This window comes from Bubalus kerabau, chromosome 20, assembly GCF_029407905.1.
Source record: "Bubalus kerabau isolate K-KA32 ecotype Philippines breed swamp buffalo chromosome 20, PCC_UOA_SB_1v2, whole genome shotgun sequence".
NCBI lineage: Eukaryota > Metazoa > Chordata > Mammalia > Artiodactyla > Bovidae > Bubalus > Bubalus kerabau.
Window position 1 is genome coordinate 23,047,761 of NC_073643.1, and position 71,434 is coordinate 23,119,194.

Sequence of the window (71,434 nt, forward strand, 5' to 3'; positions counted from 1 at the left end):
CCACATTTGATAGAACTCTTTAAAGTCAGTTCTGTTACTTGGGTCCCCACTTTGCAGACAAGGAAATTGAGTCACAAAGACATGAAGTGACTTGTCCTTGAACATCTGGTAGATTAACACTTAGTAAGTAACAGAATTGTGTGCTGATCTAAAGTAGGCATTCGGTAAAATCGCACTCTGCCTGGGAGAGAAAGGAAGACAGAAAACACAAACACCTCAGGAAAACCTCATTCATTCAGACCATTTCCATCTAAGATATATTAAATTTGAAAGCAGGCCAGGGTAGGTTCCTTTTACTCCCCTGGGGGGAAAAAGCATTGCTAAGCAAGTAATATAAACATGCTGAGAATATTTCTGTGGGGCATTTTAGAATTTAGAATGCACTTTGTACCCAGGATCTAACTTCATCTTTATGACACTCCTGAGAAGTAGTCAGAACCAGTCACTTTAGTCCCAGGTTACAGGTGAACTGCAAGAGGCTTTGCAGAGAAAACTTTTTAACTGTTAAAGAAAACAAGTAATCTTTAAGGTTGCAAAAGTAAACCACCCACAAGAGATAAAAAGTGGAAGCAATCCAAATGTCCATTAACAAATAGATGGATAGATAAAATGTAGTGTATACATACAATGGACTTATTTAATCTTAAATAGGAACGAATGTCTGACACAGCCTATATCAAGGGTGAACCCTGAGGACATTATGCTAAGTGATATAAACCAATCACAAAGGATAAATTGTGTGTGATTCCACTTAAATGATGTATGGTAGACAAACTAATAGAAATACAAAGATATAGAGGTTATCAGGGGCTCAGTGGAGGAGGAAAAAGGGAGTTCCTATTTCATGGGTACAGAGCTTTTGTCTGGAAGAGTGAAAAAGTTCTAGAAATAGATGATGATGAAAATGGTACAACACTGTAAATATATGTACTGCCCTTGAAGTGTATGCTTAAAAATGATCAAAATGACCAACTTTGTATGTTTTATCACAATGAAAATAATTGTTTAGAAAGAGGAAACTGCCTTAGCACTCCCCATTCTTAGGTGACCTTTTCTTTTCAGAAGGGAATTCTCACGTGTTTATTAAAGCAGAAGTGGCTTAAACCCAGACCCGTGTCTTAGCTTCACAGGGACTGCTGCCACCACTCGAAAGTAAGAAAACATCACACCTTTAAAAATAGCTCATAATCGTGCGTTTTTGCTAACTACAGGAGCCTGGTATTCCCCTCAGGTATTCCACATGAGCAAGATCTGGCCGGGAGGGGGCAGAAGCAGGAGTGAGTCACCGGTTTGGCAGGTGAGGTCACCGTGGGGTGACCGTCTGCGTCAGGCAGGCTCCTCACCTCCCACTTCTCCCATCTTCTCCCCTCAGGGGTGGCCAGGTCACCAGCCAGCTTAGCTGGAAGTCGAGCTGCTCCAGTGTGATGTGCTCTGGGAGACATTCCTCTTTATGACTCAGTGATTCAACACCCCAGCAGATGGGCTCATAAAGCCTCCGGTAACCAAAGCCAGCTCTGAGGTCAAGACCCCAGACTGCCAAGTCAGACTCTATAAGTAAAAGAGGGAAGACGTACATCCTTGGGAAGGGAGAGGAAGAGCTTGTTTTCTGTTTGGTGGAATGCTAACTATCTAAGAAATGGTGGAATGGTTCTACTTATCTTGATTATCCTGATTAAGACAACTTAGGAAAATGGCGCAGGGAAAGGGACAGTAAATATTTGCTGAATGATTCTTACTTTGGAGGAGTTCAACTGCAAAGACAATCCCAAACTACAAGTAGAAAAATAGATATTCCTATAATACTTAACTTTCTACCAACCTTGATTTTCTCACAGGGGGCCCCAGAATGGGGGCTTGATGTATTTTCCTGGCATTGACACAGGTTTCATGCAGACAACTATGGTATTAACACAAAAAATCATAATATTTAGGCAGGTAACTAGGTTATTAAGAAGTGGTAATACGAAGGGACTTTCTTGGACATATTTGTACACTAATCTAGCAACCATTAGCAGAGGTGCCATTATGTATTTAAGGTGAAAGAGAATGAGAAAGAGAAAGTTTTTGATTTATTTATTTTGCCTTTTTTCTCTTTCATCTGTGTGCTGTTGAGTCAATCCAGTATGGTTGAAGGCACATGGGTGTCAGCATCAGACAAGCCCTGTATTAGTCAGTCAGTGACTCTTGGTTGAACTAGGTTCAAATCAGCTGGAAGGGGAGAAATTCAGGGGGTGACTTCAGGCACAGCTGTATCCAAGAGCCCAAATGATATTGTTAGGGATCTGTTATTCTATATCTCTCAACTCCGCCTTCATGGGCCTGTGAGGTACCCAAGAATCTTCCCAGGAGCTCTGGGCTTACATTTGCCTGGTATATCTTCTCTCCCATCATAAATGTCTCACAGGCTGAGAACCTTACAGTCTGAGAAAGAGGTGGATGCTGTTTCCATAATCAAAGGGAATGGTTGCTGGGCAGGCAAAAACAATAGGTGTCCACTCCCTGTATGTAAATGTCTGCCTGTGGGAGAGAGGGGTTACAGCTCAGGTGCTGCTTTCCTGGGCTTGTCCCTGAGTCAGCCCTGGGTGGCGAAATGTGTGTGCTCTGGACTCAGCAGACCGGAGTCGAAACTGGCTCTTCACTCGCTGTGTGGTCTCCAGCAACTCACTTTGCAGTAATCATGCTAATAACTACCATGTTTTGAAGGTGAGACATATGCTAGGCATTCGGTCTATTTGCTCAGCAGCTCTGCAGAGGAGTTAACATTGCCCCATCTTACAGATGAGGAAGCTGAGGGCCAGAGGCAAGAAGTGGTCTACCTGTGGTTACTAAGCTGGTAGTGGGCACTACAGCCAAGGGCACTCTGCTTCCACATGATCTCTCTGGGCCTGAGACGGAGGAAGAGAAGGAGGTGGAAGAAAAAGAGGAATAGGAATAATAAAATGCCAACAACATATTACATATGCAGTAAATCTAGTTCTCTGCAGCTGTCCCCCCACCCCCTCTATTTTTTCCTTACTTCTTTTCTCTTTTTCTTTTTTTTGATCCTGTATTAGGGTCCTGGATTTACTCCCCCCCACACACACACACATTTTTCCTTCCTTCTGTGACCCTCTCCCTTCCTTCCGTCCATTTTTCTTTTTAATTTTAAAGTCCTCTCCTGGTCCAGGGGACATTTCTGCATCACCAAGGGGGCAGGATAGATGCTGGGGCTTTCTTCATTTTTGCAGCACTCAGCACCCTGTGTCCCCACCCCCAGCAGAACCCACAGCCGTGAACTGAGGGCCGGAGGCAAGAAGTGGCCAGCCCACCTGGGCCTGGCCAAGATCAGGTTCTAATTTCACTTAGGAAGCAGAAATCAAGGCAAATGGGATCTTTCCACCACCGCCCCCCCGCCCCCCCGCCCCCTCAAGCACGCATGCTCACGTGCTCACCAATCTCTGCTTGAAAGCCCTACTGATTTGTTTAATCTGAATCTCCCCTCTGGCCAAGGTGGCACAGGTGCAGGGCATCTTCTCTCCCCGGGACCCTTGCCTGACCTCCCCATCACCCCCTCCTGCTTGCCTGGGGAGCCCGCTCAGAGGCCTGATGAAAGAGAAAGGAAGCAAGCACCAGGCAAGACAGCCTTAGGGTTTTGCGATAAGCTCCTTTAATTTGGACTTGTCGTAACTAGAAATCAGGAGGAGTTGACACTCAGAACGGGGAGCTGGGCTCTACTCTGATCCTAGGCTGGGGTGGGGGTGGGGCTGCCGCCTGCGCCCCACCCTCCTGGGCAGACTCGGGGGTGAGATCTGGAAGATTGCTTTCTTAAGGAAGGGGGCTTGGAAAACATTGAACCTTTAGCTCCTTAATGACCAGGTCCTGTACTGTTCTGGCCTTAGAGATAGGAAGTCTGCATAGGTGACCGACATGAGAGGGTTTTGCCCCCTCTCTGCAATCCGCACACTCGCTCCTGAAGGCTCACTGACTGTGTTTGAGAGTGTGTGAGTCATTGTGCATGCAGCCATGTGTGCTGTTGGAGGGCCTCACCCCTGCCCAAGCCCCTCTGGCCACTCCCTGTGGGTTCCGCCCCGAGGCGGGCCCTGGAGCAGGATTGAGGGCCTCCGTTTGGGGGCAGCATGCTGGCAGCACTGGTTCACCTAGAGGGAGGCTCTGGAGAGCAGAGGGGCGACGCGGGCAGCAAGGGGGCAAGCGTGGCAAAGCTCGTGCTCACTAAGTACCAGCCTGACCTCAGAAACAGAGTACTCATGAACCCCCGTTTTATAGATGGGGAAACTGGGAGTCCGGGAAGGAACCTGCTACCTGAGTGGTTTCATTTCACGGGCTTCAGTCACCCCGACAGGACCAGGCACCTGGGCACCCTGAGTTCCTCACTCTGGGCTTCTCACACTTGAATGTGCTTACGCATCACCTGGGGGAGCTTGTTAAGATGCAATTTCTGATCCAGCATCTGAGAGCCTCATTTCTAACCTGCTCGCAGGTTTAGGGCCACGTGAAGAGCGAGGCCTCAGTTTCAGGCAGTCTTTCCGCGGAGCTCCCAGCAGAGTGAGCTTCAACTCACAGCTCCAGCGGCATGGAGAGGAGGCCTGGCACTGGGCTCTCCAGCTTGAGATGTGCTGTGAGTATAAAATATCCATTGAGTTTTGTAGGTGTAGAATAAAATGATGTACACTATCTCTTGAATAACTGTTTCTCTTCATTACATGTCAAAATGATATGATGCTAGCTATCCTGGGTAAAAGGAAAGCTATTTTAAAATTTATTTCACCTGCACCTCTTTACTTTTTTAGTATGAGTACTAGAAAATTTTACACTATGCACGGGGATTGTGTTATATTTTCATCAAAGACCTCCTCTCTAGATCTCTCAGCCAGGCAGGGGTGATTTTGCCTGCCTTCTCAGCACCCCCACCCCAGGGAATATTTGGCAGTGTCTGGAGGATAGGTTTGGTTGTCATACCTGGAGGGTGGCGGTGGGGTGGGGAGGCAGGGGTGGCTGCTGGCATCCGATGAGCAGAGGCCAGGGATGTTGCTGAATATCCTGCAGTGCACAGTTCAGCCCCTTACAACCAAGACTTGTCCAGCCCCAAATGTCCATAGTGCCAAGATTGGGAAATCTGGTTTCAAGTCATCCCTGGTGTCTCCGAAATGATTTATTTTATGACTATGCATCGCTTTTTTCCCCTCTACCAGTGTATGAGTCTCATGAAATGAGGGACGTTGCCTGCCCGAGTCTCTGGGACCAGCGCCTGGCATGAGGTAGGAACGATATCCTGTAATCCTCGTTCGTATTAATACAGCGTATTAATAAGACAGCATCTCTCTAAGTACCTGAGCCAAACAAGTGGTTTGAATTCATCCATGGAAGTGAACACAGGCCCACCATCCAGGGATGGGCCTCAGAGGGCAGTGAGACCACTCTGCCCTGAAATCACACCCGGACGCGCACATTCTAAACGCCTCGGCTGGTTGGCACTGCTACCTGACTGCGTGCATATTCATCAGTCGATCGGTGGCAGGTACTAACCCTGGGAGCAGAAGTAGTAATTGTCTGTGCGAGGCTGCCGCCCCACCCTGACAGGCCTTTCACAGCACAGGCTGCTTTGGTTCCCAGTGACTTTATTTACTACCCAGTGGTTTGAAAGGCCTGACTCAGGCCATCTGATTGGTTGCCTTTTCTTGGTTGCTGAGCCTGTGGAAGCCCAGACCCAGGATTTTTGAGCAAGAGTCATCTCCCAGCTGTCTCCCTTCGCAACAGGCTGGTGGGTGGGGAGGGCGAGGCAAAAAAAAGCAACTCGGGTCCACCCAGGGCGTGCAAGGGAACAGAGTCGGGACAGATTAATTTCTCTTGTTCAGATAACTCTTTAATCTTCGATGTAAAGTCTTGCAAGCTGGTTCTGGGCCTTCTCCCTTTCTCACTTGTCACTCCCTGGGGTGGGGCCCAGGCCTGGTGGAAGCTGGGAGTCCAGGCTTGGCCCCAGAGGTGGGCTGTGTGATCCTGGGGAAGTGAGGCCAGCCTCCTGGGCCTCTGTTTTCTCCCCTCTAAGAGGGCGGAGGGGAGAGAGGCGAGAGGAGTGTGAATCGTGTGGTCTTGAGAGCTTTCAATGCTTCCCCATAGTCTGCAAGAAAAAGCCCCAGCTCCTTAGCACAGCCTGGCTTCACTGTCACTTTCCTGCCTCTTGACCTGCAATCCAATTTCTTGCCTCATATGGTGGGAAATACATCCCAAGCTTCGGCCTAGGTGACCTGCCTTTGGCTTTGTTAGTGCACCTTGCTATCTCTTGTTTTCTGGTCTTGGCGTGTGTCGTTCTGCCCTTCCATGGAGTGTTCCAGTGTAGAGCTTAAAAGCATGCTTGGTGGATCCCATGGCACAGGCTGTGTGCCCTTGGAGAAGTTTCTCACCCTCTCTGTCTCCTCTTTTGGCCAATGACGATAACACTGGCACCTGATTTCTAAGGTCATTGTGCCTGTTAAATGAGCTAATGCTTGTTAACAACACTGCCCCAGACCTAGAAAGCAACCAAGAAAACAGTCCCTGCTGCCGTTTGTATCACGTCTAGAACCCGTTCTCACTCATGTCTCTGGAATCAGCTCACTTGTCACCCTCTTCAGGGCGCCTTCCCTGATTGCCCACCTGTCAGCTGAGGTAGCTGCCCCTCCTGGGTGTTGTGACTCACCCTGGCCTCAGCGGTGTTACCACCCTGTCACCCGGGTGGTAACTCCTATATGTTTGGCTCACTCCCCTCCACACACTGTCACTTCCTCTCGTTGAGAGGTTGGAAACGGATCACCTGCTGGTCTAAAACACAGGTGTGGATGAGCTGGTGTAGAGGGGAATCTGGAAACATTGTCACATGCTGCTGAACTTTGAAAAGAGGATGATTCTCTAAAAACTTACATCTAGGAGAAGCATCTAAGAAAGCTCCTTTAAAAAATAAGACGATTTTCACACAAAAACCTGGATTGCCTTTGGACAGTCAGGAACGCTGCTGACGCAGTCCCCGACATTGCCTCCACCTGCAGGAATGTCATTTTCAGGCAGGCACCTGCAGGCCTGACCCACCCTGATCTGCTCACACACTCTGCCCCAGAAATAAGGTGGTGATACAAGCCTATCATCTAAATTAGGAAACTCTGGGGAGTAGATGGGGGTGCTATTTTTAACCACAAATGAGGTAGACAGCCCAGGGGCAATAAGCACACACGCCCCTTCACTGTAAGGGAGGGGCCTGGCACCTTTGCCTCTCACATCACACATTTCCTGCCATAGAAATGCCCAGTAAATGACAGTGCACACAACTAGCATTTCTGGAGGGGTTGTTTCACATGTTCACTCATGCAGGCCTCCTAAGAACTGAGGTGGGGACGCTGAGGCAGGATGTGTTAGTAACCTGTCTCCCCCACACAGGTGGGAAGGGGAAACCCAGGCAGTCTGAGTCTAGAAGCCTATGTGTTGGCTAAATCAACAATCTCCTCTTAAGAGTCGTCAAAAAAAAAAAACCTAAAAAGAAATAAAATTAAATTAAAAAAATAGAAAATAAAGTATATTGGACATGAGGTTCCAGTTATTTTGAACATGTATTTGTTGGAGGATGCAATTTCATGAGCCTTACTTGATTATACTCTCTCCTTCATTTATAAAATGGATAATACCAACAACAACAACAAAAAAGAGTCGTCCCAGCTCTGAGAACCTGTGGTTCTTGTTTTTTGTTTGTTTTTTTTTAATTATCTTGATGGATTTATTCGGCTGTGTCAGATCTCAGTTGCAGATTTTTGATCTTGGTTGTGGTATGCGGCATCTTTAGTGGTGTCATGTGGGATCCCCGACCAGGGATCAAACCTGGGGCCCCTGTATTGGGAATGTTTATTTAAAAAAATCTGTGGTTCTTTTCCTTTCCTTTCCCTTCCGTTTGTCTTCTCCTTCCTCGCCCAAGTCTCTCCCTCCTCTTCTCTTGTTCTTCTTTCTCTGACTAGTGTTTCCTTCTCTCTCTCTCCCTTCTGACTCCCACCTACCCCTCACTGTCACACTACCTCTTGCTGGTTCTCCATCTCTCCATCTTTGTGTATCTCCATGGCTTGCTTTTGAACCGTCTCTGTCTTTCTCTTAGTCTCGCTAGACTCTCTCATTGTGTACAGAGATACGAAGGCCCCCACCGTGAGATCAGAATCCAGCGGTTGGGCCGCCCCCTTCACACCCCAGCTGTGGCCCCTGTTGTGGTACAGACAACCGGCTGGACCATTTGATGGTTTTCAGTGGACATGCCTGCGATAGGGAAGCTGGGCTGGGCTCAGCCTTCCGTTACAGGAGATGGACAATAGGGAAGGTTAATGGTACATCTTTGTGTTTGGCCAGAGGGACGGTAACTGGAGTACATTGGTCACAATAAGTCATGCCTCTAATTGGGTGATGATCACCCCACGTGAAATGAGTGTCTTTTGAAAGGAAAAGGCAATCTGGGAATATTGTTTTGAAGGCAAGAAAGAGGGCAACTGTTTCTTAAGAGGACGGGAGAGAGTGATGCTCCTCCCAAGCAAAGTGGGTGAAGAACTGTGGGAAAAGCACAGCAGAAGGGGAGAGAGAGGAGAAGGGAAACTGAACAGGGGCCTTGGCAGCCCCAGGAGGATGTGCTGAGAAAGGGGCCAAGAAGGCAAGGGGTGACAGATTTTTCAAAATTCCCAGTGAGACGTCAGCAGCTTCAGGCTTAGGCAGCCACCTGGTTGGCTGTGCTCAAAGGATCGTGCCTTTATTGAGGAGAGCAGGAGGAGGTGACCTGGAGAGAATTGCAGATGCCAGGCTCGAATCCCAGCCTGGGCCCCACCCTCTTTTCACCTTGGTTTCCAAGTGGGTGTTCCGGCCACTGGAGGGGAAGTGTTCAGACAGAGTTGGCTGGTGGCGGTGAGTCAGGGCCCCACCCAGGGCCCTGGCAGCCCCGGGGGGCCTCTTGCCTACAGGCCTGGCAGCAGCTGCTGGGTGTTATCAGGAGCAACAGGGCAGCAGGGGCCTGACAGGCCATTCAGATTCCCTCCACATGACCTGTGGCCACGGAGTCCAGCTCCAGAGCCCTGTGGTTCTCCTGGCTCCATTTGATCTGGCCATCTGCTGAGGGTTTGCAATTTCAAGGTCAACAGTGCAAGGGGAGAAAGCCTTGTAGGGCAATCAGCCTAGCTGGAAAGGACTGTCACCTAACAGTTTGTTACCCACCTCCCTTCAGTTGTAAGCCCTGAGAGGGCGGGAGTCCTGTTGTGGACCCCGCTGCATCCGCAGCACTTGACACGAAGGCTGGGATCCAGTAGATGCTCCATAACGGAATGAGTCAGCTGTGCCTTCAAATCTCCCTGCTGCCCCTGACTGACTGTGTGACCCTTCCCAATTCCCTTAACCTGTCTGAGCTGCCGCTTCCATCATCAGTACAATGGGAGAAGGCCAGTAAAAGTGTAAACTCGGAACAACATCACCCTCCTGCCATGAAATAAGATAGCTGTCTGGGGGTGGAGGTGGGGGGCATCCAGTCTGTAGCTGTCACTCATATGTGAGGGGAAGTGCACACGGAGGAGATACTTTCATGTTCGGAAAGTCTGCAGCTTCTGTGGCGGGTAGTTCCAGGTGCGTCGTACAGATGTTACTTTTTAGGAAGACGGTGTGGTTATGTGGTTAAGGGTTCTTGTTCTGGAGGCGCCATACCTGGATTCAAATCCTGCCTCCACCCCTTACTTCCTGTGTGGTCCTGGGCAAGTTACTTGGCCTCTCTGAGCTTGTTTTTCTGTGTGTAAAAGAGAGTGGTCATGAGGTTTCAAGGAGATCCATCCCAGGCTGACCCTGGCACAGAGGAAACCCTCAATGTATGTAAACTGTGATCACTAGTTTCCATCCCTTAACCCCTTGAAGCAGACAGGACTCTCCCCAGGGTGCAAAAGAGGAAACCAGAGCCGGCCAGGTGGGGAGGCGCGCCTGTCGGCAGAACCCTAACTAGATACCCCCCTGCTCCCGAGGCCCACCACAGTTGCCAGAAATAAGGTGACGTATGGCCACCCCTGCCTCCACCCGCTGCCCCGGGGGAGAAGTGAAACACGAACCCACCAGGGTAAGAAAGAGGAGAAGGAACCAGCTGAGGTGAGGACTGGCCAGTGGCCCCGAATCCTGTCAGAAGGACAGTCTGGGGCAAGGTCAGGTCCAGGTCGGTGAGAGGGTGGAGGCAGTGGGAGGATTGTGTGACAAGAGGGGTCTGGTGGCTGAGCTGGCCGTCGGCGAGGGGTGAAGCGCTGGTCCCAAGAATGCGGAAGGAAGCCCTTTTATCAGCATTCACAAGAACAGAGAGGGAAGTTGTTTGCATCTGGCCAGATACCTCAGCTGTGACCTCCTGTCTCTAAGGAGAGGGTCCCTGCAAGCTCTGCTTTCAAAACTCTCTTGGGAGAAAACTCATGGCCCCGATTCTTAGAAATTGCCCTCATCCCAATGCAATAAACAACTTAGCGGCTTTCTGACTTTCTGACCAGCACCCAGGGCTTGACCTTCTGCCTGGTAGACCTTCAGCCTCTGAGAGTTGGCATGCCTGTGCTTTCACCTTACCCATTTTACAGACAAGAAAACTAAGGTTTAAACCTGGCCTCAGGCCCTAGCACTGCCATTACTAGCTCTTGGGTCCCAGTGGCTCACAGCCGGAACTGGTTTCCCATTCGTAAAAGGCAGAGGTGTTTAGGCCTTATTTTCCTTTCTGTCCTTCCGTCCCTCCTGAGCAAAGGGTGTGGAATTCTAAGGTAAAAAGTCACCTAATCAAGTGGTGTGGATTAGCCAACAACCCAGCCCTGAGGTCAGCCTCTGGAAGCAATTTAAGATGGCCCAGGGATCTGAGGCTCCACACCCCCACAAGCAAGCAGAAGTATTCCCTCCCACACGAGGCTGCCTCCCTTCCTGAGCAATTCTGCTCTGATTTCGTGGGGGAAGCAGCTGTGCTTTCTGCAGTGCTCCAGTGCCAAGCTCGTTGCATTTCTTAGACCAGGCAGGATCTTCCATCAGGGATTACTGTCCCAGCCTGTGATAAGCGTCTTCGATGGGCCAGGCTGCACTCAACAGTAACCACCTCTCCCCACCGTGCAACAGCCCTCGATGAAGCAAACAGTTCTTATACCCATATTACACCCATGGAAAGCTGGGGCTCAGAGAGGCACTTTGTCCAGGGTCATGCAAAGGCAGAGATCCCAACCCATTCTAAATGACTCCTCTGGATAGAGCTGCTCCATTTAAATCAACACCTGAGTAAATGGATTGTCATTTTCTTTCTTTTTTAATTAAAAACATTTTCCCCCTGTAATGAATATGGATTGCTTGGCGTTTTGAAAGGGAGTAGCCAATGGAAGCATTTACAGATAATTTGCTGTGTCATCTGGAATTTGATTTAAACTAATCCAGTTTGGGGAGGGCTATAAATAAAACAAAATTGTCCATGAACTGATCGTTCTAGAAGCTGAGTTGAGGTTCTCTAGACTTTCTCTCCCATTGTGAACGTGTTTGAAAATGTCCGTGATCAGGTAAAAATCTAGTTTAAATTTAATGCTTGCAAAGTAGTGAATTCGGGATAAATGAACTGGCCTGAGACAGGCTGTGTGCTCAGAGGCACGGGGGCACGTTGCCTGCCCCACAGCTGAAAGCATTTTAAGGTCACTTGGAGAAGGCATTCATTACAGCCTCCTGGGTCTGCTCTCCCTGGACCACAAGGTCCCTCTTTGCATCCAAGAGAACAGTCTGCCCCCAAATAGGCAGCCAAGTGAAGATGGCATGTCGGGGTTCCCGCAGCCACACTGCGGTTTTATGATGAAATCTGGCACCGAATGTGGTCCACGTTCAGCCAGTCAGGAGATTTGAGGAATCTTTTATAAATGTTACCAGCAAAGGCACAGTGGCTGCCTGTGTCCGGGGCCACCCAGAAAATTGGAAAAGATGAGACCTCTGATGTTCACTTGATGGCCACATGTCTGGAAGTAGCCCCTCTCTGCATGTCCCTGGGGGCCAGTGCTCCTACCTTTGTCCAGTGTGCCCTAGGAGCTCCACTTCCCCACTAGATTCCCCCTGAAACAAGGAGACCTTCTCTGTTGACAGTCTTTCCTGTTTGCAACTGTTCCTTTCTCAGACAAGTGGCATCAGCTCTCCACTGGCCTTCATTATATTGAGCAAGTGTCATTTATTTATTCAATAATGATTTATTGAACACCAACTATATGTACTGGGGTTACAGCATAGAGCAAATAGATAGCATGACGGGCATGTGCTGCATATAACACACATGGTATCCGTGCTCCAAGAGCTTCTAATTTCTCAGGGGAGACAGGCAGTCACCCACTGTTAATACTACTAATCATTTAATTACAATTCTGACAAGTGTTTTGGAGAAGCTTTGGGGCTTTGAGGGCAGATGAGAAAAAACATGATCTGATGAAGTGGGAGCACTCAGGATTCAAAGAAGCCTGTTTGGAAAGAATCATATCTAAACTGAGATCTGGAGATTGGAGGTATTTGATGTGCAAACAGGGAAAGGGAATTATTCCAGACAGAGGGAACAGTGTGTTCAAAGGCCAGGCAGGCATGACTTGTTGAAGGAAATGGAGGGACAGTGTACTGTCCGTGGAGTATGTGAGTACGAGGGGGAAGGAGATGGTGGTAGATTATGAAGGGTAAGTCAAGGATGATGGAGAACTCATAAGAATGTGTCTTTGGGCAGGGGAGGTGATGTTGTCCTTTGGAACCTAAAATGATCACTCTGGTTACTGTGGGGTGCTGAGTGGATCAGAGCAGGGAAAATGCAAAAGCTGCAGGCCTGAGCCCGGAGCACCCCACTCCAGTACTCTTGCCTGGAAAATCCCATGGGCATAGGAGCCTGGTAGGCTGCAGTCCATGGGGTCGCGAAGAGTCGGACACGACTGAGCAACTTCACTTTCACTTTTCACTTTCATGCATTGGAGAAGGAAATGACAACCCACTCCAGTATTCTTGCCTGGAAAATCCCATGGGCGGAGGAGCCTGATGGGCTGCTGTCTATGGGGTCGCACAGAGTCAGACACGACTGAAGCGACTTAGCAGCAGCAGCAGCAGGCCTGGGTCAGCTCATGTGTCACATTTGTGAGAATTAGGAGAAAGTATCCACCCCCACCCCCTTCCCCCACAAGAAAGACTTAGGTCTATAGACACATGCTTACAGAATGGAACCTGGTCTGAATTTCGGTGCCCACTAACTCTGAGTCAGAACCCCTGTGCAGTTAACCACTTGTACAAATATACACAATGGCCATGGATGGACTCTGAGAACAGAGGAATCAAAAGACGGTAGAACATTTGCTGACAAATCTGCCTCATCCTCTTCAAGCACCTTGAATTCTGAGTTCCTGAGCTCAAAATTCGTGTTTGTAACCCCAGTGCACGTAGGAGATGCTCCAAATGTTTGCTGAATCAATTCTTTGGCCTTTTTTTTTTTTTCCCTTTAGACTTTCTGTCATCTTGTTCTCTTCTTCTAAATTCATAGTGGCTTCCTGTTCACACACACCTGCTGGGTGTTAGGAGGCACTGTTGGGCACTTGACCTTTTCAGTCCTCTAAACATCTTATCCTCTGTCCATTTGATAGAGACCAAGCCAGGGTCACATGGCTAGGGAAGGTGAACAGGGATCTTTCTAAATCCTTGACAGGCTCATTGTGCTGTGTATGAATCTATCAAGTCTTGGGGGTGGGTGGGAGCAGGGGGTGGTGGCATGCCTTCTGATAAGGAGTCTACGGTAGAATCTCTAAACCTTGAATCTTAGAATGTCAGAGTTGAAAGGGACCCCTTGGGGCCTCGTGTTACAGATGGGCCCCCGGTGCCTCAGAGAAGGCCTGGAAATTGTTCAAATGTCATTGAGTTAAGTCAGAGCCAGGGCAGAACTAGGAACCAGGTCCCTTAACAGGTTTGGAAGAAAAAGATAGATATCAGAAGTGGAGATTAGAAGAGAGAAACCAAGGGAGTGATCACTCTCTAGGGATGGTATCTGACTGCGATGGGTATCAGTGAGGCAGCCCAGGGTTAGTTCAGGACAACAGAGTCCTAGGTGACTGTGTGAAAGGGAAGAGCAGGCGGAGGAAACAGAACTTCCTCAAGGACTTAAGCAGGTCTCTAAACTGGAATTCATTTGGATCCAGCCTGGCCATAGACTTTCTTTTAAAGTTTTTTTCTTTGAATTTTTTCTAAATTGGAGGATAATTGCTTTAATGTTATGTTAGTTTGTGCTGTATGGCAACGTGAAACAGCCATAAGTATACATATATCCAGTATTCTTGCCTGGAGAATCCTAGGGACAGAGGAGCCTGGTGAGCTGCCGTCTATGGGGTCACACAGAGTTGGACATGACTGAAGGGACTTAGCAGCAGCATACATATATCTCCTCCCTCTACAGCCTCCCTCCCACCCGCTACGTCCTACCCCTCTAGGGTAGGTCCTCTCATCACAGAGGACCGAGCTGAAATGTTTTATTGTAGTATATAGTTGCTTTATGATGTTGTGTTTAGGTTCTGCTGCACATCAAAGTGAATCATTTATGGGGGGGGTGGTAGGAATTGGGCGACTGGGATTGACATATATACACTACTAAACACAAAATAGATAACTAATGAGAACCTACTGGCCATAGACTTTTCAGACACGAAGTTGACTTTCTTGTCCAGGCCAATGGCCAGGACAGTGTTCATTGTCACCAAGCCGCTGTGGATGGCCACCAGGCAAGGTCAGAGAGAAGGCCTGGTTCCTCTCGCTGGGGCTTGTGGCCCAGGTGCCCTCTGAGGGCCCCACTCCAGTTCCCAGTTGGTGCCGGCTTGGGGTTTTCCTGCCTCTGGGTCTGCATCACAGCTCCTTTTATGTCACATTGCTTCAGGTCCCACTAAGCATTGCTCTGAGCTGGAAAATCCCTTGGAGTCCGCCTAGCAGCCCATGATCGTAGCAGCAGGAAGCTATGACAGCGAGGCTCCCAGGGCATGAGGGTTATTCTTGGTGTGTGGTTGGGAGGGTGGGGCGGCGTGGGGACAGAGTGGCAAGGGATGGTCAGGAGAGAACAGAGAAATCCCAGAAGAAGGAACCCCTCAGACAGTTTCCGGCCAGTTTTCTTTTCTGAAGTGGCCTTTGCTTCCAGCCCCAGGTCTGTCTCCCTGCATTGGGTCTTCATGGTCTTCTTGGGGAACATCTCAGGATTCTGAGTCCAGCCCCTCAATTCAGGGATTGCAACTTCTGTGGTTTAGTAGTAGTAGTGATGGTAGGAATGTAAGTAATAGTTGTCATTGCTGCTGCTGCTGCTAAGTCACTTCAGTCATGTCCGACTCTGTGCAACCCCATACATAGATGGCAGCCCACCAGACTCCCCCATCCCTGGGATTCTCCAGGCAAGAACACTGGAGTGGGTTGCCATTTCCTTCTCCAATGCATGAAAGTGAAAAGTGAAAGTGAAGTCGCCCAGTCGTATCTGACTCTTCGTGACCCCATGGACTGCAGCCCATCAGGCTCCTCCATCCATGGGATTTTCCAGGCAAGAGTACTGCAGTGGGGTGCCATTGCCTTCTCCGTAGTTGTCACTAATCAAGTCGTTTGTAGATGGCAAATTCTGTATGCAGTAGGGTACCCAGCACACAGTAAGCCCTCAATTGATCGCAACTTTATTTTTTGTTTTTACAGTTTTTATTTCATATTGGAGTATAGCTGGCAACCCTCTCCAGTATTCTTGCCTGGAGAATCCACATGGACAAAGGAGCCTGGCGGGCTGTAGCCCATGGGGTTGCAAAGAGTCAGACATGACTGAGCGACTAAGCACGCACACACAGAGCTGATTGACTGTATTGGAATATAGTTGATTAACAATGTGTTAGTTTCAGTTGTACAGCAAAGTGATTCAGCTATACATATACCTGTATTTGTTCTTTTTCTAATTCTTTTCCTACTTAGGTTATTACGGAATATTGAGCAGAGTTCCCTACACTATACAGTAGATCCTTCTTGGTTATCTCTTTTAAACATAGCAGTGTGTATACGTCCATCCCAAACTCCCAATCCATCCCTTCCCACAATGGCAGCTTTATTCTAACACATCCACCTGAAGAAGCAGGTATTAGTCTCATTTTACAGATGGGAAAACTGAGGCTCGAACCCACAAGTCACTTTCCCAGAGTTGTTGAGTTACTTGTTCATCCACTGACTCAACAGTTACTTACTGGGTCCCTGCTGTGTAGTGGCCACTGTCCTGGATGCAGCAGAGGGAGCTCAGAGCACAGTCCCTGCCTCCCATTTACAGGTAGACGTTCTTGTGGAGGAGTCCTGCTGTGAGCACATAAGGGCATCAGCAAGGACAGTGCCTGCAGGTTGGGGTCGGGAGCACACAGGGCAAGGAGATACAGAATCATTGGGGGTATAGTGGTGTTTTTTGGCTGTGCCACATGGCTTGCAGTATATTAGTTCCCTCATCAGGGATGGGACACAGGGCCCCACAGTGAAAGCGCTGAGTCCTAACCCTTAGAAAGCCAAGGAAGGGGTGTTTTAGAAAAGATGCTGAGGGCAGGCTTTTCTTCACAATGATGTTTGAGCTGGGGTTGAATGGGCGAGAAGGAGCCCCGGGAAGTTTGCTCTGAGCAGGAGACCAAAGGCCCTGGGGTGGGAAAGGCCTGGTGAGTTGACCAGAGCTCCGAGGAGGGGCAGAGGTGAGTAGCGAGGAGCGTGGGAGGAGGGGCACCGGGAAAGCAGGCGGGCCTGGGTCACAGCAGCTTTCTAGACCCCAGGGAAGAAATGGAGGCATGAGGGGCCTCAGTGGAAAAGGCTGGATTTAAATCCATAAACTCAGCCCGGGCTTGCCCTCTTCGCCTCAGCCTTGATTCTGAGCTAGACTTGGTGTGGAGAGAGGCCGGCCGGGGCCCCCCTGTGCTCACGGTGTGTAGTAGGACAGGCAGAGCTCATTTTCCAGCTCCACAGCCTGTCAGCCTGTGGGTTCCCCAGTGAACAACAGGAACAGACCCTGGGGGTTCAGACAATCAGCCCTGAGGAAGGAGCCCCATTTTAGCCCAGGACTCCGCCTTGCCAGCTGCCCCCAGACTTCTGGGCCCGCTCCTTTCCTCCACTCACAGTTCCCTTACCATGGAGTCAGCACCAGCCCCACTTGAGCTCAGACCCCACCATCAGAACCAGTGGGATGGAGAACAAGTCATTTAATTGCCCTCTGGGCCCCTTTTCCCTCACCTATGAAATGGGCCAAAACCTGTCTGCTCACCTCAGGCTATGAGTGAATATTAAACCTGATGGGATGCTGTTAATGAACTCAGAGCCTGCTCTGCGCCAAGGGTGCACTCGTTGCTTTCTGTGCAGGAGTTGACTTTACTGTCATGTGAACGATATGGAGCAGCGATGGTTATCGGGCCGGCTTTGAGAGCACGTGGCCCATGAAGTCATGCAGAGCCACTGCGCGCTTCCAAGGGCCCCACACTTGGTTTTATATTCAGTCATTGCTGTCTGGAAATTCTTGATACTTTTTCAGCATGAGGCCCTGCATTTTCATTTTGCATGGGGCTCTGCAAATGATGCAGCTGGTCTTGATTATTATATATTCATTCATACATTCAAGATAGATTTATGGAGCCAGGCATGGCATATGGTCCTGGAGAGGAGTGAACAAAGCAGAATTGCTCACCTCCACGGGGTTTCCTTTGCATTACTTGGTTCAAAGAGGGTAAATTATTTGCTCAATGTCACACAGTGAATAAGGGGGTGCCCAAGATCCAAATCGGAGCTCTTAACCACAGTACCATCTCCTTTTCAGCCTAAAGCTGGAAAGTGTCTAACAGGACACCAACCCCAGAAATACCCATATGGTTCTAAGTGCTTTAGGTGTGTTAATGCATTACAGCAGCTTGTTTTAGGGTCAAGAAAATGAAGATCAGAGAGGTTAGGTAACTGGCCTAGTCACACCCCTGGTAAGGAGCAGAGCCAAGACCAGGAGCCCAAGCAGACTGGCTGAGAGCCGTCCTCTGAGCCGCTCCAGCATACTGCTTTTTGAAGTCATCACTCAGGAAACAGTAGCTTGTTATAATTATTTTAATCACCACCATTTTCGTTTTCATCTCCAGAGACCCCATGCAAGTGTGAGGCCTGATCCACATCACTTTGTGCGAAATGAGAGGATTAACAAATGAATGAGCAGATTGCTTTTACTCATGGGGTAACATCGACTGCTGCCTACCTCCATTCACCCAGCTCCTACATGACTTCTCACCAGGACCCTGACATCCAGCCTTCGTGGCCTTGCCTTCAGCCAGTGATGAAAGCTCTCAATGTCCAGGATGTAGAAAATAGGGTCGCGCCTTCCAGTAAACAGGCCAGGCTGAAGGGAGGGGATGCTGTGGGGAGCAGTGGTTCACAGCGATGGTTATCGCTGAGTACAAGCTTTCCTTTTCCTTCCTACGTGAAAATAGGGCTCGTCCTAGGGGTTCTTTCCCCTCAAGACTGTCACTGTTTAGAGGGTCTCATCCCCTACCAAGATTTGAGGAATTGATCCATCTGGCAGGCCTTGAGCACAGGGTGGTTTCTGAGACTCTGTGCAGACTTGCCACTCTCCCTCACTGATGTGTGACAGGCACAGTCATTCATTCATTACTCAACAAGTACTTACTGAGTACCTACTATGTGTCAGGTACTCTTGTAAGAACTGGGGATACAGCAGAGAATAAAGCAGGCAAAAACTCCTGCCCTAAGGGAGCTTACATTCTAGTCCAAGATATTTCTAGCTGGGACTTCTTTGGATTGTATGACAGACATCAGGAATTTTTCCTTCTTGGGCACTGGAATTTTTTCAACCTTATGAATATTATCAAGTTTTACCTAAGGACACAGTTAGGGTGCTTTTTATTTCAGGTGGGAGAGTAAATCTGGTGCCTCTTACTCCATTTTGGCCAGAATCAGTTTTTCTTTACAAGAAAACCTGTAGGCCTGGGAGGAGCAAGGCTTAACAAGTTTCTTTGTTATTTATACCTTCATGTGAATGAGTTTATGGGCTCCTTTCTGAAGCATTATGGTTACGGGAAGTGAAGAACTGAAAGACTGAAGTAGAATAGGACTTGGAAGATAAATCCAGAAGTGCTCATAGAGTCATTATTTCATTTGAATTCATCACATCTTACAAATCTGCCAGCAGGTCAGGAGCTTCTGTTTTCACTTTACAATGAGGAAGGTGGAGCTGGGAAAGCTGAAATGACTAGCTCAGTCACACAGCTAGTTAAGACTCAGAGCTACTGACTTCTGCCCTCAAGCTTCTCTGAACACCCTGTGGGTCAGGGGTCACCGTGTGTTGTGGGGGAGAGGGCAGAGGACATCTATGATCCCTTACGCTTGTGCTGTTTGGTTGTTTCTCACAACTTCAGCCTCAGCTTCCCTGGGGCTCAAGTCAGCACAGCTCATGTTCCCTGAGCAGTAGCTACAGCTTAGAAAGAACAGTGGAACAGAGTGTCAATTCCATGAGGGAGGGGCCGCATGTATTTGGCTTACCCCTGAGGTCCCTGTGCCTGGAACAGCACCTGACCCCTAGTACGATTTCAACAACTATTTGTCCAATAACAGAACGTGGAGGAATGGATCTGTGGAGTAGACAGACAGTAATATCTCAACTGCATTACCAGTAACAATGAAGACTAATTTCTGCCTTTTGATGCTGTTTTGATTTTGTTGATGCATTGTACGCTTCCTGAGGGCAGGGGTTTTTTCCTATTTCACTTATGCATTATGATGTCCCCAGCATCTATTAAAACAGTGCCTGTCTCAGAGTAGGGACTTAAGAAGTATTTGCTGGGTGAACAGATGGGAGTCAAACATCTAGTTTTCTGTGAATGTGTAGCATCAGGGTGAAAAGCAAGGGATTTGAAGCCAGAGCTGAGTTGGACTTCTGGCTCTGCCACATCTATAACCTGGAGGATGTCACTGAGCCTCAGTTTCCCCAGTACTTATACTAAAGGGTGTCATTGCTTCTGCATCCAGACGTCCTGAGGATTAAGTGAGGTTGTGCAAACAAAGTTCTTGGAATAGCTCCAGGAACAAAGAAAAGGCTCCAAAGTTTTAAAAGTTCTTGTGTGTCTAAGAGTGTGAAGTGAAGTGTTACTTGCTCAGTCGTGTCTGATTCTTTGTGACCCCATGACCTGTAGCCCATCAGGCTCCTCTATCCATGGGGGTTCTCCAGGCAAGAATAGTGGAGTGTTGCCGTTCCCTTCTCCAGGAGATCTTTCCAACCCAGGGATCTAACCCGGGTCTCCAGCACTGCAGGCAGATTCTTTAGTCTGATTCTTTACTGTTTGAGCCACCAGGGAAACCTAAGAGTGACGATGCATTTAAAAAAAATACTTTAAAATTCTTCAAAATCAAAATATAGTTGACATATAATCATTTGTTAGTTCCATGTGTTTTATATAAAGATTTGACATTCACATGCTTTCTGAAATGATCATGATGAGTTCAGTAACTATCTATCCTCATGCAAAGTTATTTCAACATCATTGACCGTATTTCTTATGTTGCATATTAAATCTCTGATTTATTTTAAACTTTATTTTATATTGGAATATAACCGATTAACAATGTTGTAACCATTTCAGGTGGACAGCAAAGGGACTTAGCCATACATATATAAGTGTCCATTCTCCCCCAAAACTCCCCTCCTACCCAGACTGCTGCTTAACATTCAGCAGAGTTCCCTGTGCTATATAGTAGGTCCTTGTTGGTTATCCATTTTAAATATAGCAGTGTGTACATGTCCATCCCAAACTCCCCAACTATCCCTTCCTTCCCTCCTTCCCCTCTGGCAATCATAAGTTCATTCTGTAAGTCTGTGAGTCTGTTTCTATTTTGTAGACACGTTCATTTGTATTGTTTCCTTTTAGATTTCACCTATAAGGACTGTACACGACTTATTGTGTAACTGGAAGTTTGTAGCTCTGTAATGTCTTCACCTATTTCCCCTACCTCCACCCCTCCCTCCAGGCAACCACTTGTTTGTTCTCTGTATCTATGAGTCTATTTTTGAGGGTGCAGTTTTTTAAAGGCCACTTTTCTCCAAAGGAATTTTATTCCTGGTGGTTTAGTTGCTAAGTTGTGTCCAACTCTTGTGACCCCATGAACTGTACCCTGACAGGCTCCTCTGTCCATGGGATTTTCCTGGCAAGAACACTGGAGTGGGTTGCCATTTCCTTCTCAAGGGGATCTTCCCAAACCAGGAATCGAACCCTGGTCTCCTGCATTGCAGGCAGATTCCTTACCAACTGAACTACAAGGAAGCCCTTGTTTATCCCTGGGAATCCCCCAAAAGAGCCTAGAGGTTGTTCTCCTGAAAGGTGAGGCTGCGTGGACAATAAATTCCTATCAAATCTCCGTGGACAATGCCAGGACTCCTGAAGCCTTCAGGGCAACTCCCTGTCTTGCGCCGGCTGGATCCTGATGCAGCTGGATTCACCGCGGGGTCACTGGGCTCTGCTGGGCCGCCCTTGTCATCTGCAGCCCTTTGAAGTTAGGCTGTGTCTTTTCTTGTCTCATGGTTGATGGGGCCTCAGAGCGCACAGCAGGCCGTTCTGCACCAGGGTGCAGTGGGTGCTTGCGAGATCTCCAGCAGAGATAGGGAGTGAAATATAGTTCTCCAGCAAAGGCAGCTGCAGATAAAGTGCACTCTGGGCTCTGCCATCGTCACTGAGGCCCTTTCACCCTCATCAGTGGATCTAGTCCACATCTGGGTCTTGACCCACACACAGTCTTTCTGGCCTTAACTCTTCGGGCCTGTAGATGCCATAAGTGTAGGTCAGTTGTTGCCTTAGCAACAATTGGTCATTATCAACTTTGGTTTTGAAAAGAATGACCAATAAGACTAATCTTTCTTTGAACTGCAAGGGCGAGGGAGCAGTACAGAAGGGTGATGAGGGAGGCTTCTGACATAGAGAGGGTGGGAAGATTCAGAAGATGAAGTAGATAGGGTGCAGGGCACAGAGAAAGCTCTCAACTCATTAAGGCAATTATTACATGGATTGGAAAATAAGGAGATTCCAGACCTAAGTGATCATATCTTTCTTTTGACATTCAGGTCCTACCCATTTTTTTTTAATTTTTATTTTTTATATTTTATTTATTTACTTTTTAATATTTTTTAATTTTAATTGGAGGCTAATTACTTTACAATATTGTGGTGGGGTTTGCCATACATTCACATGAATCAGCCATTGGTGTACACGTGTTCCCCATCCTGACCCTCCCTCCCACCTCCCACCCCATCCCATCCCTCAGGGTCATCCCAGTGCACCAGCCCTGAGCACCCTGCCTCATGCATTGAACCTGGACTGGCAATCTATTTCACATATGATAATATACATGTTTCAATGCTATTCTCTCAAATCATCCCACCCTCGCCTTCTGCCACAGAGTCCAACAGTCTGTTCTTTACATCTGTGTCTCTTTTGCTGTCTTGCATATAGGGTCATCATTACCATCTTCCTAGATTCCATATATATGCATTAATATACTGTATTGGTGTTTTTCTTTCTGACTTACTTCACTCTACATAATAGGCTCCAGTTTCATCCACCTCATTAGAACTGATTCCAATGCATTCTTTTTAATAGCTGAGTAATATTCCATTGTGTATATGTACCACAGCTTTCTTATCCATTCATCTGCCAATGGACATCTAGGTTGCTTCCATGTCCTGGCTATTGTAAACAGTGCTGCAATGAACATTGGGGTACACGTTTCTCTTTCATTTCTGGTTTCCTCAGTCTGTATGCCCAGCAGTGGGATTCCTGGGTTGTATGGCAATTCCCTAACCCTAACCCTACCCATGTTTAAGGTTCATTCACAGTCCATTTATTTGGAGAATTTTCTGGAGCTTAGGTTTCTCCCAGCTTCACTACTGCATGGCTCTCCTCCCTATCTGCTCTGTTCCACTGCAAGCTCTCCTTAAACACATGTGTATGTGTGTGTCTGAAAGCAGCTTGTGTGCTTCCATTCATTCATTCAGAAATAGGCAGGATAGCCCAGTGGTTAACAGTGCACGTGGCAGCCAGGTAGCTGGAGGTCGTTCTGACAATTACCACCTGTGCGAGTTCAGTAAGTGACCCACTTTTTCTCTTTACCTCAGCCTTCTCACCTAGAAAATGGGCACAATAATGCCAACCTCACTGGGCTTGGTGATGGTTAGCTGAATGACTACCCATAAGCATACAGAACAGTGCCTAGCACATAGTATGTGCTCAATAAATAATATACCATTCTTTTTTCAGCAAACATATATTAAACATTTCACAATGCTATGTGTAGAACTATTACTAGGCTCATGGAGATAAAAGATAACACTTGCCTTCCTGAACTCACACTTTATACCCCACACCAACCTTTGGTCATTTCCCTTCTTTATCTGCAGGAAAATGTTTACTGATAATTTCATCAAAGGAGGACAATTATTCCTTCCCTGATGAGAGCTTGAACTGCCCAGGGTTACTTCTGTCTCATGTGCATTGTATTAAGGACCAGAGGGCTTACAAAGGGTTCTACCACTTACATACAAAGTGATTTCTCTTCCCTTGTGCCTCAGTTTCCTCAACAGTAAAAGGGAAGACAGGTAGCCACTTCTGCCTTTTAGGGTTTGCAGAGCAAAACAAATGAGGCAAGGCTCATGGAGGCATTGTGGAGCCCCCAACGCCTTGCATAGGATAAAGGTGAGGGTGGCCTCTCTCTATCCCAGTGAAAGCTTCCTTGGAAGGCAGGGCAAGCTGCTTGGTCTCTGACAGGATAGCACACACTGGAGGCCAAGTGCAGGGTCTCTGTTATTTCCTTAACAAACACTCCACACAGTACTCAGAGTCAGAACTTCCAAACTGCGGAGACTCCTCTCCAACAGCCTAAGCAAAAATAGAAATGTGAGATGATGACTCTGGGGGTAACTGGTGTGCACACAGGAAAAGCCTGAGTGTGGCCAAGGCCTCAGGACAGCTAAGGGGCTCACTCATGCACTCTCTTGCTCTGTTTCTCTCCACTGTCTTATCTCCTTTTTTGCCTGTCAGCTCCATTCCCTCAAACCAGCTCCCTCTGGGTGGCAGGAAAGGTGGCCACCAACAGCATCCTGTTTCCTTAGAGAAGAAACTGAATTTTCTTCCCCAGATAAAAAAAAAAAAAAAAAGAAAAAATCTACGGGGAAGATTCTGATTGGCTTAGCTTGGGTCATATGTTAATTTCCAGGATCAATCAGCTATTGGGGGGTGGAGGGCAGCAGGGGGAGATGGAGTTTCAGAGCACAGACACAGCCACTTGGGGGCCTATGCAGCTATCAAGACCCTGGAGGGGAGTGTCCACCTCAGCCTGCGAGTATGTCTGAGGCTGCCCTCTTACCACGCTTGATACTTTTCCTGTGTCCTATCTCGAAAATTTGTCATTTCTCCATGTAGATGATAAGCTCCAAAGAACAAAAAAGGGACATTGGACACTCCTTTCATTTTCTCTCCTCCTTCACCCTGCCCATCACACGCAGGATGGCAAACTTGAGTACACTGCGAGTTACGTGGTCATGGAACTAAGTAAGGCACAGAGACAGAAAGCAACTTGCCCAAGGTCACACAGCTCACACTAGATACCAGGTCACCTGCCCTGCAATTTCTCTTAGGGTTAAAGGCTACAATCCTCATTCTTACAAGGAAGCCTCTGTGTAGCCCAGTCACTTCCTGCCTCCCCAGGCTTATCTTATGCACTCTATACGTCTTCAAGGTGGTTATTATTTTTATTGCTATTCCTATCATCGCTGGAGGCACCCGCACTGATCCACTTCCCTCTCATTAGAGATAAAGGAGTTTTTGACTCGGCATTCTGACCAGGGTGCACTTCTTTCTCAAATCTGCCCCCTACCCCTACCTTCAAGGCTTCTGCACTTGGAATTTCCTCTGCCTGGAACACAGTATTACTTTCCTAGGGCTGTTGTAACTAAGGACCACAAACTGGGTGACTGAAACAACAGAAATTTATGGTCTCAATTTCTGGAGGCTGCAAGTCTGGGATCAAGGTGTCTCAGGGTTGGGTCTGTCTGTCCCAGGCCTCTCCCCCAGCTTTGGGTGGTTTGCCAGCGATCTCTGATTCCTTGGCGTGTGGCTGCATCCCTCCAGTCTCTGCCGTTACCTTCACGGGGCATCCTCCCTGTGCCATGTCTGTCTCCTTGTCCAAATGTCCCCTTTTTATAAGGACACCAGGCACAAGGGCCCACCCTCATGACCTCATGTTAACTTGCTTACCTCTGTGAAGGCCCCCTGATTGCAAATAAGGTCACAAGATCTCTTTGTGGAGGACACAGTTCAACCCATGTGCTCCAGCGCTCAGTCATGTGTTTGACTCTTTGCGACCCCATAGACTGTAGACTGCTGGGCTCCTCTCTCCATGGGATTTTCCAGGCAGGAGTACTGGAGTGGATTGCCATTTCCTTCTCCAAATTCCACCCATAACAAACACCATTTCTCATCCCCTGCTGCACCCTAAGAGACATCCTCCTTATCTATGCCAGCTCAGGTGAGCCTTCTCTGAACACCCCAGACCACACCCAGCCCTGCTGTCTGCCCTCGCGTGCTCTTCCCTCATATCTGTTGTGGATAGCTGGTATCTGCTGTGTCAGGATCTGGTCAGTGCCTGTGTCGCCTTCAGAGACTCCCCTTCATAAGAGCAGAAGCGTGATTGTTCTGTCTGCAACCCCAAAGCCCAAAACCCTGGACTATTGACAAAGAGTATCAGTGAATGCCTGTGGCCTGAATGAATGAAGAATTGAGAAGTTAATCTTCATGTGCAAGAAATATTATGTGCTCAGTCATGTCTGACTCTTTGTAACCACATGGACTATAGCCCACCAGGCTCCTCTGTCCATGGGATTTCCCAGGCAACAATACTGGAGTGGGTTGCCATTTCCTTCTTCAGGGGATCTTCACGACCCAAGGATCAAACCCGCATCTCCTGCACTGGCAGATGGGTTCTTTTACCACTGAGCCACCGGGGAAGGACAGATTAATCTTCATTAATCACAAAAGTGAAGAGACGATTTTAAGCAAGGGTCTCAGAGGCAGAAAGATTAGTATTCCTTTTGGAGAGAGAGGATTTGCTCCAGCATCCACCAAGGGCCCAACCCCTGCCCTCACACACCCCTGACTCCCTGACTAATGGTCATGGCTTTCCCTTCCACCCTGTCACACAGGGAGAATCCGCTCAGCGTAGCTTTGTAGGGAAGGCCTCAGGAATGTTGGGGAAGCTGGAGGTGAGTCAGAAAGGCCGGTAAATTGAACAGCTCTGAAACCCGACCCTTGGCATTGAGCTGAGGGGTGGCGGGTTTGCAGAAGGTAACAGTGCTTGCTTTAAAATTCAGGGGGCCCAAGGGAGCATCATCTTGCAGAAAACCACTCTAGTTGGTGAGGAGCCAAGTGTGGGCCAGGCTCCAGGTACCTGGGTTTGCTGTCCCACCGTGGCCTGTGAAGGTGACAGCATGGACATTGTCAGGTCCTGCACTCATCTGTGTAGGAAATGAAGCTTTAACTTTTGTAGCTTCTACTCTCCTGTGTGTGGGTAAGGAGACCAGGTAGCTACATCGAGAGACCTTCATCTGTCTCAGTTGAACCCACTCAACCTACCCACCCACAAAGCAATTCCAGCCCCCAGGGTTCCCAAGACCCCTGGGGAACACCTCATAGCCAGTAGAATCCCAAAGGGAAAAAGGAAGGCCTCCCCAGACCCAGCCCAGGACAAGGGCCAAGTTGGAAAAAGTGACTTGCCGGCCAGTCACCATGTTTTTCCCCAGTGAAAGGCTGACTCATTGCAACAGGCCTGGGCTGGCTGGGACTCGAGTCAGTGGCTTGGAACATGCCTGGACAGTCAGTGCCTTGTCTGAAAGGCTGGTCTGTGAGAAGCCACGGGTCAGGGGAGCTGAGGCCACAGCTCTGGGGAGCACTCACATTCAACCCCAGGAGCCAGAGGCAAGTAGAGGGTGGAGGTCCCTATCTTTCCTCCCTCCTTGGGGGCTTGGCCTAGCACGAGTTGGGTAAAGTCTGCAGGGGCCCTACCACCCAGGGGGAATTAAGTCCTAATGTCCTGAGACATTAGTATTATGGTTCTTCCTCCTCACAGGACATGCAAATAAAAAAACACTGAACGTATATGTACAGAAAACCAATCAGGCTTGATTTTCTTCATGAGGTTATCTTAATACTTTCCTTTGAAATATCAAAGTGGAATTGTTTTACAGTCTGGGGCAAGAGGGAGGGGAACTGGGACCGCTTTCCTAGTGTCCCGAGAATGTGTTTGTCTGCCGATGGGGTAATTCCACACCATGCAGAGTGCAAAGTCTGACTGTGAAGGATCCCCACTCCCCCTCCCCAGACTGTCTTCCCTCCTCATGCCTTTGTCCATGTTGACCTTCAGGGCTCTTTGGCAAGGACTTTTTGAATCATATTTGGCTTAAATCCTGGCTATGCTATCTGCTTGCTGTGTGACCTTAGGTAAGTCACTTGATCTCAAGTGACTAAATTTCTGTACGTGTCACATGGAAAGTACGCAAGATAAATGCATGCAGAGTGCCTGGAACAGCACTCAGCACCTAGTCTGGCTGACATACTAGATCTCTTCTGGCTTCTCCCTTTATTGCCCTACAAAGCTGCTTTTTAGGAAAAAATACTGTCAGTCATTTACACTTTAGTGTGAATAAGCTCCTGTACCTACTCTGTGCAGATTTTTCTTTCTAACCTCACAACAGTTTCTGCAAGATCATTAATATTCTCATTTGGTGATGGAGGAAACAGACTCAGGGAGGTGAAAGAACGCTCCCAAGGTCACACAGCAGAACCTCGTTCATTCAGGAAACACTGATTGAACTTCTGCCCTGCCTCAGGATGGGGACTAGGAGCACAGAGATCAGTGAGTCAGACCCCTCATCTTAAGACCCTCATGGGTAACTGGCTGTATTTGAATGTTTCTGTCATCATTCTAATTGTTCAGATCCCTGTAAACCTTGTGCATATAGGCAGGGAGAGCCTTCACCTTCCCTCCAATTGCCTGTTCCAAAGAGTCATTTTCTTCCTAGTGTGCAGGACCGGCCCTGCCCGAGGCTGATCTACCAGATCAAAAAAGCCTCCTGCCTTTTCTTTCCACATCATCTCCTGGGGCTCTGCTGAGTACAGATTTCCAAGTCTACATCAGAATTCCATTCTTGTCCCTTCTTTTGCACTTCATGATATAATATATATTACAGAAACACATGTCTCATTGTAAAAGAGAGAGAGACAGAAGAGAAGAGAGAAGAGCAAAATTTTCAGAGTAACAGTAACTCCAGGTCTTGCTAAGATGGCTAAAATTTTGTTGTATTGTCTGCCAGAACTTTCTCTTATGCAATTAGAATATAATTGTGATAATAATAATAAAAAATATAATTGTGATAATAATAATAATACTCTACCACTTATTTTAACTACCCCTGACTTGGAGCTTCCTGTGTACCAGATACTGTTCTAAGCACGTTAGATAATTTAACTCATTTATTCCTCATGGCAGCTCAGTGAGCTGATATTTATTGCCCTCATTTTACAGGTGCGGAAATTGAGGCAGAGAGAGAGTATTTAAAAGTATACGCATTACGCTTTAAAAATGGGATCATTCTGTTTTGTGTCCTACTTTCTCCCCCTTAACAATAACAATTCTGTGTCCTTTTTCATGACTCTTTGGCATTCCAAACTTTATACATACCATAAATTACTCAACCAGTATCCTGTAGCCCATTTTTCTAACTTTCAAGTGTTTTTTTTTTTTTTAACTATGAATGACATGAAGATGTCCATCCTTGTAGCTTAATCTTTGAAAATCTGACAAATTACTCCCTTATGATAACTCTTTGAAGTGGACTCAAGATGTACATGTACCAAACCTTCTGGCATCACTTGCAAATTGCCTCCCAGAGGGACAACCTTCATGGGATGCTAAAGGAATGTGAACTATCACAGTCCCGTGGAGGACAATATGGTAATATCCATCAGAATGACAGAGGCTCATGGTATGATCTAGCTTCTGGGGGGTTTATCCCATAAACAATGTTATACACACACAAAATGATATACATATATAATTAGTCATTGCAGCCCTGTCGGTAATAGTGAAAGGTCAGCAATAACCCCAGTGTCCATAATAAGGAACTGATCAAATAAACAACAGTATATCTGTACAGTGAAATAATACGCAGTTGTAAAAAGAATTAAAAGCTTTTCTATGTATTCATGGGACTAGCTTCCCAAGATACAGCAAGTTAAAAACGTTGTGAAGTTGAAACTATCACAACGTTGTGAATTGGCTATACTTCAGTATAAAATTAAAAATGAAGGCTTCTCTCCCTTTATTACCAAAAAAAATAAGTGCAAAAAATAAGTGCAGGGAGGGACAAATTACAGGTACAGGATTATCAGATGCAAACTACTATGTATAAAATAGATAAGCAATAAGGATATATTGAATAGCACAGGGAATTACAGGTATTACCCTGTAATAACTTAATATGGAGTATAATCTGCAAAAATACTGAATCACTGTGCTGTACACATGAAACTAATAGAATATTATAAATCAACTATACTTCAATAAAAAACATGTGCAGAATTATGTAAGTAGCATGCTATTTCTATATGAAAAAGGGAGGCAAATGATAACCCTCATTTGTAGTTGCACATATAAACACAGATAAGCTCTAAGAAAAGTTCTAACAGTACCTACCTGCCAGCTTACAGGAGATTTTGCCTGGACCAAAGGGATCAGGATTAAAGAGTATGAATTAAGACAAAGTAATTTTTTTCCCTGATCACTTTTTGTGCTTTTAGATTCTGAAATGATGCTGTGCTTCTATTCACAAAATGAACCTTTAAACATTGCCTTCTGGTGTTCAATTTTTTTAGGTGTGATAATGCTACTAATTTTTTATAGAATACTTATTTTTGAGAGAGAGTGAAATATTTACAAATGAAATTGTATAATGTCCAGATTTGCTTCAGAGTAATATATAAACAGCAGAAACAGAATGGTATATAAATTACAGATGAAAGTCATTAGATATGAATTGATGACTGTTAAAGCTGGAAAGTTGATAGAGGATTCATGATGCTCTTCTGTCTACTTAAATAATTTACGGAGGTGAAATTCACATAAAATCAAGCACTTTAAAGTGAACAATTCAGTGGCTTTTAGTACATTTACAGTGTTGTACCACCGCCACCTCTAATTCCAAAACATTTCCATCACTTCAAATTAAAACCCTGTACCTATTAAGCAATTTTCCTCCATGTCCTCCTCCTTCAAGCCCCTGGCAACCATCCATCTGTGTTCTGTCACTATGGATTTATCTATTCTTTATACGTCATATCAGTAGAATCATACTCTTTGTGACTTCCTGTGTCTGGCTTCTTTAACTGAGCATAATGTTTTGGAGGCTCATCCATGTTATTGCATGTATTATTCTACGTACACATATTGTAGCATACAGCATGTACCGCATTCTTCCTTTTAGTCCATGGTGTTTATATACCACATTATGTTTATCCATTCCTCTGTTGACATACATTTGGTCTGTTTCCACTTTTGGCTATTGTAAATGGTGCTGTTAGGAGCGTGCTTGTACGTGTCCTTGTTGGAGTACCTGTTGTCAGTATTTTGGAGGTATATACCTAGGAGTGCAATGGCAGAGTTAGATGGTAGTTCTATGTTTAACTTTTTGAGACATCACTAAACTGTCTTCACAGCAGCTGAACCGTTTTACATTCCCACTAGCAATGTAGGAAGGTTCCAATTTCTCCACATCCTCGACAACACTTGTTATTTTCTGTTTTGTTTTTTCTTTATTGCAGCCATCCTAGTGGGTGTGAAGTGGCATCTCATTGTGGTTTTGATTTGCATTTCCCTGATGACTAATGATGTTGAGTATCTTTTCATGTGCTTCTTGGCCATCTGTACATCTTCTTGGAGAAATGGCTGTTCAAGTCCTCTGCCCATTTAAAAAATTGGGTCATTTTTCTTTTTGTTTCTGTCTACTTTCATAGATGTTTTAAATTCTCCTTAGTAAAAACAAAGGGTACCCAAATATTAGATATTTTATTAAAAACACACATTTTTCCCCCCCTGGAAGGGGAGTAGTATTCTCTCCTTTTTCTCCTACTTTAATTCCTCAAAGATCTCTGCATAATCTCAACCTCCATCTACTATCCATAATGGGGTTTCCAAGAAAACCATATTAGCTCTTCAAACAAACAAACAAACACAAGTATCTTCCTTTTCACTCTTACAGGTGGGGTGTAGGGCGGGAGAGCAGGGCTCCTAGGATTAACCAAGGCCTGCCGTCCCTAACACTCTGGCCACAGCCTGAGGCCATCCACCCCGCCCCCTACCTAGCAGCCTGGTGACTCATTCCCTGCTGCCCTACCTCAGTGTCTTTGCTAAGATTCCTCCGGGAAGGGAGGGCCCCGTCTATAGCGGAAGAAACCTTCCGGGCCCCAGTCCAGGCACATCACAAGACTGGATGGCCCAGTGTGTCGCTGGCTGCCATAGCCAATGGGAGAGGCTTCACCCAGCTCATGTTCTGCTGTGGTAGTCGGGCCAAACAGATGGCTTGGGATAAACAGGGGGTGTTGGCCTGTTGGTGGGGGTGGGGGGTCGAGGGGTGGGCTTTGAGTGGCCCCAGCCTCCTCCTGGATGCTGGAGAAAGAAGTGGGTGAAGTGAAGGCCATGCCCGAGGAAGGGGCTGTAGTTGGGTACCTTCCAAACAGTTTGTGATTTTTTTTTTAGCAGTGGAATTCTCGTTCGAACAAACCTTTATGGTATTTAGGACAGAGAAAAAGGAAGCTGCTCCAGCTAAAAACGGGGTGAGAAGGCCAGAGGTTTCCCTCCCTCCATGCCACGTGGCACTTGGGGAGTTCTGGGTCTCTGGGGAACACACCGATCCCATTAACACAGAGTCTTTACATGAAACCACTTGGGAGCTCTGTGCAGTCTGTCTCGTGGCAGCTCCAAGGGTCTCCAAGGCCTGAGGAGGAACCTGGCAGCATGGGAAGCTGAGATGCTGGCCCCCTTCTACAGAGACAGGTGGCCTCTTGCTTACCCCTCCTTAGCCAGCCACATACTGGGGAGCTGACCACGGGCCGCAGAGATCAGCCAGGGTGTGGGGGCACAGTTGTCCTTCCAGCAAGAGAGCTGGGAGCATGGCCTCCCTCCCTCCTTCCAGTCTCACCCCAAGTGGTCTGCAGGTAGCTACTGCCCCAGGCCCTTCTATCTGGCCCTCTCCTAACCTTAAAAGAGATGTGAGAAAACGAATGCCCCCTCCTCCCACTCCAGAAAACTTAACATAGAATTTCCTCAAACCCAAATTCTAGTTCTCAGCACAGTTAACTGGTAAGTGCCCCCACCCATCCACCCTACCTGCCTCACCATGCCCCAGTTTGCCTGTGGGGCTAATTATTTTTTTTTAATATATTTATTTATTTGGCCGCATGAAGTCCTAGTTGCGGTGTGCAGGATCTTTGGTTGCAGCATATGGGATCTAATTCCCTGACTAGGGATCCAACCCAGGCCTCCTGCATTGGGAGAAGAGTGTCTTAGCCACTGGACCACCAGGGAAGTATCAGAGATGGTATGTGGGCACATTTGTAAGGATGCAAATAAAAATTCAGGTGAATAACTTCATCCTGAGCCTGTTATCTCCTTCACGCACTAGGGATCCTAGTACCTATTCCATGGGACTATTCTGAGGATTAAATGGGATATTGCATGTCCAAGCCCATGTCACAGAGCTCAGTTTAGAAGTAGTTCTACACCAGAGAAAGGGCATGGCTCTGTCCTTTACAGAATGTGTCACCTCTGAGGAGGCTCAAATTTCTCCTGTCTTAGCTCCAGTTTTTTCACTTCTTATTAATACCTACCCCTCACAGTTGTTATAGGAAGTAGAGATAATTCACATAAAGTGTTTAATATATTGCCTGGCTTAGGGGTAGTACTCAAAATCTGGTAGTAAGTGTGACAGTTATCACTACTTCTATTATTATTATGGCTGGCATTGCTATTATTTAAAGGGAAGAGCAATGGGGTTGAGTAGTTAAGCACATAGACTTTGGAGACAAATTGCCTAGCTTTAAATTTCAGTTCACTTCTGGAGCTGTGTGACTTTATGCAAGTTACTTAGCCTCTCTGTTTTTCTCTACCATATAAGGAAGATAATAATTAAACCTACCTCATGGAGTTGCCCTGATAATCAAGTTTTTGTGTAGGGAGTGATTTGAAGAGTGGGAAATAATAAGTGCTACAAAGTGTTTGCTGTTAGTAATAACAGTATTGGTATTATTACTAGTGTTCACAACCAGACTCTGAAAGCCTTTCCTTTGGCTCTGAATAAGAAGAGCCACAAACCAACACAGTCACCATTCCAATAATGGTTTAGTGACTCGGAAGCTGTGTGACCGTCTGCAAGTTAACTCCCCTCTCTGATCCCGTTTTTACTTCTCTCTAAAATGTAAAGTATAATAGCAACCATAATGGTACTTCTCGGTTGTTAGGCTTCATTAATGAGCGATGACCCGTGGGAAGCTTCGAGCTTCTAGATAATTAGGCTCCTGTTCCAACGCCCTGCTTAAATCCAGCTCCGTACCCCACCCAGCCCTCCCTTCCCCCCGCGGGAGAGTGCTCGGATTCCCTCCTGCAGGGCCTGAGGGGGTTGCTGCCCAGCGCCCGCTGCCAGGCCCTATTCTGGGGGCCGAGCGAGCCCGTGGCCGTGCCAAGCTTCCCCGGGGATCAGGTTTCTGCTGACGCGGTGCCAGGCACGTCTGCTTCCAGGAACCGGCAGCCGCATTTAGCCGCGGGCCGCACATGAAAGGGCTGCAGTCGGAAACGTGACGTTGTGTCAACAGGCGAGGCGGGTCAGCGCTGGGTGAGCCCATCCCGGCAGCCCGGAGGAGGCTCACGCCCTGTCTGAAGGCGGCCAGATCCCCAGTGTCCGCTCCCCGGCCCCAGAGACCGAGCTGCACCCCCTCACCCGCGCACACACCCCTGTTTCACAGAGGTCTTCTTTGTCCTGAAGGGGCCAAAGACTTGGAGTGCGAACCCCTCCTTCCGCATCTCTCTCTGAACCGCTTGGAACCTGCTGGCACCGGCCTGGAAAGAAGGTCAAGGGCAAGCTAGAAGCAGAGAAGAAGGCAGAGGGAGGGCTGCCCCTCTGAGGGGTGTCTGATAGACTCCAGCCAGGGGATTCTGGGTTGACGCTGTATGGAACCCTCAAACCCTTTTTAGTTCAGGGTGCCGCAACCACTTCCCTCTGCCCCCACAGCTATTCCCTTGAGTCACCAACTGGGGAGGAGAGGGGGACAGGCAAGAAGATTCTGGCCTTGATTTCAACCCCCTGCTCCATCCCCAAGATAAACTTGATTTATTTAGGTTTTTACCCAAAATGTCTATCCAGAAGAGCTTAGCAACTCACGGGGCAATTCACAGCTTAATAAGCAGGAGAACAGGAGCGCCAGTCCCTAAGTTACTGGGAGAAAGAGGCTGGTGCGGAGTTTGCTGTTTGCTTGCTACAGATGTGTCAGACGGGGCTGAGTCCTTTTTTGGTGAATCAAAGACAGGAGTGAGGGGGGAGATGCCAGACTGCCAGTTCATTGATCAGACCACCAGCTCATCTCCTGACTCCTCCCAAGACACATGCTGCCTGGGGACATCTCAAGCCAGGCAACGCTCACTCGCCTCTGCTGGCTCATCAGCAGACAGGGAAGGTGACATTTGAAGCAGACAGACACCAAGGGCAGGTGGCGTCTCTGCCTGGCTGAGAACTCCCTGGGGGCAGGTTCCCTGCATGGGCTCCAGACAGCCAGAGGGTTCTGGAAGATGCTTGGGGATCTGAAGTGTGGTGAGCCGGGCACTGGCCATCAGGAAACATCAGGACACCTCTGAGAGGGAGAAAGCGGCAGGCAGAAACGCTCACCAACCTGGTCATTTCCCACTTCTTTTCCCATGGAATTTTTTCTTTTCTTTTTCCTAAGAGCACTTGACTAAGGAACACCAATATTCATTCACACACAAACACACCCAGTGAGAGGAAGTCCAGGAAGGATGTAGAAAATAATCATGGAATGTTGCCTTCAGCAGCAATAGGACAGGATATGGCAAATCCATTAGACCTTGCTAAACTTGAACAAGTTAGACCTCCTTGGCAGAGGTGCTATCCCCAGCAGTAATTATTATTGCATAATAACCCATTAAATCTTCTTTCAATGTGCCTACCCCTCCAGCAAGCTCCCCAGACATTGAGGCCCATGATTTTAGACGCTTATTTTCTGTCAAGTTCTAAGGACCATGACAAAAGCAGACTGGGGGAAACAAGCTTTTTGCTGAACTTTGGAAAGAGGTGTAGGGTGATTGTGAACATCTGGCAGGGGTTAGTTTAAGAAAACAATGAAACAAATATTTACCTACTAAATTGACTAAGCTTATTCTGTCTGAATGCGAGTTACAGGAAAAGCTGAATGAAATTACACCAAGGTTAACTAGTTGTTGCCTTCAGTCAAGAGGGGAGAGCAAGAGATAGCCATATCACACCCTTAAGAGTTATTTTAAACATGTAGGAGACCATCTTTCTCTTCCACAGGAAAAGGATTATTTTATTAAGTATTTTAAAACAACTACTTAACATTGACTCATAGATAAAAATATTTACAATTTCACACCTTCAGGAGGCTCCAAAATATAAACACTGTACCTCTCCCTAGAGAAAAAAAAAATTATTCTTCTCTTCAAAAACAGGAATACATTCATTTTTCTCACTTTTGTAGATCAAGTAATTATACAAATAAACATCTGAAACATTTTCCTTTTTAATATATTTATATAATATATATTTATAACAGTTTTACAAATAAAGGCAATGACTTTATACCAAAATAAAAACAGGAAAAGAAAAAGTTAAAACACAATCAGCGATTAAGCATAGTGCATTTCGAAAAGCTGGTGCAGGGCTAGCTGGACAAGTCAGAAAAGTACTCTGGACCAAAAATAAAACATCTTTTCAAGGAGACAGAATCCTTTTATCAGGAAGGACACTCCATGTACTATTGGGCGAGGGGAATTAGACTGCAGAAAGGGTCTTGCTGTGCCAAGGGCTGGTTAGGCTTTTAAGAAGCTAAGCTTGGTTAAAAGGAGTTTTAGGTTAGAGCTGATAACCGAGTCTGGCTTTGCTTGCTGAAATGCTTTTGTGCACTTCAGGGTGCTTGGCAAGCAGGTGCCTGCATCTCTCAGACCCTGGTTTGGTTCCCTGGACAGCGAGGCTTGTTTCCAGGTGAGACTAGAAGCAGGTGCCAGAGTCCCAGGGGATTCCTCCCTCCTCCTCTGGCAGCTAGGCTTGTACCAGGGGGCTCTTTTCAGTTCCTTAGGAAGCGAATCACTAGGAAAGCCTGAGTAGGGAACTACATTCTCTTTATTCATCTGAGGCAGGGGTGGGGAGCAGACCTGCGGAAACCTCCCCAAACCACTACCGTGCTATGCCAGTGTCTGCTACCTCACCACTTTGGAGAAAGTTCAGTCTGGCTGCCCTCTGCCCATACGGTGAGTCACGGCGACAACATAAGGGAGAAGGGTGGGGTCATCAGAACTGGCTGGGAACAGCACTCTGGAAAGCCCTCTTTTGAAAGTACCTTTTTCTCAAAGCCACAGACCCGGCTCCCAAAGTGGAGACTGACTCACAGATCAAGACTTTGCAGCTTTTGGAGATTCAGCTGCTTTGTATCAGAAGGGGCTACTCTCTGGGAGGGGAAAGGCCCAGAGGTCTGAGACAATCCCCTCTAAGTCTCCTGATGTCAGGCAATCCTTCACAAGTTCCCTATGCCCAAAGGAGCTTTAACGTCCCATACCAACACACAATGCATAGTTACACACGCACGCACACACACACACACACACCTGAATCTTCTCTCCCTGCCTCAAATGATCTTGGCATACACACTGGAACAATCTCGCTGCACTCACAAACACATTTTTTGTTTTTTTGGAAGTAGGGAGGAAGGAAAGCAAAGCAGCAGGATCCCCTAAATAGTTTAGTCTTTGGTTTCTAAGTTTAAAGGGGGGATCTGCTTCAGAGCTTGGAGCAGGGCAGAAGAGTCGATGGCAGGATGGGTCGGCAGGGGAGAAGGGAGTCTCTGGGGCATGAGCAAGGGGGCCGAGATCTTGTCTGGGTTCATGAAGCTGCTGAGGGCTGCGGCAGAGGCATTGAGGCCTTGGTATAACACTGGGACAGACGTGGGGTACCAGCACTTCTCCAGCATTGGCAAGTAGGCAGTTGCTGACGGTGGGATCAGGTAGAAGGGCAGGCAGAAGGGAGGCTGGTGCGGGTGTGGGCCCAGGAACGGGGAGCTGATCAGGTCAGTGCTAGTGAAAGGGCCTTCATCATCAGAGAGCTGCATTCTGCTCTTTTTCATGGGGGGTTCTTCGGATTCTTGCTTAATAGCACTGATCCTTTCTCCCATGGTGAACCTGCGTCCATGATCGCTTTTGAAGTATGGCTGCTCGACACGCAGCTCACTCTTCTCCGATTCTCCTCCGTAGCCGCTGTCTGTGTCCGTATCACTGCCACTCTGCTCGCCGCTCGAGTGGGCGAAAGTTCGCTGGATGACTGGCACACAGTTTTTGCCTGGGCCTTCGGAGCCTTTGGCCAGGGAGCTGGGTTTCTCCTTAAAGTCCATTGCTTTGGGGGCTGGGTCTGACGGCTTCCTGGAAGTACCGCCCTGTAGAAGCTCGGAGACCACACGGTGGAGGTGGGTGACAAGCTGTGAAGATTTCAGGTCCCGAGTATTCTCATGCTTGGCCAGGTACTGAAGCACCTCCCGGGCGCATGTCTGGAAACCTGAGCAGAACATCTCTTGACCTGCTTCCACATTTCTCCCCGACAGATCACCTGGATCAACACAGATGCAAAGGAAGACATTTCAGAAGGCTCTGTGGTTCACATGGATACCTAGGTTCCAAAGATCCCGGGGCTTTCCTTTTCGTTAATAGCATTTGCTGATTGTATTTCTAACTCCAAAAGTAATATGATCGGGGGAAATTTGAATTACACCAAAAAGTATAAAGAATAAACTAAAAATCATCCATAATTCTACCTGTCAGAGAGAAAATATGATTTGTAATGGCCGTATAATATCATAGGCATAGACCACATTTAATAGAGACAGATGGTTCCCCCTCTTGTTGCATTTATAAGGAATTCTTGAGTTTTCATTATAAGTGACACAGCCATAATCATCCTAGTGTGCTCATAACCAGAGTCAATTTACAGAACATCATCATCATCATAGCGAGATGGACAGTGACCAGCCAAAAAATGAGAATGAAGGAACCATGTCACCTAAAGTATGCTTATTTTCAATGGCTTATACAAGTTGCAGTCATGCTGCTATATTTAAAGGCTATTTCTAGGTCTTTCTCATATAGTCTGTCCATGATCCCCAGGAAGTTAGGTATGATCATCTTTCTGTTTTCAATGAGGCAACTGGCAGAACGACTTGCTAGGTTTTTGTGATTCTCAGTGTACTAGTTTGGAAAGGAGGGGAGAGAGGAATGAGGGAGTGGGTAGAGGAATTTCTCCCTCGTTTGTACAGGATTATTTGGAATGGGTGAGACCAGACGGTTAGATGACTGTGATTCTCTGGAAGTCCGTAGAAATGGGTGATGAAACTTCAGTGGTTTCGTTAGATTGTGTAATTCACCGAGATACCTAGTGGCTATTCAGGGAACCACATGAAATGCAGGAAAAACTACTGCTGTCATCCTGCCAGGTTCATACCACACACCGAGGGATAAGGAAGTGGAGAAACATTAAAACACTGGGGCATACCCATGATTTATTCTCCAGTGAAACAGGGCTAAGGAAAACAACTGTAAAACACCCACGATGCAAATTATAGGTGCCTTGGCATTTTCAAAGTAGGGGGGGACTCCCAGAACCCCAGAAACTCTTAAGCCAAAATGCCACAGAAATATTTCACCATTTGACTAATATGTATTCATGCCAGGTGGCACACAGCAGCATTCCAAATGAAAAGTCTGACCTTTTAGGAAAGATAAAACAGCATCTCCCCCAACTAACATGCATAGGCAATTTGTTGCAGGAATGTTTCTTATACCAGATGTTGAGCTCACAGGCTCTCTATTTGTGCTAGAACTCTAAGGAGATGATAGCCAGACATGGTACTCACCAGCTTGCAGACCGCTCTGCAGGGCAATGATTTTCTGCTGTTGTTGATCAATTAGGTTTGTTAATGCTTTCACATGCTTCAAGGTAAGTTCAAGAACCACTGCTTTTTCCAAGTGACCCAAAGTCTGGAATAAAAAGAGCCTCGGTCAGCAGTGAGCTCAGAGAAGTCCCACCTCTGGGATACTAATTAGCCATGAGATTTGTCAGTCGCCTGGGCTACACTCCATGGGGTCGCAAGAGTCGGACACTACTAAGGGACTAAACCACCACCACTGAATGTCTCTAAAGGAGGATAAAAAAACTGTTCCTGGTTGGCTAAATTAAGTTTTAAGTTTATAGATGATGTTTAAAAATACGTATATATGCATATATTTTTGATTAGAGGACAGCAAACAAGTGTCCCCCATCTTTGGATGCATTTTGGAAGCAGCAGCTAGCTCAAGAGAAAGCTTTGACAGATAAATTTTTCCAGCAGCCGTTGCTGACCTTAACTCAGGGGAATCCGGAGATAACATTTCTCTGCAGTGGTGTCAACCCTAGTAGAGACTTCTACTGTGTCTGGCAGCCAAGAGGCTTTCCCTAGTTTCTTTCCTGACACCCTGTCATAACTTCTAGCTCATCTACGCTTTTTTGTTCCTTCCTAAATACTAGTTTTTCTCCTAAATTCTACTTTTTTCTTCTTTCCCCAACCAAAGGCTGCCACACTAGTAATCTATTGAGGATCGCCAAGAAGGGACAGGACGTAAAAAAAAAAAAAAAAAAAAAAAAGTGACACATCAAAACAAGTCCTCTTATTTTAAAAAGGGATTCGGGGAAGGGGGTTAAAAAAAAAAAAAAAAGTGGGTTGCTGGATTTGCCCAATGTGGGAAAAGGAGAACCCTGAGAATCACCTTAAACTCTAGCAAAGGAAGGCCGGCTGGTGTTGGTGCCAAGCTGGACAAGTACAAATGATTCTTATCTCATTTGCACGAGGTTGCCAGAAAATTCTGAGGCTGGAGACGGGTACCCCCAAACAGAGCCAGCCACTAGCTAGGATCCAGCCATCTGGTCTGCAGTTCCTGGCGGAGCCTGCAGGCGGCGGGTGACCCTCGCCCGCCCTTTGGGCAGAGGAGCTGGTTTGGAGAGGGGCCAGCTTCTCACTTACTGTAAGTTTGAGATGTTCGGGGAGGAGATCCTTCAGCTGGGCGATGCACTCATTAATCCGGTCACGTCTCTTTTTCTCGATGAGCCGGTGCGGCAGTTTGTAGGTCTCCTGCAAAGCGCACGGAGAGATGGTGGGCGCGGGAGGAAGGAGGTGAGAAGCGCTTCTCCTTCCCCACCCCGCGGCAGAGGAGTCCCGGCAGTGGAGCAGAGTCACACCCAGAACCCTATCTGCTCCTTCTCCTCCAAGCCACTCAGTAGAGGCACAGGGCCCACACCTTGCATAGCCCCCTCCAACCTTAAAGTGAGAAAACTTTTATTGGAAACTCAGCGCGTGCGAGGGCCTGGGGTCCACAGGGGCGCGGTGCTCTTACCTTGCTGTCCTCGCTCCGCTTTATTCCCCGCCTCGACTTGTACACTTGGTACATATGGGCAAAATCCATCCTGCAGGGAGAGGGACGAGGAAGGGTCATGACTTGCGCATCGGTTGCAGGAACCCTGACTGGCAAGAACCCCCGGATGCACCCAGAACTACTTGGAGTTGAAAGCCGCGCAGAAGGCAGGACTGGAGTTGAGGCTTGAAGGGGCCAGGGGTACCAACTTACCCTGATAGGTCTCCGGGCTCCAGTCCTGGCGCTTTGGGCAGGCAAGTGGGGGGCGGTTGCGCGCTGGGGATCCGCTCCATTGCGCTGCGAGCCGGGGCCACTCTGCGCTCCTGTCTGCAGTGGTGGAGCGTCGGGTGAGGACTGTCGTGGAGGAGGTTTCGGGGGTCTCTCCGCAGGGTTTCCTCTGAGTCAGAGCTCTCTGAAATCCGCTGGGCTGCGAAGAGCTGCGGCTTTGAGGTGCTGCTTCAGTTGGGGGCGTGCATGGTGTACCCGCGGCCTCTGGCTCCGGCTCTGCGCACAGACTGGCGGTGTGTGCTCCCAGTGCCGTCTGCGCGGTGCGAGCCAAGTGAATGAGAAGTGGGGCGGGCGGGGAGGCGGGAGGGAGCGCGAGGGGGGGGGGGGGCGGTTAGGGCGGAGTGGGGGGGGGGATGGGGGGGGAGCCGAGGAGTAATGGAGAGGCTGCGGGCTGGGTTAAATGGGAGCGAGTGGGTGGGTTGGAGCTACGTGTTCTACCCTGTGACTCCAGGCACGTCTGGCCGCTGCCGGGGAGGGAAGGAGCGACCTGCCCGCCCTCCCCCGGCTTCATCACATGAGTCTCACGTGTTGGACAACGCTCCCGCGACTGCGAGGGAGCCCCCACCCCCAGCCCCGGCCCCCAGGTGTCTGCGGCTGCCTTTCCCCGAAGAGGGGGTTGGCAGGGCAGTCTGGGTCCTGCCTAGCTGGGCGGGGGGCGCGGAAGCTGGAGGGGGCCAGGGGGCCAGGGAGGTGGTGGGGGGAGGTTGGTAACGTGGGCGAACCTGCCCCAGGGAAATGAAGTAAGTTCCCGTCTCCTGGGAGGGAACGGGGGAGGACGGATCCGCCCGCGTCTGACTCAAGCCGGGAGAGGAATATCCCCTCGCTCGCTCCAGCCCAGCCCTCTTCCTCCTCCTCCCCCCGCGCGGCCCGCTCAGAGGAACCAGCGCGCAGCGGAGGGAGTCGCCCGGCCCCCCTGCCTTCCCCAGAGGCTGGGGTTTCTTTCCGCGCCGGCTTCCCTGCCCCCACCCCTCGGCCCCGAGTCCAGGAATCGCCCGCCGTGGGGAGGGGCCGAGGAGGGGCGGGGCGGATGTCACCCCATGGGAAGCGGGCTGGCAGCCAAGCGCAGGGGCAGGCGAGGCCGCCGCGGAGCACGCTGCGCGCACCTGACCCGCTAGGCTGTGCGCCGCGGGTCCCTGGCTCCTTTGGAGCTGCGGTCCCGGGGCACAGTCTGCGTGCCGGCGGACACCCACTTGCGCACCCCCCAGGGTGCCCCAGTGCCCCCACCCCCCTCCCCGGGCCACACTTAGGCTGATCAAGCACAGAAAGAGACCGGGCACGGTGCCCTGCGTTTCCTCCCTCCTCTGCCCCCACTGGAGCAGAGGCGCCCGGGTCCCCTCCCCTTGGGCTGCAACGTTACACAACGCAGCAGCGGCGCTTGCCCTGCGGCAGCGCGGGGCGTGACACTTCACCTGGCCTGGGCTTGGGCCGCATTGGTCCTGACTGCGAGCCCTTGTGCCCCGGCCGGGGACCGAGACCCCAAGCACAGGAGCTCCCGGGGGTCGGGGTCGGCCATCTCCCTCCTGCCGGGGACTTCTGCAGCGCATTGTGCGGTCTGCAGCCGGGGCAGGATGGAAAAGAGAGACTTGGAAAAACTACCCATCACGCTGACGTCTTAGTGTTCATTCACTCGACAAGCATTGGTTGAGCCCCCTACCCTGTGCCAGGCGTTGTGCTTAGATACGCTGCCAGATACACTGTAGGTGAATCGAACACAGATGCCGCTCTTAAATTCACAGGAGCCTCTGAGAAAGGCTTGCCCTGGGAAATGAAGGGAAGGCAGTACTGGGAAAATTGTATCGGTGCTGCTGGCAGAGAGAGGGAAGAAGAAAAGATAGAAAGTGTGGGCTTAAAAAAATTTTTTTGGTATTAAAAAAAATTCTTTTTTAAAATTTAATGTGAACCACAATGTCTGGGCAGAGGAGGAGAGGAGGACGTTAACCCATCGCCCGGAGCCTGGGGCAGAAGGGCCTCCTCCAAGCGGCTCCAGATCTCTGCAATCTCACTGAGACCGCCCGAGGCCCCCACCTACTCCCCCGGAAAAGTCCGGCCTCTGTGACCTTCTAACTCTGCCTGGAGCAGGGAAAACAGCTGAAACTCCAAGCCTGCTCTGTGAGCAGCGCTGATGCTGTCAGAGGAGGGAGCCAGTGGAAATTCATGACTAAAATAAGGCCTGGCTGGGGATTTCACTGACCTCTGTGCTGCCCTGCCCTGTAAGTTCGGGGAGTTGAGAGATGACTGTGAGCCTTTCCCACCGCGCCTCGGGTCAGTCACCCTGCTGCCGAGTGACCTGGCTGTGGGAAGGATTGAAAAAACAACAACAACAACAACAAAACGGGGTCAGTGCTGGAACCTGGTGAAGATCAGCCTCGGGTGCAGTTGAGGGGGCGGGTAGGGGTGGGCTCAGTCTTAATTGGCAGTGTCCTTGACAACCTAGAGATCTGGGATTCACACGTTGACCAAACTGGGAGTGGATTTCCTTCAGGTCGCTTTGGAGAGCTCCCACTTCCTGTTTATGTTTCGCAAGCGTCAAACTCATTAGCAAGTGTGAGAAGTGCCTCCTTTTCTAAGTGCTGACTGGCCTGACCTCGCCTGGGGGCTCAGCATCCCTCTGTCCTAGAACTTACTTTTGCTGGCTTGTGTTATCAGCCATTTCTCTGGAGGTGATGCGGCTTCCTGCCAGGAAGGGGGCAAGCAGGACCACAGGCAGGAGGGGACAGGAGTCAGTTCTGGGTTTGTGCTTTCAGTCTAGGGTGACCTGCTCCATTGTGAGAATTTAATAGGGGTGAATGAAGAGTTGTCATGACTGCGTCTGGGCCACTGTTGCCCCAGGAAATAAGTACAGGAGAAGGATGGAACACATATCCCCCCAGCGGTCACTCTCCCCCAGCATACCCCTCCCCCCAACCAGGAGTGAACCCAAACAGTTCAGATTCCATGGCTCAGAGCTCAGTGTCATTCCTAGAATGCTTTGAAGTTATCTTTACTTTTTGCCCTTACCTGACCTACAATGGGAAATAGCAAAATGGATCGTTTCCTACGTTTTGTTTGTTCCAAATGTACTCTCAAGCATCAAGGATTATCCCCACCTTACCGAAGTGCTACTGTACCAGGTTATATTACTTTTAATGCTTCTCTTCTCTCAAAGCTTATGATTATTTTTTATTGAAATAAACAAAATAATTCCTTCTCCTCATGCATCTTTTCATCCTGAAGAATCTTAATATTTCAGTTTGTCATCTTTTGTAGATAGCTGGTTTAGTGCTTACCGTGTGCTAGTTTTTAGACTGAATGTAAAAACACTGTACACGTTCATTTACTTCTCACCACCACCTTATTGGGCAGTCATTAGCTCATTTTTATGTTTGTTTAACACATTTAATGAGAACAACAATGTGCTGGGCACTGAACAATGCCCAGGAATATATAATGTATCCTCTTGAGGAATTTGAGGCTCAGGGAGGTTAAATTACCTGCCTCAGGTTATATAGCCTGAGATTAGATCTGGAATTGAACCCCAGGTTTGTTGGACTCCAAAGCTTGAGCTCTTAATCCCTATACTTGAGGCTGCTAGTAGGGCTCTTTGGGTTGTGCACTGCTCAACTCCAGGGGGAGCCATTCACATTGCAGTCTGTGTGAAAGCATCCTCTAGAGTGTTGCCAGGCAGCACTGGGCAGCTGCACTGGGTAATCCTGATAGTTGGTAGCCCTCGCCTCTGTTTTGTTTCTTCTCAGTGTGCAGAGATCATATTTTTGGACAAGTAAGGACAAGATTTTTCTTTACTAGTGAGGCTCAACATTTTGGTGGTCTGATGCTGTGTGTTGGAAATAGTTAGGCAGGCTCCTCCTAGCAGGCAATTAGAACCCACAGACCCCTGCATATATCCACACATACATACATCATCACTTTTTGCAAGTTGATGAAGTCTCACAATTTTTTTTCTACCACAGTTGACAGTAAGAAATACATTTTACATCATGACTCAACATGTACAAACACTCACACACACTCCCAGAAGTATATTGAAACACAGGGCAGTCAAGGCTTGGTTGGGATCACTACCAATATTTACAACCACTATTCTCTTTCCCATACTCTGAGCAGCCATTGCTCGCTGAAAAAATTTCACCATTTAGGAAAAAGCCAGCCTAATGGATTTCAGACAAAACATTTACAAAATAATTTCTCTTTGATATTCATTCTAACATTTTCTAGTCTTGTCTAGTAAATTTTAAAGAATATTTTGGCCTTTACTTACTAAATTGAGTTTTCGATCCATCAATACATCCTGATCAACAATTTGGAAACATGCTCTGCAGTTGAGAGAGTGCTGACATTTTGTCTTGTCCCACCAGAAAGACATCAATGGCACCTACACACTTGCAGATCTTCCACATCACTTATAGAAATGTTAAATACAGCTGCTGGTCCTGGATGAGTTCAGTGGTGTATTCAGATGAATGAGTTCAAATGGTGTCTCCTTTCAGGACATCCTTGCTTTATGTTCAATTGTAGGAGTAAAATATTCAGAGTTTTGTTGATATGCATCATGTTATGTGTTGGTTCCTTCATCCAGTTAAGGAAGTTTTCTGCTATTGTTAGTTTGCTCACAAAGTTTATCATAAAAGGATGTTGAATTTGTCAGATACTTTTTCTGCATCCAACAGAACAGCCATGTGGCTTTTCTCTTTCATTCTGTTAATATCATGAATTACAATTTTAGTGTTCAATCAACCTTGAATTCCTGAGGTAAGCCTATTGTGATCAATGTGTTACCCTTATTTTTATGGTTAGATTTAATTAGCTAATAATATATATTAAGGATTTTCATGTCTATGATCGTGAAGGGAAATTACCTGAGTTTTTCTTTCTTTCTTTTTTTTTTTTTTTGTAATCTTTGTCAGGTTTTAGCATCAAAATAATGCTAGTCTCATAAAACAATTTGGGAAATATCCTATCTCTTTTCTGAAAGATATTAAGTGGGGTTGGTACTATTTCTTTCTTAAATAGTAGGAGAAGCTCATTGGGCCTAGAGGTTTTTTGTGGGGGGGAATGCTTTTACCATGAATACATTTTAATAAATTTCAGGCTATTTAACATTTTTATTTCTTCTTTTATCAGCTTTGGTAATTTTTTTCCATGAAATTTGTCTATTATCTTTAAAGTTGTCAGTATATTGGATAGTGTTATCCTTTTAATGTTTATGTAATCTATAGTCACAAATCATTTTTACTTCTTTTAAAATGTTTTTCTTTTTTTCTAGATCATCTTACCAAGAGACTTATCAATTAATTATATTAATTTTTGCAATTATCCAGAATTTTGAATTTATTGATTTACTCTGCTATCTTATATTTTATCAATTTCCTCTTATTTTTCTTATTCCTTTTCTTTTGGTTATTTTATATTTAACTTGTTCTACTTTTTCTAGTTTCTTTAGATGTAAAATATTATCATTGATCTTAAACCTGTCTTCTTATTATAAATATCCAAAGCTAGAAAATTTCCTCTAAGCCCTGTTTTCCCAGCATTCCACAGTAGTTAGTATTTGTGTTTTCCTTATCATTCAGGTCAAAATATGTTATATTAGTCTTTGTGACTTTTATTTGATTCACAGGTTATTTAGAAGGGTATTGTTTAATTCCCAAATATTTGTAAATTTTCCAGATAACTTTTTCCTTTTTCTTTTAAAATAACTAGAGAGCCACAGGAAGTTATGAAAATAATATAGAGAAATTGCATGTATCCTTCACCCAATTTCCCCCAGTGGTAACATCTTACATAACTATAACACAATATTCAAACAAGGAAATTAACATACATACAAATTACAGAGAGTTTTCAGTTTTTACCAGTTTTCCATGCATTCACTTTTGTGTGTGTGAATAGAGTTCTATGTAATTTTATCACACGCGTTGATTAGTGTAACAACCAACTCATCAAGATGCAAAACTGTCATATCACTACAAAGTCCCCAGCTGCTGCCTCTTTGTTATCAGACCTGTTCTCTTTTCCCAGTCCTAGTGTCTGGCAACCACTAGAATGTTCTCTATTTGTAATATCATGTTAAGAATGTTATAAACATGGAATCCTGTGGTATGTAACTGTTTGAGGTTGAATTTTTTTCTGCTCAGTGTAAGCCTCTTGAGATCCATCCAAGAGGTTGTGTGTATCAATATTAAGTCTCTTTTTTTTTTTTAATATTTTTTTGTCATTTACTTTTTTGGCTGTGCCAAGTCTTAGTTGTGGCATGTGGGATCTTTTTGTTACTGCACGTGGAATCTAGTTCCCTGACCAGGAATGGAGCACAGGCATTGGGAGCACAGAGTCTTAGGTACTGGACCACCAAGAAAGTCCCACTAGGAAGTTCCCTTGTTATTGATGAGTGATATTCCATGCTGTAGATGTGCCACAATTTATTCAATTATTCATCCCCTCAAGGTCATTTGAGTTCCATTTTTTCCTGCTATTAGAAATAAACCTACTGTGAACCTTTTTCTACATGCTTTTGGGTAGACACAAAAAGCTTTCTTCTCTAGGATAAATGCCCAGGAGTGTAATTCCTCATATAGTAATGTGCATTTGGTTTTTAAGAAAATGACAAACTACTAGCCAGAGTAGCTGTACCATTTTACATTCCCAGTTGCAATGTTTGAGAGATCTAGTTTCTCTGTGTCCCAACCAGTATTTGGTCTTGTCACAATTGTTTTTTTTTAAACTTGTTGTTCAGTCACCCAGTCATCTCTGACTCTTTGCAACCCCATGAACTGCGGCACGCCAAGCTTCCAGGTCCTTTACTATCTCCCAGAGTTTGCTCAAACTCAATGTCCATTGAGTCGATGATGCCATCCAACCATCTCATCCTCTATTGCCCCCTTCTCCTCCTGCCCTCGGTCTTTCCCACCATCAGGGTCTTTTCCTGTGAGTTGGCTCTTTATATCAGCTTCAAAATCAGTCCTTCCAATAGTAAAGAATCTGCCTGCAATGCAGGAGACCAGGGTTCCATCCCTGGGTTGGGAAGATCCCCTGGAGAAGGGAATGGCAACCCACTCTAATATCCTTGACTAGAGAATCCCATGAACAGTAAAGCCTGGTGGGCTATAGTCCATGAGGTTGCAGAGAGTCAGACACGACTGAGCAACTAATGTTTTAAACTTTAGCTTGTCCAAATAGGTGTGTAATGCCAGGTATCTTTCTATATCGGTTTCTAATTTATTAGTTTTGAGTCAGAAGGTATACTCAATTTGATTTTAATTCTTTGACATTTATTAAGCTATCTTTCATTGCTGAGCATATAGTCTAGCTTGATGAATGTTTCCTGTGGGTTTGGAAAAAATATGTATGCTGTAGTTGTTGAGTGCAATACTTTATCAAGTCTTTTGGGTCAAGTTGGTTGATAGTGCTGTTCAAATAAGGGCTTCCCTAGTGGCTCAGATGGTAAAGAGTCAGCCTGCAGTGCAGGAGCCCTGGGTTTGATCCCTGGGGTGGGACGATTCCCTGGAAAAGGAAATGGCAACCTACTCCAGTATTCTTGCCTGGAAAATCCCATGGACTGAGGAGCCTGGCCGGCTACAGTCCACGGAGTTGCAAAGATATCTCTATGCTGATTTTTTTGTCCAAAATAGAAGTGTTAAAATCTCTCCAACTATAATTGTAGATTTGTACATTTCTGTCAACTTCCGCTTTATACATCTTGGAACTGTGTTCATAGTTGCCTGCACATTTTGGATTGATAAGTCTTCTTGATAATTTTATTCTCTCATTAAAAGTTTCCCCCTTTCTCTTCAGTAATACTCTTTTTAAAATATTTATTCATGGCTACCTTGGGTCTTAGTTGCAGCGTGTGAGATTTTTTATTGTGGTGTGTGGCCTTCTCTCTCGTTGTGGTGCTTGGGTTCAGTAGTTGCAGCTCTCAAGCTTAGTTGCTCTATGGCATGTGGGATCTTAGTTCTCAATCAAGGATGAAACTCACATTTGCTGCTTTCCAAGGCGGATTCTTAACTGTTGGACCACCAGGGAAGTCCTTTCAGTAATATTCTTGTCCTGAAGTATGCCTTTTCTGATATTAATATAGCTTTATGTGTTTTTTTATATTTAGTGTTGGCATAATGTATGTTCTTTCTCCCCTTACGCTTTCAACCTGTGTCTTTTTAAAAAAAAAAACCACGTTATTTATTTTTGGCTGCTTTGGGTCTTTGTTGCTGCGTGCTGGGTTTCTCTCATGGCAGTGAAAGGGGCTACTCTCTTTTGCTGTGCACAGGCTTCTCACTGTGGTAGCTTCTCGTGCTGTGGAGCACCGGTTCCAGGCACGTGGGCTTCAGTACTTGCAGCACAGGGGCTCAGTAGTTGTGGTGTTTGGGCCCTGGAGCTCATGGGTTTCAGTAGCTGTGTCACAGGGGCTCAGTAGTTGTGGCACATGGGCTTTAGTTCCCCACAGCATGTAGAATCTTCCTGGACCAGGGTTCGAACCCATGTCCCCTGCATTGGCAGGCAGATTCTTCTCCACTGCACCACCAGGGAAGTTCAACCTGTGTCTTTATAATTGAATTGTATGTTTATAAACAGCCTATTGTTGGATTTTGTTTTTATATTAATTTAACAATCTGCCTTTTGATTGGAGTGTTTAATATATTTGAGATAATTATTAATATGGTTGGGTTTAAATCTCCCATCTTGGTACTTGTTTTCTGCTTATCTCATTTATGCTTTGTTTCTATTCAGATTTTCCTGCCTCCTTTGGATATGTTGAATTTTTTTAATCATTCCATCTTATCTTCTGTGTTTAAGTACACTTCTTTATGGTATATTCTAGGGGCTATTGTTGAGCAGTGGTTCTTAAATTTTACCTGTGTTAGAAACAGCTGGAGGTCTTATTAAAACACAGATTTCTGGGCCATACCCGAAGTTTCTTATTCAGTAGGTCTGTGATTGAGCTCAAAATTTGCATGTCTGATAAGTTCTCAGATGCTGAAGATAGATATTTCAGCTCTAAAGGTTATGCTCTGTATCTTTAAGTTATCACAGCCTACCTTCAAATAATACACTACAAAGTGCTTCTATACAACTTGATGGTTGTGTAAAAACCTTATAACAATTCTTTTTATTCTTCCTCTTGACCCTTATGCTATTGTTATTTTACATTTTACCTGTAATATGCTATAAATTTCAAAATGTTGGTGTTTGTTTGATTTTTGGCCATGCTTGTGGTATGTGGGCTCTTAGTTCTCCAACCAGGGATCGAACCTATGCCCCCAACAATAGAGGCACAGTCTTAACCACTGAATTGCCAGGGAAGTCCCTATTGTTACTTGCTTTAAACAGTCAGTCAGTCGTGTCCAACTGTTTTTGACCTCATGGACCGTAGCCCACCAGGCTCTTCAGGCAAGAATACTGGAGTGGGTAGCCGTTCCCTTCTCCAGAGGATCTTCCTGACCCAGGGATCAAACTTGGGTCTCCCTCACTGCAGGCAGATTCTTTTACCATCAGATCCACCAGGGAAGCCCAAAACAGTCAGCAGTCCTCTAAAATATTCTTCGTACACAGATAGATAGACAAAGATGAAAACATATTACTTTGAAAAGGTCTTTGACATTTACCCATACACTTATCCTTTTTGATACTCTTCACTTCTTCCTGCAGATATGAGTTTCCTTCTGGTTTCCTTTCTGTTCATTCTGAAAAGCAAATGTTAGCTTTTCTTGTAGTGTTGGTCTGCTGGAGATGAATTCTCCCAAATTTTCTTTCTGATAATGACTTTATTTCATTTTTGAAGTATATTTGAAATATATTTTCACTGGATATGGAATTTGACAGCGTTATTCTTTTAGCATTTTAAAGAGGTTCTATTTTCTTCTGGCCTCCATTGATTCTACTCAAGAGTCACCTGTTATTTATATCTTTAGCCTAAAATTTATGTCTTCTGTTCCCCTCTGGCTGCTTTTCAGGTTTCACTTGCTGTTACTTTTCAACAGTCTGGCTAGATTTATTTAGGTGTGGTTTTCTCTATATTTATTCTACTTGGGGTGTGCTGAGTTTCTTGGTTCTGTGACTTGATATTTTTCACCAGTTTGGGTGAGTGTTAGCCAATAAAGTTTCAATGATTTCTTCTGCCACGTTGTCCTTCTTCTCTTATTTCTTTTCACTATTTACATGTATGTTGAATTGTTGGAAAGTAGCCCAAACGTTCGGAGAAGGCAGTGGCACCCCACTCCAGTACTCTTTCTGGAAAATCCCATGGATGGAGAAGTCTGGTAGGCTACAGTCCATGGGGTCGCTAAGAGTCGGACAAGACTGAGCGACTTCCCTTTCACTTTTCATTTTCATGCATTGGAGAAGGAAATGGCAACCCACTCCTGTGTTCTTGCCTGGAGAATCCCAGGGACGGGGGAGCCTGGTGGGCTACTGTTTATGGGGTCACACAGAGTCGGACATGACTGAAGCGACTTAGCAGCAGCAGCAGCAGCAGCCCAAACGTTATCAGATGTTCAGTTTCCTCTGCTGTTGAGTCAGCAACTAAGCTTATGTAATGAATTTATTTGTGATATTATGTCTCTTTCATTTCTAGCATTTCCATGTGGTTGTTTTTTTCTGGTTTCCATTACTCTGATGAAATTCCCCATCTCTTCATGCACATTGCCTTCCTTTCCATGAGATATTTTGATAGTTTTATATCATAGGAATTTTGTGCTGTAATACTAGTTTGATCATTTCAGCCTCTGAGCTGTCTCTGGTTCTATTGTTTCTCTTCTATATTAACCATGAGACGCATTTTCTTATTTTCCCATAGATCTTGAATTTCTTATTGCACGTTGAATATTTATAGGAAAAAAAAAAAAGAGTACAGAGTAAGTAAAGTGAGTGTGTGTGCATGCGTGCTGAGTCGTGTTCAACTCTGTGACCCCATGGATTGTCACCCACCAGGTTCCTCTGTCCATGTAATTCTCCAGGCAAGAATACTGGAGCAAGTTGCCATTTCCTTCTCCAGGGGATCTCCCTGACCCAGGGATTGAACCTGCATCTCTGGGATCTCTTTCATTGGCAGGCAGATTCTGCACCACCTGGGAAACCTCAAAGTAAGTAATAGTGACCTCCCAAAACAATTCTTTTCTAATATGAGAGGCTGAGTCAGTGTGACCTATACTTGATCAGGATCTGGGCTTAATTGTAGCTTTACTTTGATTCACTTCACTACCACTTTCAAGTGTTTTGAGGGTAAGATAGGACTTTCCCTTCATCAGGGCCTGGGATCTGAGCACTGTCAAGATTCTTGAGACCTGCCTATTCTTCAAAACCAAGTTAGGAGATTTCAGACTTGTGGGAAGTCGCTCTTTGCTTTACTTCCCAACTGCTAGCTTTTTTATTTCTCTTTGACTTTTGCCTCCTGCTTTCTGCACCCCTAAAGTCTTCCAGACTTTTTGTTCCCTGTAGGTCTTAGCAGCTCCCTAATCTCTGTGAAAGCCTCAAATGCCTCAGGGATTCCTTCTCAGCCCTTCTTCCCTGCCACCAGCTTCAGTGAACTACTTCTATCTCCGTGTGATGTCTCCTGGGACAGGTTAGATAGGTAGGTGTAGATTAGCTTTGTGGCTACAGCTTCTCAGTCCATGGGCAGCTGTGACCAGTTTGGTGAAACTTCAGCTGAATTCTCCTTATCTCCACCAACCACAAACTCTTTTTCCTTCTGCCATTTCACCAGAGGCGAAAATGGCTCTGGGTCTCTTCTCTCCTGTGTACAGCTTGTCATTTTGAGTTTAGTTCATTTAGGTTAATTGGTGGCCTCAATTTCTCTGATGGGTTTTAAAAATTGATGATTATTTTGGGCTTTCCTGGTTTGTTTTGATTGTTAGGGTGAGAACAACAGTCTCTTGTAACCCTTTACATCTGATCTGTAAGCAGAAATCCCCCAGATAACTGCCTCTTGTTTTTCCCCCGAAGTGAGAGGGTTTTTTATTTTATTTGTGTAGTTATTTCCCTGCATGGAGTCTCAGCCACTGTGTCCTGCGGAATCGCTTCCTGCAGTGCACAGACTCGCTCTGTGCGGCGCGCGAGCTCAGTAGCTGTGGTGGCAGTGCTTAGTTGCTCTGTGCGTGTGGGATCTTAGGTCCCCAGCCAGGGATTGAATCCACATCTCCTGCATAGCAAGGCATATTCTTAACCACTGGACTACCAAGGAAATCCTGATAACTGCCTCTTACTAGAGGTGAAAAGGTGTGTAGGGATCAGAAGGAAGAAACCAATTGGTAGTAACCAAAGATTTGAAAGACGAAGCCAGTACAGGGAGTTGACAAAATAAAGGATAGTAAAGGTTTGAACTCTAGTCTGTCAAATAGGTGCTCGTGTGCTAATCACACACACACAGAGAAAGAGAGTCGAAGAAGAGGTGCTTTGGGCACCCAACAAGTGACATTTATTTTGGAGAAAGGACTTGCACCAAAGTGTGCCGTTTTCGTCTTTTAGAGAATATCCCCCTCCCTCATATATCTCTTAGGGCAGTGATTTTCACATTTTACTCTACATACAAATCTCCTGGACATCTTGTTACAATTGAGATTCTCTCCTACTGGGTCAGGGGTTAGGCTTGAGATTCTGCATTTCTAATGAAGCTCCCAGATCATACTCATGATATGTGAGTAGCAAGGTCTTCCTGGTAGTTCAGGAGTAAAGATCTGCCTGCTAATGTTGGAGATGTGGGTTTGATCCCTGAATTGGGAAGATACTCTGGAAAAGGGAATGACAACCCACATCAGCATTCTTGCCTGGGAAATCCCATGGACAGAGAAGCCTGGCGAGCCACAGTCCATGGGGTTGCAAAAGAGTTGGACACGACTTCGTGACTAAACAAGAAAATGTACACCTTCATTTTTTGATTTGGTGATAAAAATGGAACTTAGAGTCATGCAAGGTATAGAGAAAAGTGTTATTTTAGTATTCAGGAAATGTGTGAGAGGCAGCTTGTAATTCATCAAAGTGGCTTCTTTGGTGGAGGTTTAAGTTTTCCTTGAAGTGGGCAGCTGCCATGCTGGAAGCTAGGGTCAGAGGCAGTTCATTGCCATAAGGAACCACACTTTTTACAGCCCTGCTCTCAGGCCTGCTTAAGTCCCTGGAGCACCTGCTCCACAGCGAGGGAAGGATGGGGAGAGGATGTGGGGAGAGGGTTTGGGTAGCATTAGGGAGCCCCGCCAAGTTTGGCTATCTGAGTAGTTCCAGCAATGACAAGAGCAGACAATGGTTATAAATTAGCATCTGAATCCCACCACCCTTTCCAATGACCAGGTTTTTTTGTTTCCACCAGACTCTTCTTACCAACTGAAATTTTATAGCTCTGATTTTAGCTATCCATCTTACATTATATACAGAACGTATTCGTGCATCAACAGGAGAGAGACATTTTCCTCTCATTTTCTGTGTCTAGCAGTGCAGCACTGATATCAAAGAAAGATGATTAGGGTCCAGACCATCTTGTTAGTAAGAAAACATGGAGAAATCTAGAAAATAATTGCAAACCAGCGGAAGAAAAAGATTTAATTAATAAAACTTTACCTCTCATAGACATACAGAGGGAGGTAGTTTGAGAGGTACGTGTGTGTGTGTGTGTGTGTGTTAGTTGCTTAGTCATGTCTGACTCTTTGTGACCCCATGAACTCCTCTGTCCATGGGATTTCCCAGGCAAGAATACTGGAGTGGGTAGACATTCCCTTCTCCATGGGATCTTCCTGACCCAGGGATCAAACCCAGGTCTCCTGCATGGCAGGCAGATGCTTTACCACCTAAGACACCAGGTAAGCCACTAATTAAAGAAAATTTAAGGGATTGCAGTATTTATTTAACAAAAACATTTGCAGTCAGCTCTGTATCTGTGGGTTCCACATCTGCAGATTCAACACATCCCTCAAAATTCCAAAAAGTTCCAAAAAGCAAAACTTGAATCTGCCTCTAACTGTCAACTATTTACATAGCATTTACATTGTGTTCAGTGTCATAAGTAATCTGCAGATGATTTAAAATTGACAAGACGAGGTGCTTAGGTTATATGCAAATTGTGGCTCAGCTGGTAAAGAATCCACCTTCAACGCAGGAGACCTGGGTTCTATCCCTGGGTTGGGAAGATCCCATGGAGAAGGGAAAGGCTACCCACTCCAGTATTCTGGCCTGGGGAATTCCTTGGGGTCGCAGAGTTGGACACGACTGAACGACTTTTACTTTCACTCACACTATTTTATATAAGGGACTTGAGGTTCCTCAGATTTTGATATTCGTGTGGGTAGGAGGTGTCCTAGAGCAAGTCCCTTGTGGATTCTGAGGGAAGATTGTACTGAGAGTTTTCCATGTACTAGACACACATGAACAAAACTGTCATGACTGGATTCAAGAAGCTTACAGTTCTCATGGTTGATTTTATTCCTTTGAAGGATATAAGAAACTTGAACTAGGTCAGGTGAATATTGCATGCATTTCCTTTGGACAACTGTTCAATGAGTAGACAGAATTATTTGAAATGATCATGCTTTTTTTCCCTTACAAACAAGTACATTTGAAGTGGAAAATAATTTGTTGTCTTAAGTACTTACACCAAGTTTCTTCAGACCTCACTCATACTGTTTGTTTTCTTGAGTTGTACGCTTTCTTTTCTACCACGACAGGGACAGGTTTGTGACTGACCAGTGCTCTCAAAGAGTAAGGCTTTCATTAAACAGGGATTGATAAATAAGGTTATGAGGCCCAAGAAAACTGGGTAGTATTGTTAGAGGTTAGCCAGTCCTTTGGTGCAATGAGACTGACATGGATGTGAGAGACTTGTGCGACTTACTTAAAGTTTCAGTTTGCTCATCTGTAAAGTGGGGTGATGATAATAGCTACCTCAGAGTCATTCTGAGGATCAAACTAGACAATGTGTTTAAAATGCTGTTGACAGTGCCTGGCACGTGGTAATGATTCTATTAATATTTGTTGATTCTATGTATTTTCCTTAGTAGAGTGCCAGTAGGTGGTTCAGTGGTAAAGAATCTGCCTGCCAGTTCAGGAGACACAGGAGATGTGGATTTGATTCCTGGGTTGGTAAGATCTCTAGAGGAGGAACTCTCATCCCATTCCTTGGTATTCCTGCCTGGAGAATTCCATGGACCGGGGAGGGGAGCCTGGTGGGCTACAGTCCATGGGGTTGCGAAGAGTTGGACACAACTGAGCACACATAGCGTATCCAAGCATTTTGTCACATAGATGTAGTTTGGACGTTAGTAGTACAGTTATTTTCTCTGAAAAATGTACTGAAGGTGACCTCAGATTCTAAGACTGGGTGTATGTTCTGTACAAACTTTTGGTTGTTCTTTGGACCAGCAAGCAGGGAAGCAATTTTAGAGCCCTTAGCTTTTCGCCCAGAAAATGGTTAACATTGACCTATGTCACCCTTCCCCAGTATGGTGATGTTGTCTAGAATAACCCAACAGATGTTTTTTGTTTTTTTGAATAAGTAGATAAAATCTTAAGTTTTAGCTTTTAAAGTATATATAAAAGATAAGTAGATTCTGAGGAATATGAATTCATGTTTATAAGAATTGTGATGACTAGAAGAAAATGAGACTCATTTTAAATTACCTACCTTTAGAATCTAAGAAAAGTTATTGAAGTTTTTAGAATTAACCTGCATAAATTCATCACACAAAGAATCATGCAGTTCTGTGGAGGTGTTCAGGGTTCTGCGGTTTTTGTCTATGTGGTGCTGAAACTTGAACAATTCAAACAATTGTCCAGTATTTTTTTTTAATAAAATAAAAGTTTTTAGATAATCCTGGTTAGTTTAGACATCTGATCTGGTGGCCAGCTGTGCAAATGGACTTTGCCTGAATATATCTTTCAATAAAATTTGGCAGTAATAGGAACTTGTGATAATAGGAACAAAGAAAAGTAGACAAGCATGTTTAATAAAGTTCCACATCAAAATGGCCTAAAAAATAGAGTATGAAACCCTAGCCAACTGGCACTTTAAAAATCATCCCAGAACCATTCAGATTATAAAGTGTAGTTATCTCTTGATTACATACAGGAGATCATATATTCATTCATTCAACAAAGATTTATTGAATGCTGTATTGGTCTGCTTGGGCTGCCATGATATAATACTATAGATTGGGTGACTTATACAAGAGAAATTTATTTTGAAGTTTGGAAGTCCAAGATCAGGGATCCCTCATGAATTCCCTTCCTGGCTTTCAGATAGGTGCCTTCTTAATGTGTCCTCACGTGGCAGAGAGATAAAGAGTCTGTCAGTTCTCTGATATCTCTTTTTGTAAGGGCACTAATCCCATCATGAGGGCCCCACCTTCATGACATCATCTGAACACTACCTTCCAAAGTCCCACCTCTAAATACTATCTGCTGCTGCTGCTGCTAAGTCACTTCAGTCATGTCCGACTCTGTGCGACCCCATAGACGGAAGCCCACCAGGCTCCCCTGTCCCTGGGATTCTCCAGGCAAGAACACTGGAGTGGGTTGCCATTTCCTTCTCCAATGCATGAAAGTGAAAAGTGAAAGTGAAGTCGCTCAGTCGTGTCCGACTCTTAGCGACCCCATGGACTGCAGCCCACCAGGCTCCTCCATCCATGGGATTTTCCAGGCAAGAGTGCTGGAGTGGGTTGCCATTGCCCTCTCCAAAATAGTATCTAAATACTACCTGAATACCTTGAGGGTGCAGCATCAACATACAAATTTGGGAGGGACACAGTTTAGCCCAAAGCAAGTGCTTTCTGTCTTGGTACTAGAAATATAAATATAATCTCTATCCTTCTGGAGGGAGGATATAGACTATAAATGAGTAAACAAAATCAATTAATTTCTGAATGTGGTGACTGCCATGAAGGAATTGGACAAGGTACCTAGAAAAATAATGAGGCAAGAGATGAGGAGGCCACTGGCTCTTCTCAAGATGGAATGTTCCAGCTGACACCTGAGGAGTGAGAGGGAGCCAAACCTCAGAGACAAAATCAGAGACAAACCAGGAGAAGGCCATTTGACAGAAGGGGCTGCAAGGACCTGAGATGAGAAGGGGCTTGCCATGTTCTAGGACCAGTTACACAACCACTGATTTGATGTCATGATAGAAGGATGAGTGACATAGGAAGAGGTTGAATTGGCAGCCAAGGGCTGGATTATCTGTACTTTATTTAATATTAGTACCTAGGTGTTTTTGGCGGAGAAGGCGATGGCACCCCATTCCACTACTCTTGTCTAGAAAATCCCATGGATGGAGGAGCCTGGTGGGCTGCAGTCCATGGGGTCATGAAGAGTTGGACATGACTGAGCGACTTCACTTTCACTTTTCACTTTCATGCATTGGAGAAGGAAATGGCAACCCACTCCAGTGTTCTTGCCTGGAGAATCCCAGGGACGGGGCAGCCTGGTGGGCTGCCATCTATGGGGTTGCACAGAGTCGGACACGCCTGAAGCGACTTAGCAGCAGCAGCAGGTGTTTTTGGTACCTTGGCACTTGTTATGAGTTAAACTCAATAGTATACAGTTTTGTAGAATATTTGTTGATAAATCAGCTCACTTCATTCACTTTACCTAGAAGGATACCCTTTGAAATCAAACCAAACACTATAGTTCCTGAAAAATATGCAAAGATAAAATGCAAAAACAGCATATAAAGTTGATAGCTTCTGATCTCTATTGTTTGAAGTTTGGAGGGTTAGATGTAGTGGGTTGGGTATGTTGCCTTTTTCCTCAACAATTCAACCAGGTGATTATGAAAGTATTGAATGTGTTACTAGCATCTTAAGTGCCAGTGGAAAAGTTTAGTCACCAAGGGAAAATGTGTATTATTAATTGAAAGAATCTGGTCTCATAAAAGGCAAATACTGAAAAAAAGAAGGAATGTATGAGGGGCATGATAAAGTGATCATTTCATGAGGCAACACAGGCCTAGCACCCATTAACACCAAGGAGTCAGATTAAGTCATTAGAAACTCAGTGATTCTTTCCATTTTCTAGACCTGGAGTCTGAAACTCCTAATGGGACTTACAGCAAACCTGAATTCTTGCCAGGGAATACAGAGATATTTAATGAATCCACTGTTTTAATTCTGCAAATATGCCCTTTCTGATTTTTAATTTCTCTATGAACTGGACTGTAATGTACAACTATTCAACATCAATTGCTTTTTCAGTTCAGTTGCTCAGTTGTGTCTGACTCTTTGCGACCCCATGAATCGCAGCATGCCAGGCCTCCCTGTCCATCACCAACTCCCGGAGTTCACCCAAACTCATGTCCATCGAGTTGGTGATGCCTTCCAGCCATCTCATCCTCTGTTGTCCCCTTCTCCTCCTGCCCCCAATCCCTCCCAGCATCAGTCTTTTCCAATGAGTCAACTCTTCACATGAGGTGGCCAAAGTACTGGAGTTTCAGCTTTAGCATCAGTCCTTCCAAAGAACACCCAGGACTGATCTCCTTTAGAATGGACTGGTTGGATCTCCTTGCAGTCCAAGGGACTCTCAAGAGTCTTCTCCAACACCATAGTTCAAAAGCATCAATTCTTCGGCGCTCAGCCTTCATCACAGTCCAACTCTCACATCCATACATGACCACTGGAAAAACCATAGCCTTGACTAGACGGACCTTTGTTGGCAAAGTAATGTCTCTGCTTTTGAATATGCTATCTAGGTTGGTCATAACTTTGGTCCCAAGGAGTAAGTGTCTTTTAATTTCATGGCTGCAGTCACCATCTGTAGTGATTTTGGAGCCCAGAAAAATAAAGTCTGACACTGTTTCCACTGTTTCTCCATCTATTTCCCAAGAAGTGATGGGACCAGATGCCATTATCTTAGTTTTCTGAATGTTGAGCTTTAAGCCAACTTTTTCACTCTCCACTTTCACTTTCATCAAGAAGCTTTTGAGTTCCTCTTCACTTTCTGCCATAAGGGTGGTGTCATCTGCATATCTGAGGTTATTGATATTTCTCCTGGAAATCTTGATTCCAGCTTGTGCTTCTTCCAGCCCAGCATTTCTCATGATTAGATTGATAACTAAGCAAAGATTTGTTTATTATCTGATACTTCGGAATGCCATCTTAAAAGTCATATATTTTACTACATTTATTTGGATTGAGTTTACCCCAGGGTCTTTTTTTTTTTCTTAAATCAAGAAAAGTAGTAAGAGTTACAGTAACATGAGTATATTAAGTGTATCTGAATGTACATCACTATGAACCTTTAAAGATGATTGTTTTCATGGATTTAAAGGAAAAGGAAGAGGGACTTCCCTGGCAGTCTGGTGGTTAAGACTCTGCATTTCCACTGCAGGGGACACAGGTTCAATCTCTGGTTGGGGACCTAAGATCCACATGCTGGGTGGTGTGTCAAAAAGAAAAAAAAAGCCAGGAAGAAAATGGGAAAGCATTTTGTAGAATGTACACACTTTCTTGAACAGACAATTTGTTCTCAGGCTCTCTGCCCCATCCAGATTTAGTCATTAGCTCTAAGATCAAACAGGGCTTTACATGGAGAAGGAAATTGAAGAAAGTGTACAAATGGAACACAGCAAAAGATCTAAGCAGAACATCTGGCTCAGATGAGAGACTAAAAAGAAGGCAGGGACCTTTGTCTGACTCATAAGTTCATTCATTCACTTGTTCATTCATTCATTCCATTTATGAGTGCCAGACATTGTCCTAGTCATTAGATAATCTTTTATTGACTTTCGCTTCATCTCTGCTGTTTTCAAGAATGAAAGAAACAGAGCAATCAGTGACTTCTGGTGTGTGGAACAGACCAGTTCCACTTGGACTTCCTCTCCCTGGACCAGCTCAAACGGGCAGCCTAGCTCTGCTCAGGACACCAGCTGGGTTCTGGTGCCCTTGGCCTGACCTCCGTAGATGTCTCTGCCTCCAGGGAAGGACTGGGAAAAGGAGTCCACAACCCCTAAGCTGAGCCAGAATCGCTATAAAATGTGTTGAAGAAGGTGTAGAAATGTTTATGTCATTTTCAAAATGATGGTGATGATCCCTGACTAGATACTACAGATGAGGAATGGACAGAGAACATTTCTCTAATTGTGTTCGTGGCAGGGTTCTTTCAGTGGTTGTATCAGGCATCTTTCTGATTAGGGCTTGGGTGGTGCAGTAAGGCACCTAGGATGTGAAACTGAAGTGGGGGCTCACCCTCAGGTTGTGGAAGTGCTTTTGTGTAGGTGGGGGCTTGCTTGCTTTCTTTTTAAAAATTTATTTATTTTTTTATTGGAGGATAATTGCTTTACAATATTGTATTGGTTTCTGTCATATATCCACATGAGTCAGCCATTCGGTATACATATGTCTCCTCCCTCTTGAACCTCCCTCCCTCTTTCTTTCTTTTTAAATTGAAGTATAGGTGTTTTACCATGTCATACCAATCTCTGCTGTACAGCAAAGTGACTCAGTTATACACATCTATACATTCTTTTCTTTTAAATATTCTTTCCTATTATGGTTTATCCCGGGATATTGGATTTAGTTCCCTGTGCTATACAGTAGGATCCTGTTGCTTATCCATTCTAAATATAATAGTTTTCATCTACCAACCCCCAATTCCCAGTCCATCCCTCTCCCTCCTCCCTCTTGGCAACTACAAATCTGTTCTTGATATCTGTGAGTCTGTATCTGTTTTCTAGATAGATTCTTTTGTGCCATATTTTAGATTTTACATGTAAGTGACATCATATGATACTTGTATTTATTTTTCTGACCTACTTGACTTAGTATGATAATCTGATTGCATCTATATTGCTGCAAATGTCATGATTTCATTCTTTTTTGTGGCTGAGTAATATTCCATTGTATATATGTATCACATCTCCTTTATACATTCATCTTTTGATGAATATTCAGATTGTTTCCATGTCTTGGCATTGTGAATAGTGCTGCTATGAACATAGGGGAACAAATGAACATAGTAATTCTTTTCAAATCACTGTTTTGTCCAGGTATATACCCAGGAGTGGAATTACTGAATCATATAATAGTTCTAGTTTACTAAGGAACTTCCATATTGTTTCCCACTGGGGATGCACCAACTTACATTCCAGGTGAGGGCTTTTTTAAATGTCGTGCCCTAGGTATCTCACGCGCTTATCCTAGTTCCAGCCCTGCAGTTAATTCCTTTTTTTTTTTTTTTTTTCAAATCTCTCCTCACTCTGCTGTCAATGAAATTTGGAAAATATTGCTGATCATATACTGTGTATTATTCAATATCCCATGTACATCTTTTGGTTTATACACAGTGCGTGGTAGTCTGTTACGGGCTCTGATTATTCCTATAGAAAAGAAATCCTATAATCCTATTTAGCTCTGCACTTCCCAAAAGTATTTGACTGTGGAATTATTTTTTCTTTTTAAAGAAAAACTTATTAGCATCTCATGGGACATTTAGGCAAGTTGGTTTAAAACTACCTCAGAATGGTTGCATATGGAATATGTTCATTATTTAGAAAACTTTTTTTTTGCTGAATAATAGCTGTGTTCTATTCTGAGTTTGGGTTAATTTGCAAGTTGCATGAAACCCTTGAGCCTCTGAATAAGGAAAGGATTAGAATGTTTATTCATGCCTTCCAACCCCCACATTAACAGTTTATTGATTCAGCCAACATGATTAGGTACCTACTATGTGCTAGGAATACCAAAGTGAGTGAAGTGGTGTTCTTTATGCCTGGAGGCTAAGGAGAAGCGACTTGCACAACTACAGTCCAAGTACAATCTCTGTAAAAGTGCAACACAAATAAGGAAAACAGCTCATATTTTTTTATCCTTTTATGATTTTAGCTCCAGACCAGATGAACTGCTTGTTAAGGAAAAGAGCTATTTATGATATTTTTCAGTCTTTCCTATAATATCTAGCAGGGACTATGTACATAAGGGGTATTCAATATGTATGTATAATAAATAATAGTTGAGGAAAAATCTTGCAACTTAATTGGGTATGTTGTTTGTTGTTAGATTATTATATCTATTAAGGACCACTTCCCCCTGGAGGAAGGCATGACAACCCATTCCAGTATTCTTGCCTGGAGAATGCCATGGATAAAGGAGCCTGGCGGGCTACAGTCCATAGGGTCGCAAAGAGTTGGACACAACTGAAGCAACTTAATACACACAAGGAGCATTTACAAGCATACTTCTTCATAACCTCGAAAGGTTGTACTAACCCTCCTAAGCTTCATTTCTTCATCTATCAAATAAGGGTAATAGTACTAATTTCAAGGGGTCCTTGAGAGAATTAAATGAGAATTACAAAAAAACAGCTCTTATGTTCCCTGGCATGTAATGATTGGCCAATAAACTACAGTTATTATGACTACAATATGCTGTGATTTTTATCCAGAAAGTTACCATAAACGGTACGCTCTGATTTGGCAAAAAGCTCACTTAGAGCTTTATATGGCCACATCACCATTGTCCCCTTGCTGAGGACATGTTTTTGAAAGGTTGTCATGAACACATGTAGGTCAAGAGCCCCAAGTAAGGCTGTACACACACACACACACAACACCACCACACCCACCACACACACTCCTCCTATCCCCCACCCACTCACCTCCACCGAAAGGCGCCAGCAGCAGCTCCCTAAATGGCCTGATTTCTCCGGTCTCTAGTGTGAACTTGTTGTGAGATAGTCAGGCTGAGTCCTTCCTCCAAAGACATTGCTTTGAGACACAAAACAGACAAGATAACTAGAAGAGAAAACCCACGAGCACCAGTCAGCAAGACCCTGTGGCACCTTCCTTCCATTCAGCTTTAGATTCCTCAGCTGACTCTACAGTGTTCACGCTGGACACCTCACTGATTACTGCTGCAACAGAAAATTCGCTGAATTGCCTTTGTCCCCACTTATCTAGTTGCTCCCTGAGAAAAAGCTCTGCACCATTTTCAGCTGGATGTCCCTGTCTCCCCTGCCCGTCCCCACTGCAGTGTTTTCTACACGGGAATAGGGATTCTAATTACTTGGATGACTTGTTAAGTACACAGAGTCTCTTCAAAATCTCTAGGCATGGGACCCACCAAGCTATGCTGATAAGCCTTTTTGGGGGATTTTAGGCAATCAGGGTGGTGTTTGGACTGCACCATCCCATAGCGCTGTGCTCCATGTCTGCTCATGGTTAGTCTTCCATGTTTATTGAATGAGCAAATGACCTTTAAGAGGGTAAAGTAGTAAAAGTGTTAGTCTCTTAGTCATGCCTGACTCTTTGTGACCCCATGGACTATATAGCCTGCCAGGCTCCTCTGTCCATGGAATTGTCAAGACAAGAATACTGGAGTGGGTTGTCATTTCCTCCAGGGGATTTTCCCAACCCAGGGATCAAACTTGAATCTCCTGTGTCTTCTGCATTGACAGGCGGATTCTTTACCATTTGAGCCACCAGGAAAGCCCTATGAGAGGGTGGGGACTCAGCAAATAAGAAGGCATTTTTTGGAAAACTGTGTGTGCACATGCACCCACATGCTTATGTGCCATGTGATCTACACAGTGCTCCCTGATCTCTTTGGCACAGGGACCAGTTTCATGGAAGACAATTTTTCCATGGACTGGGGTGGAGGCAAGATGGTTTCAGGATGATTCAAGTGTGTTACATTTATTGTGCATTTTATTTCTCTTATTGTTATATCAGCCCCACCTCAGATGATAAAATATGAGACCCTGGAGTTTGGGGACAAGTAGAGCTCAATCTGTGCCATAAGATGCTGCCTGTATAGTAATCTCCCCTTGTCCTTAGGGGATATATCCCATGACTCCCAGTGGAGACCTGAAACTGCACATATATTGGTACCAAACCCTATATAAATGTTTTTTCCCTAGTCATGCATACCTGTGACAAGGTTTAATTTATAAATTGGGCATAGTAAGTGGTTGATAACAATAAGTAAAAACAAAACAGAAAATTATAGCATTATGCTGTAATAAACATGATGTGAAGGTGGTTTCTTTCTCTCTCTCAAAATATCTTATTAGAAAAATTTGAAGCCTTCTCCATCTTAACTAAATAGTTAGCACACACTGTGGCTGTAACTTTTACAGTTTGAGGTTTGACAGCCACACTAAGCACGAATTTCTTTTTCCTTCTTCACAGTTTCACCCATGGAAGTCATTCTAAGCATAGATCTTAGCAACATCAGCAGATGATTTCTGTTCTTTTCCTTATTAAGTGTGGGGGAACTTCCACCTTTTCACTTAAAGGAAGAACTTTGTGGCTTCTCTCTGGCTTTATCTGAATTGCCAACATCATTAGTCCTGTGCTTTGCGGCCATTATTAAGTAAGATAAGGGTCAATTGAACATGAGTACTATCAACAGTAGATTTGATAACCAACATGCCTACTCAGTGTCTGACGGGTGAGATACCGTGGACAAAGAGATGGTTCACATTCTGGGAGAGACATCACGAGATGGTACAAGATGGCGTGAGATTTCATCATACTACCAAGAACAGCATGTGATTGAAAACTTACAAATTTTTTTTTTTTTCTGGAATTTTCCACTTAGTATTTTCGGGTCACAGTTGACTGTGGGTAACTAAGGTGGTGGAAGGCCAGATGACTATAATTCAAGACCACGTGACGCAGGAGCCACAAGGTCCGTGAGCGAACTGTAATCACAGAGCTACAGTGACTTGAAGGACCCCAAAGCAAAGCTGTTTCCAGTTGCCAGCAGCTTATCCAATAGATGGTAAAGAATCTGCCAGTAATACAGCAGATTCCTTCCCTGGGGCAGGAAGATCCTTTGGAGAAGGAAATGGCAACCCACTCCAGTACTCTTGCCTGGGAAATCCCATGGATGGAGAAGCCTGGTGGGGGATGCAAGTCCATGGGGACGCAAAGAGTCAGACACAACTGAGCAACTAACACACTGTCCTAACAGCACAGCTACTAAGTGTCATAGTCTGGATTTCTTTTTTTTAATTTTTATTCTTTTTGTTATGGCTACAGACAACTCCAGACTTATAATATGTCCAAAAGAACCCAGAGTAAGATGAGCATCCATTAATAAAACATCAGGATAAGAGCTGGTGGGCACAGTTTAGATCACATACCCTTCCTTGGGCTAGGCTGGGTCCACAAGGCCGTTATCCTGATGCTGGGGTCTGGATTGGCCAGTCCTGGATTATTTATTCATCCTTTGCCCAGGGAACAAGGGCTGGTGTAAGTTTGGGATGTAGTTTGGGAGTTGGCAGTTCTTCAAAGGAATGGTAGCTACTGCCAGGAGAACTGGAAGGGATGCCATAGAGATGAAACTCAGGTCCACTCCCAGCCATGACCTTGACCTTGACCAGTTCTAATGAACTGAGACATCCAAACGGCCCCAAAGGGATGCATCCTATCCCCTTGACCAAGCTCCTTAAAGCCCTGCCCCCACCATTGAAGGACCTTTCACCTTGAAGTGACCTTGAAGATAGTTTTTATTTTCTGGGTGTCTAGAGTTATAGCTCAAAGCAAGCATGGTCAGCCTAAACATCTTTTGGAAGTCTCCTGTTTAAAATGAAAAAAAAAAAAAAAAAATTCGTGAATTGTATCTAATCCATTTAAAAATATTGTGTAAAAAATTCCCTAATTTTTGTTTTGAACCTACAGGAAAGTTGAAAAAAAAAGTACAGTCAACACCCATTTTCTTTCAGATTTATTGTTAACAATTTGCCACATCCATTTTACTTCTCTTTTCTTCACGGATATGTATGGAAAGATATACATAAAAAAAAAAAACAACCTATGTATTTCCTTCCCCTCCACCCCACACCCAAACCAGTTAAGAGTTAGTTGCAAGTATGACGACAATTCATCCCCAAGTACTTAAGATTGTACCTCCAAAGAACAAGAAATTTCTCCTACATAACCACAATTTAATTATTATAGTCAAGAAATTTGACATTGATGCAATGATATTACCTAACATATAGCCCGTATTCAGATTTCCCCAAGTATCTCAATACCACTGTTCTTTAAAGTGTTTGTGTTTTTCCTCCCCTGCTCTGGGATCCAGTGAACGATGACACATTGCATTTGGTTGTCTTATTTCTTTAGTCTCCTCTTTTTGTCTTTCATGCCACTGATATTTTTGGAGCCCAAGCTCCAGTTGCCAAACATCCCTTAATTTGGAACTCTCTAATGCTTTCCTTATGATGAGATTCAACATTTTTGGATGGAATTCTACGTACTTCTCAGTGCATCCCCTCAGAGACAAATGATATTGGTGTGCGCAATTATGGGCAGTGTTTACTTTCATCACTTGGTTAATATGGTGCTGCTGAGTCCACCATTATAACTGTCCATTTCCCTTGTGTAATTAATAAGGAATTCACATGAGTTCATGTGAATGTCCTGGCTTCCAGCAGCATTCTACACCATGGTGACTTTTGCCCAAATCAGTTATTCCCCAAGTGATTATAAAATGGTGATTTTCTATTTCCATCATTTGTTCTTATATATATTTATCTGGTTGTGCTGGGTCTTGGTTGTAGCATGCAGGGTCTTCTAGGAGCAGCATACAAACCCATGTTGCAGCCTGTGGGCTCTAGTTCCCTGACCAGGGATCTAACACAGGCCTCCTGCATTGGGAGCATGGAATCTTAGCCATCAGACCACCAGGGAAGTCCCTCTTCTTACATTTTTGAGTTGATATTACTCTCTCTTTTAAAAAACCTTTTCCTCTGCCCAACATTAGTTGTTGTTGTTGTTTTAATTTTTAGTAACAATAGGGACTTGTGGATTTTTAAAAATGTGCTATAATCCTTTCTTGTATTTATGCATTTTGATTCTCATATTATCTAAAATTGGCCAGTGAAAGTTCCTTCACACCACGTCCTCTGTCCTTCTGAGACAGTAACATTGGTTTTTGAGAGTATTCTTACTGTCTGGCAGAAGATGTTCCAGACTAACATTGTACTTCTCTGCCTCAACCCTGGAATCAGCCACTTCTCTTAAAGAGTGCTGATTCTTTTTCAAAAAGGATGATATTTAGAAACCAAGGTATAGAGGGTGGGTGTACTCATTACTTTTGGAAAGACACAGTTCCCATGCTGTCAAAGCCAGGGAATACATGTATATGTGCACATACACAGGTATATCTACACATTTGTTGTTGTTCAGTCGCTAAGTCATGTCTGATTCTTTGTGACCCCACGGACTGCAGCTCACCAGGCTTCTCTGTCCTTCACTATCTCCTGGGGTTTTTCAAATTCATGTCCATTGAGTCAGTGATGCTATCTAACAATCTCACCCTCTGCTGCCCACTTCTCCTTTGCCTTCAGTCTTTCCCAGCATCAGGGTCTTTTCCAGTGAGTTGGTGCTTCACCTCAAGTGGCCAAAGTTTTAGAGCTTCAGCTTCAGTCCTTCCAATGAATATTCAGGGTTGATTTTCTTTAGGTTTGACTGATTTGATCTCCTTGCAATCCAAAGGACTCTCAAGAGTCTTATCCAGCACCAAAATTCAAAAGCATCAATTCACATTAAATATGACCACTGGAAAGCCATAACTATACATACGGACCTTTGTCAGTGAAGTGATGTCTTTGCTTTTTAAGACACTGTCTAGGTTTATCCTAGCTTTCCTTCCAAGGAGCAAGTGTCTTTTAATTTCATGGCTACAGTCACAGTGATTTTGGAGCCCAAGAAAATAAAATCTGTCACTGCTCACACTTTTTCCCTTTCTATTTGCCATGAAGTGATGGGACCAAATGCCATGATATTAGTTTTTAAATGTTGAGTTTTAAGCCAGCTTTTTCACTCTCCTCTTTCATCCTCATCAAGAGGCACTTTAGTTCCTCTTCACTTTTGCCATTAGAGTGGTATCACTGACAGATCTGAGGGTGTTGATATTTCTCCTGGCAGTCTTGATTCCAGCTTGTGATTCATCCAGCTCAGCATTTTGCATGATGTACTCTGCATGTAATTTAAATAAACAGGGTGACAATATACAGACTTGTACTCCTTTCCCAATTTTGAACCAGTCCATTGTTTGATGTAAGGTTCTAACTTGCTTCTTGACCCACGTACAGGTTTCTCAGGAGACAGGTAAAATGGTCTGGTACTCCCATCTCTTTAAGAATTTTCCACAGTTTGTTGTGATCTACACAGTAAAAGGCTTTAGCATAATCAGTAAAGCAGAAGTAGGTGTTTTTCAGGAATTCCCTTACTTTCTTCATGATCCAAAGAATGTTTGCAATTTGATCTCTGGTTCCTCTGCCTTTCCTTATAAATCCAGCTTGAGTATCTGGAAGTTCTTCATTCACATACTGCTGAAGCCTATCTTGAAGGAGTTTGAGCTTAACTCTGCTAGCATATGAAATGAGGGCAATTGTATGGTAGTTTAAGCATTCTTTGGCATTGCCCTTCTTTGGGATTGGAATGAAAACTGACCTTTTCCAGTCCTGTGGCCTTTGCTGAGTTCTCCAGATTTGCTGGCATATTAAGTGAAGCACTTTAACGGCATCATCTTTTAGGATTTGCAATAGCTCAACTGGAATTCCATCACCTCCACTAGCTTTGTTTGCAGCAATGCTTCCTAAGACCCAGTTGACTTCATACTCCAGGATATCTGGTTCTAGGTGAGTGACCATGCCATTGTGGTTACTTGGGTCATTAAGCCCTCTTTTGGCATAGTTCTTCTATGTATCCTTGCCACTTCTTAGTCTCTTCTGCTTCTGTTAGGTCCTTACCATTTCTGTCCTTTATTGTGCCCATCCTTGCATGAAATGTCCCCTTGATATCTTCAGTTTTCTTGAAGAAATCTCTAGTTTTTCTCATTTTACTGTTTGCCTCTATTTCTTTGCATTGTTCATTTAAGAAGGCCTTATCTCTCCTTGCTCTTCTTTGGAACTCTGCATTCAGTTGGGTATATCTTTGCCTTTCTCCCTTGCCTTTCACTTCTCTTCTTTCCTTGGTTGTTTGTAAGGCCTCCTCAGATAATCACTTTGCCTTCTTACATTTCTTTTTCTTTTGGATGGTTTTGGTCACTGCCTCCTGTACAATGTTATGAACTTCTGTCCATAGTTCTTCAGGTACTCTGTCTATCAGATCTAATACCTTGGATCTGTTCGTTACCTCTACTGTATAAGCATAAGGAGTTTTATTTAGATCATACCTGAATGACCTAGTAGTTTTTCTTACTTTCTTCAATTTCAGCCTGAATTTTGCAATAAGGAGCTCATGATCTGAGCCACAGTCAGTTCCCAATCTTGTTTTTGCTGACTGTTTAGAGCTTCTCCATCTTTGGTTGCAAAGAACACAATCAGTCTGATTTCTGATGATGTCCATGTGTAGAGTTGTCTCCTGTGTTTTTGGAAGAGGGTGTTTGCTATGACCAGTGTGTTCTCCTGGCAAACTCTGTTAATCTTTGCCCTGCTTCATTTTATACTCCAAAGCCAAACTTGCCCATTATTCTAGGTACCTCTAGACTTCCCATTTTTGCATTCCATGCAAATCTATTCCATTCAACAATCTATGATGAAAAGGACATCTCTTTTTGGTGCTAGTTCTAGTAGGTGTTAGATGTTTTTGTAGAACCTATCAACTTCAGCTTCTTCAGCATCAGTGGTTGGGGCATAGACTTATCTTATTGTGATGCTGAATCATTTGCCTTGGAAAGGAAACAAGATTATCCTGTCTTTTTTGAGGTTGCACCCAAGTACTGCATTTTGGACTCCTGTTGACTATGAAGGCTACTCCATTTCTTCTAAGGGATTCTTTCCCACAGTAGTAGATATAATACTCATCTGAATTAAATTCATCCATTTTACTTAATTGATTCCTAAGATGTCAGTGTTCAATCTCACCATGTCCTCCTTGACCACGTCCAATATAGCTTGAATAATGGAGCTAACATCCCAGGTTCCTACGTAATATTGTTCTTCACAGCATCAAACTTTACTTTCACTACCAGACACATCCACAACTGAGTGCCTTTCTGCTTTGGCCCAGCCACTTCATTCTTTCTGGAGGTATTAGTAATTGCCCTCTCCTCTTCCCCAGGAGCATATTGGACACCTTCTGACCTGGGGCGGGGTGGGGTGGGGATGGTGGTGGCGGTCCTCTTCCGGTGTCATATCTTTTTGCATGAATATGAATACTGGGGTGGGTTGCCATTTCCTCCTCCAGTGGACCTCTTTTTGTCAGAACTCTTCCCTGTAACCTGTCTATCTTGGGTGGCCCTGTGTGGCATGGCTTGTAGCTTTATTGAGTTATGCAGGCCCCTTCACCACAAAAAGGATCACCCCTTTACTGTGATCCATGAAGGGGACGCCTACATATACCTGAAGTCATTTCTACATTTAGCTGTACGTATTGAGAGCTGTAAGTTCATACCAGTAGCTCCAATTCCAATTAAATATGGCAGGATTCATTCTGATC

General features: G+C 45.3%; 1 protein-coding gene and 2 long non-coding RNA genes across 7 annotated transcripts; 1 reads left to right on the forward strand and 2 right to left on the reverse strand.

Annotated features, from left to right (window-relative positions):
* Positions 1-3,658: 3,658 nt before the first annotated feature.
* Positions 3,659-38,168, forward strand: LOC129634757 (uncharacterized). Of its 5 annotated transcripts, none has more exons than XR_008705873.1 (4): positions 3,659-3,781; positions 4,478-4,615; positions 5,190-5,255; positions 37,965-38,168. It is a non-coding gene; the product is annotated as an uncharacterized LOC129634757 (long non-coding RNA). The 5 variants fall into 5 exon arrangements; XR_008705875.1 differs by lacking the exon at positions 3,659-3,781 and adding an exon at positions 3,837-3,855; XR_008705871.1 differs by lacking the exon at positions 3,659-3,781 and adding an exon at positions 3,843-3,980.
* LOC129634759 (uncharacterized) lies at positions 9,486-10,261 on the reverse strand. Its single transcript, XR_008705887.1, has 2 exons — positions 10,078-10,261; positions 9,486-9,760 (listed from the first exon to the last, which is right to left on the reverse strand). It is a non-coding gene; the product is annotated as an uncharacterized LOC129634759 (long non-coding RNA).
* Positions 34,118-41,360, reverse strand: BHLHE40 (basic helix-loop-helix family member e40). The gene is made up of 5 exons (XM_055557004.1): positions 41,014-41,360; positions 40,783-40,852; positions 40,413-40,520; positions 39,270-39,393; positions 34,118-37,969 (listed from the first exon to the last, which is right to left on the reverse strand). Exons 1-5 carry the CDS (start codon positions 41,091-41,093, stop codon positions 37,113-37,115), a joined length of 1,239 nt encoding a protein of 412 aa, XP_055412979.1. The 5' UTR covers positions 41,094-41,360; the 3' UTR covers positions 34,118-37,112.
* Between the last annotated feature and the right edge of the window lie 30,074 nt (positions 41,361-71,434).

What these genes read in the sequence shown, in the direction of transcription:
- BHLHE40 (XM_055557004.1), bottom strand. Translation starts at nt 41,093, where the DNA reads ATGGAGCGGATCCCCAGCGCGCAACCGCCCCCCACTTGCCTGCCCAAA. An exon ending in AGCGGAGCGAGGACAGCAAG is followed by an intron (nt 40,521 to 40,782) that starts GTAAGAGCACCG and finishes TGCGCTTTGCAG; the next exon opens with GAGACCTACAAACTGCCGCA. An exon ending in CCGAACATCTCAAACTTACA is followed by an intron (nt 39,394 to 40,412) that starts GTAAGTGAGAAG and finishes TTTTTATTCCAG; the next exon opens with ACTTTGGGTCACTTGGAAAA.